The 72,089-nt window shown below is 33.8% G+C and overlaps 4 protein-coding genes across 6 annotated transcripts in view; 1 reads left to right on the top strand and 3 right to left on the bottom strand.

Moving 5' to 3' along the window:
- Positions 1-12,944: 12,944 nt before the first annotated feature.
- LOC130934280 (protein MAIN-LIKE 1-like) lies at positions 12,945-13,754 on the bottom strand. The gene is made up of 3 exons (XM_057863867.1): positions 13,405-13,754; positions 13,111-13,326; positions 12,945-13,020 (listed from the first exon to the last, which is right to left on the bottom strand). The coding sequence occupies exons 1-3, from the start codon at positions 13,752-13,754 to the stop codon at positions 12,945-12,947; spliced, it is 642 nt and encodes a 213-aa protein (XP_057719850.1).
- Positions 13,755-21,710: 7,956 nt separating this feature from the next.
- Positions 21,711-30,888, top strand: LOC130935191 (protein CIA1). 3 transcript variants are annotated; one of them, XM_057864796.1, is made up of 12 exons: positions 21,711-22,157; positions 25,814-25,931; positions 26,080-26,324; positions 26,613-26,759; positions 26,912-27,130; positions 27,270-27,334; positions 27,469-27,534; positions 27,633-27,704; positions 28,024-28,086; positions 28,409-28,478; positions 29,536-29,619; positions 30,510-30,888. In XM_057864796.1, exons 3-12 carry the CDS (start codon positions 26,142-26,144, stop codon positions 30,579-30,581), a joined length of 1,041 nt encoding a protein of 346 aa, XP_057720779.1. In that variant the 5' UTR covers positions 21,711-22,157; positions 25,814-25,931; positions 26,080-26,141; the 3' UTR covers positions 30,582-30,888. The 3 variants fall into 3 exon arrangements, with proteins under 3 accessions (XP_057720779.1, XP_057720777.1, XP_057720778.1); XM_057864794.1 differs by having other exon boundaries at positions 25,814-25,937; XM_057864795.1 differs by lacking the exon at positions 21,711-22,157 and having other exon boundaries at positions 25,795-25,937.
- A 4,140-nt stretch (positions 30,889-35,028) lies between these two features.
- Positions 35,029-38,158, bottom strand: LOC130936371 (protein BIC1-like). The gene is made up of 2 exons (XM_057866436.1): positions 37,515-38,158; positions 35,029-35,254 (listed from the first exon to the last, which is right to left on the bottom strand). The coding sequence occupies exons 1-2, from the start codon at positions 37,970-37,972 to the stop codon at positions 35,203-35,205; spliced, it is 510 nt and encodes a 169-aa protein (XP_057722419.1). The 5' UTR covers positions 37,973-38,158; the 3' UTR covers positions 35,029-35,202.
- A 31,108-nt stretch (positions 38,159-69,266) lies between these two features.
- Positions 69,267-72,089, bottom strand: part of LOC130935825 (cell division protein FtsZ homolog 2-1, chloroplastic) — a 5,115-nt gene continuing 2,292 nt past the window's right edge. Inside the window, exons 5-8 of the mRNA XM_057865731.1 lie at positions 71,586-71,710; positions 71,025-71,117; positions 69,763-69,828; positions 69,267-69,675 (exon numbers count right to left, since the gene is read on the bottom strand). Of these exons, the coding sequence (XP_057721714.1) occupies positions 69,547-69,675; positions 69,763-69,828; positions 71,025-71,117; positions 71,586-71,710 (413 nt within the window). The 3' untranslated portion in view covers positions 69,267-69,546. The remainder of the gene's footprint in view (positions 69,676-69,762; positions 69,829-71,024; positions 71,118-71,585; positions 71,711-72,089) is intronic.

Below are 72,089 nucleotides of genomic sequence, written 5' to 3'. Positions count from 1 at the left end.
TTCTTTTCTCTGCCCTAACACTGCCCCAACTGCGAAATCAGATGCATCACACATCAGTTCAAATGGTAAATTTCAATCAGGTGGGGTGATGATAGGAGCTGAGGATAGCCTCTTTTTTAAGTTTTCAAATGCTAGCATGCATTTCTCATAAAAAAATAGATGGTGTATCAGACATCAGGAGATTGCTTAAGGGCTTGGCTATCTTTGAAAAATCTTTAATAAACCTTCAGTAGAAGCCAGCATGTCCCAAAAAGCTCCTAATCGCCTTGACATCACTTGGTGGAGGTAACTTTTCAATTAGCTCCATCTTAGCTCTGTCTACCTCAATGCCTTGATTAGAAACTTTATGGCCAAGAACTATTCCCTCTGTCACCATGAAATGATATTTTTCCCAGTTCAAGACTAAATTGGTTTCTTGATATCTTTTTAATACCAAGGCAAGATGGTTTAGGCAATTAGAGAAGGAATCTCCAAATACTGAGAAGTCATCCATGAAAACTTCAATGAACTTCTCTATCATATCTGAAAAGATGGAGAGCATGCAGCGTTGAAAAGTTTCGGGTGCATTACATAGCCCAAATGGCATGCGCCTGTAGGCAAACACTCCATATGGGCAGGTGAATGATGTTTTCTATTGGTCTCTTGGATCAACCACTATTTGGTTATATCCTGAATAACCATCTAGAAAATAATAATATGCATGTCCCGCAAGTCTTTCCAACATTTGATCCATGAAGGGAAGTAGGAAATGATCTTTTCTTGTGGCTTCATTGAGCTTCCTGTAGTCAATACACATTCTCTAGCCTGTGATGGTTCTTGTAGGGATTAGCTCATTCCTTTTGTTGGGCACCACAGTGATTCCTCCTTTCTTGGGAACCACTTGAACTGGACTGACCCATTGGCTATCTAAAATTGGATAGATTACTCCTCCCTGCCACAATTTCATAACTTCTTTCTACACTACTTCCTTCATTGCTGGATTTAACCTTCTTTGGGGCTGAATGGATGGTTTGGCACCTTCTTCCAGGAGTATCTTATGCATACATATGGCTGAACTGATTCCTTTCAAGTCAGCAAGTGTCCATCCAATGGCATCCTTATGCTTTCGTAAGACTTGAAGCAACTCTTCCTCTTGTTCTTGGCTGAGGGCTGAATTTATGATCACTGGATAACTTTTATTTTCTCCCAAGTATGCATACTTGAGAGTGGTTGGCAGTGCTTTAAGCTCCAGTTTGGGCACTTCTTTTCTTTCCTCCTTTTCTTCTAGCATGCCTTGAACATGTATTTCAGCGGCTGCAGCTTCTTCGCTTGCTGCTAATTCTTCTTCTGTTGATGCTTCAAGTTCTTCTTCAAGAGTTTCTTGTACCAAAGCTTCTATGGAGTCCAACCTCATACATTCTCCCAATGAGTTGTGTGGGTAACTCATGGCCTTAAACACATTGAATGTCATTTTCTCCTCATGTAATCTAAGGACAAGTTCACCCTTTTGGACATCAATAATGGCTCCGACAGTGGCTAAAAATGGCCTTCCCAAGATAATAGAAGTCTTAGCTCCTTCCTTCATGTCTAATACCACGAAATCTGTTAGAAAGATGAAGTCTCCCACCTTCACCAACAAATCTTCTACTATCCCATGGGGAAATTTGAATGATCTGTCTGCTAGTTGCATGGCCATTCTTGTTGGTTTGGCTTCCTCAATCTTCATTTTTTTCATCATTGCTAGAGACATTAGATTTATGCTGGCTCTTAGATCACATAAAGCCTTTTCCACAGTGATTTCCCCAATGATACAAGGGATTTGGAAACTCCCAAGATCCTTCAATTTCTGGGGCAATTTGTGTTGGATGATGGTGCTGCATTCTTCCGTGAGCACCACGGTCTCATTATTCTTCCAGCTTCTCTTTTTGGTCATCAATTCCTTCAAGAACTTGGCATAGAGTGGCATTTGCTCTATTGCTTCAGCAAAGGGTATGTTTATTTGTAGTTTCTTGAAGATTTCCAAGAATCTTGAGAATTGGTTGTCCTCTCCCCTCTTCTTTAATTGCAGCTGCTGGGGGTATGGAGCCTTTGAGAAGCATGGTTTGAGCGCTTCTCCTTCTCTATGTGGCTTAGGGTTTGAGGGTTGAGCTTCTTCATGTCCTTTATTTTCTTCATCCAATTTCTTCTCTGGTGGTTTCTTGTGGGTCTCCTTCAATTCCTTCCCACTTCTGAGGGTGATAGCTTGACATTCCTCCTTTGGTATTGAGTTAATATTGCTGCAATTGTTGTGTCCAGGGGCTTGCTTGAATAAAAATTCAATCTGCGTTTCTAGTTTCTTGATGGCAGCATCTGGATTCTGCATGTTGGATTGTACTTCTTCCCGGAAAGCTTTACTATCTTGAATTTCCTTGCATAGATTTTCAAGTAGAGCCTCAATCTTTGATAATCTCTCCTCGGTTATTGATGATGGGTTGAAATTAGGTGGTTGAGAAGGGTGGTTAGATGGATGTTGGTAGGATCTTTGTGAGGTGTGTTAATAAGTTGCATTGTTGTTGGAGTTGAGGTTGTGGCGTCTCTGATCTTGTCCTTGGTCTTGTTGGTGATTTCTCCATCCAGAGTTGTAAGTTTTGGAGTATGGATCATGGACTTGTCTAGGTAAGTTTCCAACATAGTTGGCTTGCTCCCAGTCACCTTCTTTTCCTATGTTTACTCCTTCTTGAGCTGACGATGAGGTGATGGCTGCTGCAACTTGGTTCTCCTCCACCTTCTTGGTAAGATCTGCTAGCTGCTTGGTGATCATCTTATTTTGAGCTAACAATGCATCCATGTGGTTCAGCTCTATTACTCCTCTGATGTTACTTCTTTCGGAGGCATAGAAGTAGTCATTTTCAGCAACTGTTTCAATGACATCTATGGCTTCTTCAATGGTTTTCTTCTTGTTTAGAGAGCCTCCTGATGAATGATCCACAACCTTCTTTGACTCATAGGAAAGACCTTCATAGAAGATGTGAAGTTGAACCCATTCATTGAACATCTCTGGTGGGCATCTTCTTGTTAGGTCTTTGAACCTCTCCCATGCTTCATAAAGAGTCTCACCATCTTGTTGCCTGAAAGTTTGCACCTCAGCTCTCAGCCTGTTGATCCTTTGAGGAGGGTAAAATCTTGCCAAAAACTTGTTCACCACATCTTCCCAATTTGTTAAGCTCTCCTTTGGGAAGGATTCAAGCCATTTGGATGCCTTGTCCCTGAGTGAAAAAGGGAACAAGAGCAACCTATAGACATCTGGATGGACTCCATTGGACTTCACAGTGTCACAAATCCTCAAAAAGGTGGTTAGATATTGATTGGGGTCTTCTTGAGCACTTCCTCTAAATGAACAATTGTTCTGAACAAGAGTGATGAGCTGGGGTTTTAGTTCGAAATTGTTGGCATGTATGGTGGGCTTCTGAATGCTACTTCCACAGTTTCCTGGATTAGGATTGATATAGGAGCCTAGAACTCTCCTTTCTTGCCCAGCACGGTTTGCATGGCCTTCTCTAGCATGGTTGTAATCTTCTTCTTCATGATTGTTCTCTAAATTCTCTTTCATGTTGGGTTCAAAGTACTCTTCATCTTCTTCCTTAGCACCAATAATTCTTTTCCCTCTTGCTTCCCTTTTTAGTCTCCAAAGGGTCCTTTCAGATTCTGAATTGAAGGATGTTGAAACTCCTTCTCTTCTCCTTGTCATACAACAGATAGATTGCACAACATGAGATAAAATGAAGAAACTATTCTTGTTAGAGTAATTGTTAGTGTGAGTAATGCAATTTATCAAACAGTTAGTGGGTTAGTGAGCAGAATTGTAATTATCAAAGAAAGAAAGAACGAAAAATAAAGAGGGTGAGGGGGTGAGGAAGAAATTAAAACAAACTAAAAAAAATTAACTGAATCAAATAAACAAAAAGAAAAATGCTCAATCTAGTGATCTTCAAATTTAATCATTGTTGATTCAAAATCAATCCTCGGCAACGGCGCCATAAACTTGATGCATGAAAACTTGTCTCTCAACAAATTTCCCTTCGGCAAGTATACCGAATTGTCGTCAAGTAAAACTCACAATAGAGTGAGGTCGAATCCCACAAGGATTGATTGGTCAAGCAACTTTAGTTAGAAGAATATGCTAGTTGAGCTAAACAGAAATTAAATTGAGAAATTGCAAAAATTTAAATGACTGGAAAGTAAATAACAGAAATTAAAGTGCAGAATCTTAAATGGGAATTTGGGGTAATGAGCATGAAAATAAATGGCAGAAAGTAAAGATAATGGGTAAGATCAGAAATGGGGTAATCATTGGGTTCAGGAGATGTTGCATTCTCCGGATCAAGTTCATTCTCATCTCTTCCTCAATCAATGCATTCATTGATCTCCTTGGCAATCTTAAGTGATTGGATCCCAATTCCTTGGCAATCCAATCTCTCTAAGCTTGAACAATTGCCCAATTTCTTGATTTAATTGCTCATGGGAAGAGATGAAGTGTGGTCACTGATTATACCACATGTATTTCCAAATCAAAGTGTTAGGAGGATTACATATCACTATATTTGCCCAAACCCCAATTTGGTCCAACATGATAAAGCATTTCTAGCATGATCTCCTCATCCCTTTTCCAAGGCTCAAAGGAGATCCAATTATGGAGAGTTTCTTTTCCAAGACAACTAACCAATTGAATTAAGATCGAAAGCTTTCTAGTAAGATCAAGAGAAAAGAAAGAAGAAGAAGAATGAAAACTATAATTGATCCATCAAATTACAACAGAGCTTCCTAACCCAATGAAAGGGGTTTAGTTGTTCATAGCTCTAGAACTAAAAAATGGCAGAAAAAAAAGAATCCATGCTAAAAGTGCAGAAAAGTAAATTTATAGAGAGTAGTTCCCGAAAGTGCCAAGCTTCTCTATAGTTCAAAACTACTCCTATATATACTACTCCTTTTGATCTTCTAGTGAGTTCTTCAAGTCTTGGATGTGGGCTCTGGATCCTGAGTTGAAGCAGTTCTCATCTTTAGTGGACCCAGCTTGCAGAGAAATATTAATTAGGCTTGGGTATTTAGTGAGATTAACGTTGAGTGCCATTGTGGGTTCGAAAATGTTAGTGGCATTCACTTTTTCTACTAACATTCCACCCTTATGTACCCACGTTAACTCCAACATTAGTGGTTTTAACGTGACCACTAACGTTGCCTTCTCAATTTTTGGCCAACGTTATTGGGACTCACTTTTCCCAATAACGTTGGCTTATACCCCTTCGCGAATGTTATTGGGAATCACTTTTCCCATTAACGTTGCTTGGTGCTTTTTATTCCTACATTAGAGTTCACGTTAGTGTAGCTAACGTGACTCTTAACGTGGGGGTGTCTCACCTTCGAGAGCATTAGTGACACTCACTTTTGTCACTAACGCTCCAAATGCCCAAATTCTCTACGTTAGAACTCACGTTAACTAAGTTAATGTGGCTCTTAATGTAGTAGTGATGCCATCTTCCAACGTTAGTGACAAAAGTGAGTGTCACTAACGTTGGCTCTTTGATCTCAACTCCATGTTAACTTTCACGTTAATGGTCTTAACGTGAAAGTTAACGTAGGCAATGCTAGTTGGTCCAACGTTAGTGACAAAAGTGAGTGTCACTAACATTGGCTTTTGTTTTCCTCTTCCATGTTAGAGTTCACGTTAACTAAGTTAACGTGACTCTTAACGTAGATCATTGCCAAGTTCTCCAACGTTAGTCGTGTTCACTTTTACCACTAACGTTGGAGGAAAACGTTATTGGTGTTCACGTTTTCTCTTAACGTTGGAGTTTCCTTTTGCTTCTACGTTAACTACCACGTTAACTTAGTTAACGTGGCAAGTAACGTGAGCTATGGATGGCTTCACAAGCGTTATTGGTGATCACTTTTCTCATTAACATTGTAAGCTTTTTACCATTCCACGTTAGTGTTCACGTTAACTAGGTTAACGTGAATACTATCATGGTTCTTCCTTGCTTCCTTTGCCTTGAAATCAAGCAATTAAAGTGCATCAAAGCTCTAGCCAAAGTCATGAGATTATGCATCATCAATTTATCATGAAATTCTAGCAAAATTCTCATGAAATCATGCAAAGTTCACACTAGTTGCTTGAATCAAGGTGTGAGTGTATTTTCATCCAAAACTTGTCTTATTCACTAAGAAAATGCATGAAACTACCCTAAAACAGTAAAGAAAAGGTCAGTGAAACTGGCCTAGATCCCTTGGCATCAACAGCATTTCCATCCCTCCATGGTTTGATATAGCCATTTGTTTCAGCCTTTTATATTTGACAAAGTATTCAGCAGCAGGAGTACTTGGCATGCTGTTTTCAGTTAGGACCCTTGTGTTAGCATGCTTTTTTTGGAAACTACTTGTTCCTCTCAACTGAATCTTATTCGATCTTATAACCATAGCATCTTCTATACTCATATCATTCTTCTTTTCCTCATCACATCTTTTGTTTCTATCAGGAATCTTGACTCCTTGATCGTACCTTTTTTTTGTTGTCTTTGACACCCAAGTTTAAAAACCCATCTACCAGGCAGTTTGGGAGCGATTTCTTTCTGCGAAGGGGCTAATCTGCTTGAAAGCTCTTTTCTTCCTTTCTCCCTTCATCCTCCTTAGTCTCCACCCTTATACTAATTTGATCAGCTCTAATCCATTCTCCTATCTTATCCTCTCTTAACCTATTTTTCTTTATATCCTCCAAAAACACAACACATATTTTGTGGTCATGGTCTATAGTTGCACAGTACGTACATATCATTCCTACCCTTTCATACCAAACCGGCACTCTAATTAAAGACTTATCAAGACCTTAAGAGAGTCTTTTACAGTTCGATTTCCATCAATAACTGTCCTTGCTTTGATGATACGTGTCTTTCTCCCTTTAACATCAAACAGTCCCACATCCATCACCCTACCGAGCCCTTCACCAAGCTTTCGAGCAACCTTCAGCTTTTAAAAGTTTTATGAAACCCCAAAATTGGGCCCATATTGGTATTTCATTGATTATTTGTTCTCCAATGCACGCCCCCTCTTTCCAACAGTGAATATAGAGAGCATAGTCCTTGAAAAGTCATGGAGAGTCTCTCTCAATTCTCATAACATCTCACTCGTTATCGAAGAAGAATTGAAATCGATTGTAATCAATCTCCTTTACTCGAAACCCTATTGGCCTCTCCCAAATTGCTTTAAGCGCCCTATCCATGGTTCCAGTTGAAAAGGATTTATCAGCAAAAAGTCTTCCAACTAGACTATTAATACAGTTGTGAATAGCCCTTTTATATCCTCCTTTGACAATTGTATTACATCATCCCTCTCTTCATTACTCAAAGGAACAAAGCCAATTAAATTCTCTCTACTTTCTGCTGTGATTCAAGGAGGTAATTCCAAGGGAAAAGGATAGAGAAGAACTTGCGTTGTATGATGATTCTGAGTTAGGAATGAAATTGTGATATGTGTAAAAAACATTGATTTTGACATCACTGGAATTCTGTTAAGTAAGAAACCTAGCAGAGCATATTGATCATTGACGACACTTTTGTTATTATTATTATTATTATTATTATTATTATTATCATTATTATTACATCACTTCGACATAGGTATTATAAGTTAATGATTAAATACTATTATTTTTTATGACTATTTTACTGTTATTAAATAAAATTACCTTTTAGTTTATATTTTGTTATCTTTATTTATTATATATTTTTAATAATATTTTATTATTTTAATTAATAAAATATTATAAGACGTTGAATTTTAAAAAAAATTAAAAATATTTAAAGAGATTGTTTTAAAAATTTTAAATTTGTATAAAAATTATTTTAAAATTTTTTAAATTTTTCAAAAAGTATTTTATACTTTATTATGAAAATTAATTTATTCAGCTTAACCACATAAATACAAAATGGGTTACCTACGAATTAACATTAGTCGCCATAATTTTGTATATTTTAAAATAAGAGACACTAAAAGGGATTTTTTCGTTATAAATTATTAAAAATAATTATTTTCACGAAACGCACTTCTGATCTTTATTTACAAGAATGCACATTTTTTTTGTAATTAGAGCAAGTTCTCGTATCCCCCGGCGAACTCCAAATAAATTATGGAGTTCGTTGTACCCCCGGCAAACTCTATAATATATATAGAGTTTGTCGCACCCCTCGGCGAACTCTATGAAAAGTTTTTCCAATAAATGGCCGTAATGTTACGAAGCTAAGCACCCAACTTTGTTCTCGACAAACATTTTGGTTGTTGATCATTTCATTTTTTTAGAATGTCAAGAAATCCACTGTTATCCATTCATTACGATGGAGAAATGGTGTATGATGAGGAAGGTTCTATCATTTTTAGATCGAACCAACCAATATTTACCCATCTGATAGCAGAAATCAATTCTCTAGAGCTGTTAAAGAATCTGGTATTACTTTTCGTGGAGATGCAAGACAAAAAAGGTGAAAAAAATTTACTACAGATATCCAACCGAAATATATGGTACTTTAATTTATAAAAGATATGTTACAACTGTGCTGTCTCTGCTGGTGGTATATTTATGTGAATACGCTTGTGATAAAAACGTTATGGTATTTTGAACCAGGTATCGTTTGTGCGACGACGAGGACGTAAGTCTCATATGGTCTTGGCACAACTGATGGGCCAATGTTCATCTGTTGGAGTTAGCTGTGTTCCTCGTCGATTTGACTAGCCGAGGAGTGTCTGCGGATACTGTCGATGATAGTTCGTTGAGTGGGTCTGTTAGACAAAATATCAGGCGGACAATGGTGGATCTGAATATGGATCCTGAAGGTAGTCAAGAAGGGTCTAATGTTGGGGTCGATAATGCTGAGCTAGATGACGGTGTTTGAAAGTCACGATGGTTCCGCTGTTAAGTATCTGATGATAGATCAGTATGAAGTTAACCCTAATGATGGAGACGATGCCGAAGAAGAACCAGCCAAAATTTTTTATGATGGTGACGATGAAGAAGAGATGAACTATTACGGTGACACACAAATTGCCCTGACACAGCCCACTATTTCGCAATCGTATGACCGCCTGTACCACTTTTCTAGGTTGAATCTCGAGGCAATGACATCCGATTGGTCCTTTACCCAGGGAGGCCCCGAAGATGATCCAAGGAATGAGTTCGAGGTTAGACAACATTTTTGGAACAAGGAAGAAGTCATGTTGGCTGTTAGGACGTACAGCATCAGGAGGGCTGTGGAGTACAAAATAGTAAACAGTGACCAGTAGAGGTATAATGCACAGTGTATCCAGTTCGGACCAGGTTGTAATTGGAGCATACACATATTATATCGCCGTAAGATAAAAAAGTGGGAGGTGAGGAGATACACAGGTCCTCACAAATGCATTCAAACTTCGATGGGGCAAGACCATCGTCGATTGGATTTGAAGGTAATTGCGCAACACATTTTCACAATGGTAAAAACGGATCCAACAATAAGTATTAAGGTTCTACAAGGAGGTGTAGAGAAACATTACGGTTACAAGGCGTCCTACAGAAAGGTTTGACTCGCAAAACAGAGAGTGATTGCTAGCATATATGGGGATTGAGAGGAGTCATATAACGAGCTTCCTCGTTGGTTGTTCGCTATGCAAATGTACTTGCCTGGTAAGGATTTCTTCGTTGTGGTTATATGTTAATAAGACAAGAACAGTATACAATATGCTTATTGAGAATTTGTTTGTAGGTACTTGGGTGCAACTTGTCACTCAGCCTTGGCCTGGTTTTGCCAATACCGTTATGTTTCATCGGGTGTTTTGGACGTTTCCACCATGAATCGAGGCTTTCAAGCATTCTAAACCACTAATTTTCATTGATGGAACACACTTATATGGTAAATACGATGGGACGCTGCTCATGGCCATAGCTCAGGGTGGCAACGCAAACATTTTGCCTATTGCATTTTCCGTGGTCGAGGGTGAGACAAAGGAGGCATGGTCGTTCTTTCTGTCGTATCTACGTCATCATGTGACTCCACAGCCCGGTGTCTTAGTGATTTCAGACAGGCACAAATCAGTTGATGCTGCACTGAATGCCGATAATAGTTGATGGAAACCACCTCATGCTTTTCAGGCATTTTGTACGAGACACATTGCTTCCAACTTCATGACTCACTTCAGAAACAAGGACTTGAAGAAGGTTATGATTAATGTAGCGTATTTGAAGTCGCAGCAGGAGTTTGCTCATTATTCTGGGCGTCTGAGAGGCGAGAATGAGGCGATCACGAAGTGGCTTGAAGAGATGCCACGATCACAGTGGGCGCAGTATGCGGATGAGGGTTGTAGATTCGGCAGTAGAATGCTCATCTGGTCCCTCAGTGCGGCATACTCTACAGTGGAGGACGACCCACTGGAGGGATCATCAACATGTCCTGGCTGGTGTGCTGACTGGGGAGGAGACGTGTACATCTATTGGAATGCCTGTGCCTGCTGTGGTTGTGTCCTGATATCCGGCAATCCACTATCACCCCCCTGTATCAACCCCGTCATCCAGTCAGGGACCAACATCGTCACATCAAACAAGTCCTACGTGTCAATATGGGCTGGTAGTCTGTATGCTGGCCGAGATCACTCGGGCTGAATGGCAGATGGAATTGGGTACCAATGTCCCTATGCATTGGCCGCTGCTCCTACTGGCTAGTGCCAACCTCTGGTCCCTCAGCCTGGTGGCTAGAACCGTAATCAGAGTGATGTGACCCAGGGGGTCTGAGGGACAAGTATCCTCCAGGCAAGGGTCCCGACAGAGTTCCAACTGTCTGGCCACCAGCCTCATGCCCACCTACTCCCTTTAGCCCATGACCTGGGGGGCTGATGGGTCCCTGCCCCGGTGAAGCTCGTCACCCCCTCCCTCCCTCGTCCTCCACTACGTCTGCCTCTGCCACTTCCTCTACCCCATCCCTTACCTCTCCCTCTCCCAGCCGAAAGGCACAGCTCTGGGAGGTGACCATCCTCAGGCTAATGCAACTCTGGAGCAAGTGGGTGGTATATAGGCAGGTCCTCTAGCACCACCCCCACCAGCACTAGGTGATGGTCACCCTGACCAAACAACTCCGTGTGTGCCCACTAAAGGTACCAAGTCATATAAGGCAGTGAAGGACACAGGCAGTGAAGGACACAGGTCTATATGATGATGGATGTGCAGACGATGGTCGGTCCGCTAATCCCATAGCTCATGCCATCCCCCGAGCAAGTGCGGGAACCACTCGCCCCGTCCAAATCGACTATCCATCCCGTGCATGCTGTCGATGTATAACGGCCTGGTCGGGATGTACTGCAGGCCACCGAACTGCCGCACCACTCGGTCCACCTGATGCCACTCAACAATGGCAAAGCAGGGCAGCGGGCAGACAACAGCCGCCGAGTGGTCAGCCTTAGCAATCACATGCGAAACTAGACGAGTTAAGTCTCAAAGTAGTCCCTGAACTTGTACTTGAGTCTCAAAGTAATCCCTGAAGTTAATAATTACTCAAATTTGTCCCCGAACTTGTACTCCGGGACTCATAATAGTCCTCAAACTTGTACTCCGGGACTTGTAATAGTCCCTCAAGCATTTTCCCTTTATCAGAACCTTAAAACGACGTCGTTTTGAACAAAAAAAATTAAAAAAAAAGCGACGTCATTTTGAACAAAAAAACAAAAAAAAAGAAGCGTAGGCGTCATTTTATATTAGGAAAAAAACAATTCGCTTCTTCTTCTTCTTCTTCTTCAACTCTGTTGTTCTTCTTCTTCAACTCCGTTTTTCTTCTTCTTTTTCAAAAGGTCACAAAAATAAAAACCAACACCACAAAATATCACAAAAAATCAGCATTAATCAGAAAAGTTTAATTAACTTAAATAGCATGCATCAATCAACTTAAACAGCAACAAGTACAAAAATAGCAACAATAAAAAAAATCAATAATAATTACAAAATAGATAACAATTAAAATTAACTATTGTTGTTATATTAAAATAGGATCAACAACAATAATCACCCAAAACATTAAAAAACAATGATTGAATAACTAAAAAATTAAAGAAAAAGAAAGTAGCATGGCCGAGAGAAAGAACCGTGCCAGAGGAGAGAAGAGGGAGATCGAGTGGAGATGGAGGCTGGCGAGCAGCGGTGGCAGTGAAATGGAAGCCGGCGAAAGACACCGGCAGCGAAAGTTGAGAAGAGCTCTTATGAGTGTGAAAGTAATGTTAGAAAAAGAGAAGGCATCAGATTAGAAAAGAGAAAAGGAAGGGAAAGAATCTCATGTTGGGGGAGCAGAAAAGGAAGGGGAAGGAGAAGGGCATTGGGGAAGCAGAAGAAAAAGGGAAAGAGAAAGGATTGGAGGAGGGAAAAGGGACGGGTTGGGGATGGAGAAGGGAAAGGGAAAGGTTGGGAGAGGGAGAGGAAAGTGGTTGGGGATAGGGAAGGGAACAGATTGGGAATTGGGAGGGGGTTGGCGTGGGGGTGGGGGCTGGGTACGCTACGCGTTCTTCTTTTTTTTTAATTGGGGGTTTTATGCTACGTTTCTTTTTTCTTTTTTCTTTTTCTTATAATTTTTTTGTTCAAAACGACGTTATTTTAAAATTCTGATGAACGAAAAATGCTTGAGGGACCATTATGAGTCCCGGAGTACAAGTTTGGGGACTATTATAAGTCTCAGAGTACAAGTTCAGGGACGAATTTGAGTAATTATTAACTTCAGTGATTACTTTGAGGCTCGAGTGCAAGTTCAGGGACTACTTTGAGACTTAGTTCGGAACTAGACCCTCCAGCTGTGGGTCTACATATGGTGTCCACTCAACTTGTTTCGCAGACGCAAGTTGGTGTTATTATTTAATTTTCATATGCAAAACACATAACATAAATTAAATTGGCTATGCTTAAATATTTATTACTTACGGAGAGCATCCAATCCTGTTCAGGACACGCCTGCAATGCCTAAGACGCCCCTCGCCTCTGTCATTGTCAAGTCGGTACTGAACCCACCTACAATTCTGCGGTAAAAGTTACATAACAGCTCAGTTATATTAAACACTTAATATAATAAATAAACAATGGACTATTGCAGAAAATAAAAAAACTACCTCTCAACAAGTGGAAACCGACGGGTATCAAATCCATCTGGACGTAGCAAGGGAATACGGTAGTAGGCCCAAGACAATAGTAGGCTAACATAACCACCCAGGTTGCGTGCATCATACTCCATGGTGCGGCACATTTGGCGGTACATCCAATCCAATACAGCTGATCCCCACGACAACCTACCACATGCATCGAGGTCCTCCAGCTGGGGGAGCCACCTGATGTGCACCCAAGAGTCAGATGCATAAGGGAATAGAATACCCCCAATCAGCTACATAATGTACCCTTTCGTGTACCTCAGGAGGCGCTCCTTAGTGGCATTCTGCTCCAGCTCTCCGCAGACAGTGTTAAGGAACCACGTTAGCTTAACAGTCCACTTCGTCTGTGACTGCCTGTCATCCGCGCCAGGCACAACACCCAGTAACTGCTGACAAAAGTCCTCAATGATCTGTCCCTCATGGTGCTGCTCCCATCTACCCATGCACTTGCTCACAGGATCACTATCGATCCTGAGTCCTAGTTGATACGCCACGTTCTGCAGCGTGATGGTCATCTCCCCGTATGCTAGATGAATGGTGTGGGACTCAGGCCTCCACCTCTCTAACAACGCCAAGGCAAGTGGCCAGTCATCCTTGAACTTAACCATATAGGCCACATGCTCAATTCGGCTCGTCTGAGATACGACCTAATCGCCTCCGGTGGCCTCGTCATCAAATTCTACCTGGTGCGCGAGATCCGAGGCGCCTAGCAAACGAAACGATAAAAAAACAGGGTCAACTCTAAATAGCACAAGTTTACTGTTTAATAATTAAAAAGATATAAACAACGATATCATCATACCACTCGATCAAGTCTGCCAGCAATATGCTCGGTCTGATCTAATCTATAGAGGGTCCCCTCGTATCCCAATAACTGCTGCTCCATCTAACCACAACCAATTTAAACCAAATAACATGTACTTATCAGCATTTTTTTCACATTAACGGGATTTGTAAACAAACGTATTTCATAAATACTAGTTATCTACCTCACTTTCACTAAAACCCTACGCAACCCTAACCTATTACTCACTTAACCCTATATTCTAACTTAATTTTATTAAGATTTGACTAACAACTTAAACCAATTTTTCTTACTAAACTAACTAAGAAATAGACTAACAGCTTATACTAATCACATGTTAAAAACAATTAACAACTACGAAATAACATGAAATAAGTAAACAGTAACTCTAATTATAATTAGCATGCAACCACTAACTAAAAAATTAACAGGTAACTCTAACTAATCTGAGAAAAATTACTCAAACTAACATATTAATTACTAACTTCAAACTGCTGATGCTGGGAATAACGAATCTCTTGAATGTCAGAATACAAGAAGTTCTAACAGAATAAAATTTGAGAGAAGGTTTGGAAAGAAAAAGACAAGAGACAATGGTACCACTTTGGATTTATAATGTGTCGAACTTTACATAGAGTTTGTCCGGGAGTGCGGCGAACTTGCTCTAATTACCAAATAAAAAACGTGCATTCCTGTAAATAAAGATCAGAAGTGGGTTTCGTGAAAATAATTATTTTTAATAATTTATAACGGAAAAAAATCCATACCAAAAGTGTCCGATTATATTAGTAATTAATTATTTGTGCTTTTGCACTCCGTCCTCCTCTCACACAATCTCACCTCGTCTCTCAACCCCCAACAAACTTTGTACATATTATAGAGTTCATCATATTCCAAGCAAACTTGCTCTAATTACCAAATAAAAAACATACATTTTTGTAAATAAAGCTAAGAAGTGAATTTCGTAAAAATAATTATTTTTAATAATTTATAACGGAAAAAATCCACACCAAAAGTCCAAAAGTGTCCGATTAATTATATTGTGTTGTGATAAGAATGCTTTATCACATCTTATGTGGATGCCCATTCTTAAGGATGATTGTATTTAATATAGTTTGAAAAAGTAAAGCCTTGCACATGTATAAATAAGGCATAGGCTGAGGCTTTTTACAATACAACAAACAATAAAATACTCTCTCTCTCTCTCTCTCTCTCTCTCTCTCTTACGATGCAATACTTCTTTCTCTCTCTTTATATTTCTTAATTTTTGTTACCTCTTATTTATTTATTTATTTTATAACACGTTATCAGCACGAAACTCTAACGAAGTTTTAGGAAGACTTCAGGTATTATGTCGAAACTCTTTCATCTTGAATATAATGCTCTTGATATATCTGAAAATAATTATTTATCATGGATACTAGATGTTAAAATCCATCTTGATTCAATGAATCTTGGAGATACCATTAAGGCTAAAAATAATGCATCCCACAAGGATAAAGCCAAGGCCATAATTTTCCTTTATCGTCATCTTGACATATGATTGAAAAATGAATATCCCACATTAAAAGATCATGCATATCTGTGGAAAGACTTTGAAGAAAGGTACAATCATATGATACTTCCTCAAACCCGATATGTTAGGAAAAACTTTCTCGACCTTCCATGCCTTGAATATGCTCCTGAAGTAGCAATCGAGAAAAAGGATTTAAAAAAAAATTTTGAGCTAATTTCTTACCTTCTTGTTGCTGAGTGCAACAATGAGTTACTCTTAAAAAAATCATGAAGCGTGCCTAGCTGGCGCCGTCTCATTTCCTGAAGCAAATGCGGCAAATCATAACCCCAGAAGAGGTAAATGGCAAGGCTTTGGTAGCAAGAAAAATTATGGAAGGAAAAGAAATTATGTTCTCAAGAAAGAATCTCACTAGAAGTGGGATAAAGAAAGAAATAATGGGTAAAGTAAATCAATTGAGGATAAATGCTTCCGTTGTGGTGGAAATGGCCATTAGTTACGTACCTGTCGTACCTAAGGCACCTAGTTGATTTTTATCAAGCATCTTTGAAAAGGGATAACAAAGGAAAGGAAACAAATTTTGTTTCAAATGATAAAAATTCCACCACTCATTATGATGTATCTAATTTCTTTAAGGATTCTGAAGATAATATTGGCTATTTGATCAATGATGGAATAGTTTGATATGTGTATGTGCTTGTTAAGTATTCATGTGAATAATTTTACTATGCATGTACTTCTACTCATTTTATTATTATTATCATTTGTCTTTGAACAAAAATGGTAAGGACATATTCTGAAGATATTTGCCTTGCGGATAGTGCAAGTTCGCACACTATTCTTAAAAGTGATATATATTTTACATATCTTGTGCCAAAAGAAGAATATGTTAATACTATTATTGGCTCGGGCAATGTGATAGAAGGCTCCGGAAGAGCTATAATTTTGTTTCCTAGAGGAACAAAATTCATAATAAATAATGCACTATTGTCTACCAAGTCTCGAAGAAACTTGTTGAGCTTTAAAGATATTCGCCGAAATGAATATCATATTGAGACTATGAATGAGGGAAATCATGAGTACTTATGTATCACAACTCATGATTCAAATAAGAAAGTTATATTAGAAAAGTTGTCCTTACTTTTATCTGGGTTATATTATACCAAGATTAGTGCAATTGAATCACATGCCATTGTAAACCAGAAGTTTACTAGCCCAAATGATTTCATGACTTGGCACGATCGATTGGGTCATCCAGGAACAATCATGATGTGGAGAATTATTGAAAACTCCCATGAACATTCACTAAAGAACCAGAAGATTCTTAAATCTAGTGAATTTTGTTGTGCTGCATGTTCTCAAGGGAAGTTAATTTTAAGGCCATCACCAGTAAAGATTGGATTTGAGTCCCATGAATTCCTAGAAAGGATTCAAGGTGATATATGTGGACCTATTCATCCACCATGTGGATCTTTTAGATATTTTATGGTCCTGATAGACGCATCTTCAAGATGGTCACATGTGTGCTTATTATCTTCTCGCAACCTGGCGTTTGCGAGATTACTGGCTCAAATTATTCGATTAAAAGCATAATTTTCAGAAAATCCAATCAAATTAATTCGTCTTGATAATGTTGGTGAATTTATTTCCCAAGCTTTTGATGCTTATTGTATGACTAATGGAATAAGTGTTGAACATCCAGTAGCTTATGTTCACATATAAAATGGGTTAGCAGAATCACTTATTAAACGCCTCCAAATAATTGCTAGACCCTTGCTTATGAGAACAAATCTCCCAACCTCGGTTTGGGGGCATGCTATTTTACATGTCGCAGCACTTATTCGTTTGAGGTCAACGAGTTACCATCAGTTCTCTCCTATGCAATTAGTTTTTGGCCAGCAGCCAAATGTCTCCCATTTAAGAATATTTGGGTGTGCGATATATGTTCCCATTGCACCACCTAATCGCACCAAAATGGGACCCCAAATAAAATTAGGGATATATATTGGATATGATTCTCCCTCTATAGTGAGGTATCTTGAGATACAAACTGGAGATGTATTTAAAGCCCAGTTTGCGGATTGTCATTTTGATGAATCAAAATTTTCAACATTAGGGGGAGAGAATAAGCTTCCTGAAAAGGAACTTAATTGAAATGCATCATCGTTGATGCATTTAGATCCTCGATCAGGGCAATGTGAACTAGAAGTTCAAAAGATTATACATTTGCAAAGAATAGCAAATGAATTGCCTGATGCATTTTCCGATACAAAGAGGATAACCAAGTTATATATACCAGCGGAAAATACCCCAATTCGAATTGATGTCTCAGTAGAACAAGTAGTCACTGAAGTAAATTCACGCCAGAAGCGTGACAAGCCTGTCAGTTCCAAAGATAAAAATCCTCGAAAGAGAAAAGAGGTAAATACTATTCCTGTTGATAAATTATGTCTTTATAGAAGAGAAATAGGACCGAAATAAGACAATTATCAATGAAATATTTGCATATAACATGGCATTAAATATCATGCATGAAAGTAAGGATCTTGAGCCAAGATCAGTCGAAGAATGCCGACAAAGAAATGATTGGCCAAAATGGGAAGCAGCCATGAAGGCTGAATTAGACTCACTTGCAAAACGTAAAGTTTTTGGACATGTAGTCCATACACCTGAAGATGTAAAACCTGTTGGATACCAATGGGTATTTGTGAGAAAACGAAATGAGAAAAATGAAGTTGTGCGCTATAAAGCCCAACTTGTGGCACAAGGTTTTCACAAAGGCCCTATATAGATTATGAAGGAACGTATTCCCCATAGCCTATTTATACGGCTCATTAGATCGGGATATCTATATGAAAGTCCCTGAAGGACTAAAGATATCTAAACAATCCAATGAATATTCACAAGGGTTATACTCAGTCAAATTGCAAAGATCTTTATATGGTCTAAAGCAATCTGGACGAATATGGTATAATCGTCTTATTGAGTATCTGGCTAAAAACGGATTCAAGAATGATGATATCTGCCCATGTGTTTTCATAAAAAAAAACTGCATCTGGATTAATTATAATTGTTGTGTACGCTGATGATTTAAATATCATTGGGACTTCTGAAGAGATTCCAACAATTATAAAAACTCTAAAAGAAGAGTTTGAGATGAAAGATCTTGGAAGGACTAAATTTTGTCTCGGCCTGCAAATCGAGCTTACAAAAAAGGGATCTTTATTCATCAAACAACATACACAGAAAAGATCTTGAAGAGATTTTATATGGATAAGTCACATCCCTTTAGTACACCAATGATCGTAAGATTTTTAGATGTGGAAAAGGATCAATTCCATCCTAAAGAAGAGAATGAAGATATCCTTGGTTCTGAAGTACCATATCTTAGTGCCATTGGAGCGCTAATGTATCTTGCTAATAATACACGACCCAATATATCATTTGCTGTGAATTTACTAGCAATATATAGTTCCTCTCCAACCAGAAGACATTGGAGTGGAATCAAACAAATTTTTCGATATCTTCATGGAACGGTTGATATGGGATTGTTTTATCCCTATGGATCCAAGTCACAGTTAGTTGGCTATGCAGATGTTGGATATTTGTCTGATCCACATAAAGGGAGATCTCAAACAGGATACCTGTTCACATATGGTGGTACAGCTATATCATGGAGGTCTACGAAATAGACAATTGCAGCAACATCCTCTAATCAAGCTGAAATACTAGCGATACATGAAACTAGTCGCGAGTGTTTTTGGCTGAGGAGTGTGATCCAATATATTCTATCATCATGTGCACTGTTTGATCATAAGATAGCTCCAACTGTCCTGTTTAAAGATAATACAGCATGCATTGCTCAACTTAAAGGTGGATATATAAAAGGTGATAGAACAAAGCATATTTCTCCCAAATTCTTCTTCACTCATGATCTTCAAAATCAAGGGACAATTGATGTCCAACAGATCCGCTCAAGTGACAATCTGGCAAATTTATTTACAAAGTCACTCCCAAAATCCTCTTTTGAAAGATTGGTACATGAGATTGGGATGCGCTGATTTCGAGACATTAAATGATGTTGACAAGAGAGGAAGACTCTACTCTTTTTTCCTTGATCAGGTTTTTTCCCATTGGGTTTTTCTTGACAAGGTTTTTAATGAGGCAGCCCCATCACAAAGGATATTGTACTCTTTTTCCTTCACTAAAGTTTTTTTTTTCCATTGGACTTTCTTTAGTAAGGTTTTAATGAGACAATAATCATAAATGGTCATTCAAGGAGGAGTGTTGTGATAAGAATGCTTTATCATATCTTATGTGGATGCCCATTCTCAAGAATGATTATATTTAATATAGTTTAAAAAAAATAAAACCTTGCACATGTATAAATAGGACATAAGCTAAAGCTTTTTATAATACAACAAACAATAAAATATTCTCTCTCTTACGATGCAATACTTCTTTCTCTCTTTATATTTCTTAATTTTTGTTACCTCCTATTTATTTATTTATTTAGCTATTTTATAACATATTGGTAAGAGTAATTACCCAAATCAGTCCCTGAGGATTTCAGAATCGGACATTTTAGTCCCCAAGGAAAATTAATACACAGATTAATCCCCAAGGTTTTACTTCGGCAGACAAATCAGTCCCCAGTTCATTTTCTGGCAGTGTAATTACCCAGATCAGTCCCCAGAGATTTTAAAAACGGACATTTTAGTCCCCAAAAAAAACTAATGTACAAATCAATCCCCAACGTTTCTCTTTGTTAGACATAATAGTCCCCTGTCTAAAAATAAAATAAAATAAAATAATTATTATTATTAATTACACAATAATAGTGTACTATATTTTTTGTATTTTTTGGACAAAAATAATGATAAATTTATTTATTAAATTCTTATATATATATAGTGTCACTCAATAATAATAATAATAATAATAATAATAATAATAATAATAATAATAATAATAATAAAATTAGTAGAGATTATTTTACAAGAAATTTAAAGTTAAAACTATTTGATATTTTTGTATTTAATATAATCAAAAGATGTCCTTGGTAAAAAAAATATATATATGTTTGTATTAAAAAATATGTATTAAAAGAAAATATTTTAATTTGGATTAATATTAAATACATCTTTTTTTAATACAAACATTTTTTTAAAATATTACATCTTTTGATTATATTAAATATAAAAATATCAAATAGTTTTAACCTTGAATTTCTTGTAAAATAATCTCTAATAATTTTATTTATTATTATTATTGAGTGACTATATATATATATATATATATATATATATATATATATATATATATATATATATATATATATATATATCTAATGAATAAATCATTATTTTTATCTAAAAAATACAAAAAATCATGGTATAATAATTATTATGTAATTAATAATAATAGTACATCTTTTAATTATATTAAATACAAAAATATCAAATGATTTTAATTAATAATAATAATAATCAATAAAATTATTAGAGATTATTTTATAAGAAATTCAAGGTTAAAACTATTTGATATTTTTATATTTAATATAATCAAAAGATGTAATATTTTAAAAAAATATTTGTATTAAAAAAATATGTATTTAATATTAATCCAAATTAAAATATTTTCTTTTAATACATATTTTTTAATACAAACATATATATTTTTTTGACATACGCCGTCTTTTGATTATATTAAATACAAACATATCAAATGATTTTAACTTTAAATTTCTTGTAAAATAATCTCTAGTAATTTTATTATTATTATTATTATTATTATTATTATTATTATTATTGAGTGAATATATATATATATATATATATATGAATTTAATGTATAAATTTATCATTATTTTTGTCCAAAAAATACAAAAAATATAGTACACTATTATTGTGTAATTAATAATAATAATTATTTTATTTTATTTTATTTTTGGACAGGGGACTATTATGTCTAACAAAGAGAAACGTTGGGGATTGATTTGTACATTAGTTTTTCTTGGGGACTAAAATGTCATTTTTTTAAAATCTCTTGGGACTGATCTGGGTAATTACACTGCCGGAAAATGAACTGGGGACTGATTTATCTGCCGGAATAAAACCTTGGGAATTAATCTGTATTAATTTTTCTTGGGGACTAAAATGTCTGATTCTAAAATCCTCAGGGACTGATTTGGGTAATTACTCTATTGGTAATTAATTACTCGTGCTTTCCCACTCCGTCCTCCTCTCACACAATCTCACCTCGTCTCTCAACTCTCTAGTCTCGCTCACATACCCTGGTCAGCCAACACTCAGACGCTGACTGCCACACACAAGTCAGTAATTCCGTTGCTGACGTGTTGTCGTGGCTTTGGTCCCCGTTTCCGGCCTCCTATCTTCTCGTCTGGATCTGCTCGCCCTTGGTTCGTGTGCCGTCGTCTTCTGCCTCTTCTCGTGCTCCCTTATTCCGTTAGCCTTCGCCATCCTCTGGTTCGGCCTCTGAGTCACCGCCGCCGTCGCCGTCGCCGTCGCGGGTCAGCATCTGCCTCTGCGTATTCTGGTTCTTCGTCTCAGTCCTCTGCTTCGCCGTCGCCGTGCTCGGGTTGGCCGTCTGCCTCTGCTCCTCCACTGAATCTTCCTCTGTTCGTGCTAGGAAGCTCTGGGTGACCCTGATCTGCGTATTCTAGTCAATCGAGTGAGCATTTTTTTTTTATTTCTTTCGTATTTTAATTTTTTTTCAAAAACTTTGTTGTGGGGCTCTTTTTCGTCAGAAGAGAGGGTTTTTCTGTGTGGGTGACCAGTTATAGGTCTATGGCAGAATAATAATAGTACATGAAAATTGAAAACTGCGAGGTGAATAAGCACAAAAAACAATTACAAATTTGATGATGTGAATTTAGCGTTAGGTATTGCGATGTTTTTCTTTTTTATGCTTGCCTCTTTCCTGAGATGAAAAATGGACCTTTCAGTTGAATTGAATCTGTTCTAGGATTTTAATAGTGAAAATATAGAATTAATTTAATTTAGTTCATAATTAGTTGGTAAGTAGTGAAAATATAATTTTTTTTATATTTATCTAATTGTGACTGGGTCAGCCTGTAATCTATTGAATGAGTTCTGTTGTGATAACTGTAGTCTCGATCAGCCAACCCTAATGTATAGAACTAACTTGGTTCTGCTTCCGTTATTCTGGTCTGGTTCTGCTTCCGTTTGTTTCCTTTCTGTCCTTGTTTTATTCTGCTTCCCTTTGTTTTATTCCCTTTGTTTCCTTCTCTTTGCACCCTTTAGCTCTTCTGGTCTCGTTCTGCACTTGGTCGCTGCTTGTTCCATATCTGTTGCTCACTGCGCAACCCATAGCCTTTAATGTTTGTTTTTCTAGCTTTTCACTTTGTGATTTTCTTGTGTTACTTCATTTCTAAGGTTTGGTTCATGTTAAACTGATTCATGATATTTGTGGTGCGTTGCTAAGATGTGGTTGTCAAATACTCAAATTGTGTGGTCCTATTTATTGGCAAAATTTGTCCAAGAATGAAAGAACTATGAGAGGAAAAGGAAGATCTGTTATAGTTGGAATTAGTGGTTTGTGCAAATGAATTTATTGAGATATATCAAATAAAGTGATTCATATGCCTCTTAATGTTATTTTTGTGCTTAGTTGATTAAGATAATGGGGACTGGGTTCAGGTATAGTCACCTAATCCTGTGGGATGCAACAAAGTTTGGAAGATGGTCATAAGAAGAGTTGTGGTATTTTAGGTATAAGGGGTCTTTGCTTTTTAGAAATTCTATGGTAATTATGTAACATAGAGAAGGGGACTCTGTTGATACTGTGGAAGTATGTCTTTACACTCTAAACATATGTTTATGACTTTGGCCTAAAATATATTGATACGGTTCTATTATGTAAAAAATCAATTTGCCATAATACATCTAATCAAATGAATGTTCAACCTTTGCATATGTGCTTACCATGGAATTAAAGTGATACTGTTTTAAATGAAGATTGATAAAATTCAAAATTGGTAATTGCATAAGGCTGGCGTAATGAAATAGTAAGTAGTAACCCAGGTTCCAAGTTGATTTTGTGGACACTGAGATAAATTCAATAGTGTCTGATAATGCAGAGTGTTCGAGCATTGAATTACTATAGTTGGAACTGTAAATAATTGCTTCATATGAAGCTCCCTTCTCTTTCATTCTCACATGTTAGTTCCCTCTTAAGTAATTCCTAGCAACGTTTTAAATAGTATTGTCATTTAATGTATCTGATATGCATCTCAATCATTGAAAACAAAATGGATAAAATGGTTCCCAAGATGAGAAAATTAGTTACTAATTTAATTTCTAGGACTTGAGTTTTTTGCTGTCATCTCGACATAAATCATTTTACAGATGATGAAGAAATTTTTAAAAGCATCATAACTCGGTTTGCTACACCAGCCACATTTTTTGAAGATAAAGTTTTTGGAAAAGAAATAACTAAAAACGTTAATAAGATTTTATGTGGTTAGTTTGAAATGCGAATTGCATAGTGCTTGCTTTGATTGGTTCATGCATTTTCTATTGATAACCAACCACATTTGGAAGCAAATTTTGGTTTCTCAATTTTTTCTTTTTACAAAAAATTATGTGCAAAGTTACCAAAGTCATAAAGTATGTCAGAGCTATGTTTGTTTTATGACATTTCACCAGCCAAACTGCCAAAGTGTCTTGTGCTCAAGCAACTTGCAATTGATTCAGCATGGGATTCTGTTGCATATGACTAAATGTGCTTCCCCTTGGTTATAGTCTGCTAATTTCAGAAACAACTGTTATAGTTAAATTTTAAAAGCAGTTAGTCTTGAGATAGGCCATGCATAGAACTCAGAATACATTGATTTGCAACCTATTTTGTTGAGCTTCTGCATGCATTTTGCTGTCATTCTTCCCCTTTGTGCATCAACATTTTTGGCATTTAGACACCATTTATCTTGAATTTCAATCTTTTTTTGTTATGAAGTGAGTAAGGTGTATTTGTAATTTTCAGTAGGTAATGGTCCTCTAAATATGTAAATAGGTGAGTTTAATGGGAAAATAATTTTGGAGGAGGGGTTATATGTGTACTGCTAGTGAAACTGTTAACATTTTTTATTCTGAAAAAAGGGGTTTCCTGACCTTGTTCTTCTTTTGAGTTTTTCTCCTTATTCTTTGGACACTCTTTTTAACCATGAAGGGGAAACAAAACTAAATCTCACAACTAGTTTAGGCCAAAGGGAACTAAGAGATATTTTTGAGTGTGATGTTTACACCTTGATCACCTTATCTATAGACCCATTTGTGTTAGAAGTCAAAAGTTGACTTGCTAGCACTCTCTAACACTGAACTAAAACTAATAAATTTTCTTTGTTATTACCTGATCTAACATCTTATGCTTCACCTTTCACAGTTCACACTCTTGCTCACTTCTCAATACTTAGTTTCCAATTTTCTGAGTTGGCCCTTTTTGTTTTAGGGTGTTTAAAATTAACACAGATCCTTTCATGAGAAAAATTTAATCACTATGGTAAAATAAGAATTCAAGTTGAATATGTCAATAAAAAAAGCATTTTGCCACTACTATGAATAATATGAGGATATGTTGTATGTACATATGCAAAGAAGTTAAAAGTTAAGATGTAATTATTCAATGATGGTTTACCTTTCTTTTTAGATCATCCATTGGAAAACACCTTGTTAATGTGGGGATCTGACTGCCATCAGTTCTTAAATATTTGTGCTTCTCCCCTTCCATGAAAAGAGATCTGGAAGAAAAGAAATTAAAAGGATGAGTAAATTGAGAAGAAAGAATATGCGAGAGAAACATAGCTTTGCTTCTTATTTATAACTCAAGAAGCAGCAGGAAAGATTTTTGAACTGCCGATTAGTTTTTAAATTATAAGTTTTTGTATTAAGAAAAATGCTGCAACTCTTTTATTAAGTGGGGTAGCATCCCCATGTATTCTTTGTATGCCATGTAGTTATCACGGTTTGTTTTGCCACTCTTGTGTGTCCATCGACCATCATGTTATCAGGAGTACTTTTAAATAATGTAAAAAATGATTACTTTTTGCTTTCTCAAATTTCTATATCCATTGTGCTCAAGTTGTTTGTATGCTGTGTAAAACCTTAAAGTGATTTTTTTTGTCTTCTCTTTATCTAGTATATAATCAAGTTATTCTGTGCGTTGTGTAAATGTTTTATAGGAAGAGCTAGAGCCACTGGCTGCACCACTGTACATGCACCTCTGGATATGCTTCACTATCTCTAGTTTGTGTTTGATATTGTTTTTTAAATCTCAATCTCAATCGATTGATTTTTTGTTGCTGTTGTTAGGTGCCACTTGTCAAGCATTGAATCATGAAGAAGTCTCCTATTAAGAAGAAATAGAACAGATAGATAGATAGATAGATTTTAAGGGAGGTAAATTGCACATCCCCAAAACATTAAAGAGGTGGAGGTACACTGCTTTTTTTTCTCTATAATTAATCTTCCAAACTTTTCTCACTTGCCCTTCCTTTTAAGGGAGCCACCTTACTGCCTTTCAAGTTTTAACGCTAATTCTTGTTCTTACTTTTGGGTATTTTTCCCGGCGTGTGCAGTTCACGTGGAAAAACCCATTGCAAAAAGCTCAGCAACAAAGGAAGAAGAACTGAAGAAAACTATGGAGAGGTTGGAACTAAAGGAAATTCAGAGACTCGAAGGCCACACTGATAGGGTTTGGAGCTTGGCTTGGAACCCCGTCACCGGCCACAACGGTGTCCCACTCCTCTTTGCCTCTTGCAGTGGCGACAAAACTATTCGAATCTGGGAACAGAACCTCTCCTCTGGTGTCTGGTCCACCAAGGCACATCTCTTCTTTTCTTTCTTTTTTTCAATTACATATTAATTAGCAGTAACTCAGTAACATTACTCTTTGATCAACCTATTATTATTTGTTTTTCAATTGATTGGTTGATTGATTGATTATAATAAAAAATTGAATAATGTGGTCAAGCGTAATCCAATTGCAGTTAAATAGTGAGAGATTTATATTCAGTGACTAAGCTTGATTAGAGTTTAATTTGGTGATCGAGATTGTATGTTTTATGTTTATTGCTACGAGTGTGTCAGTGTGATGATTGATGCAATGCAGGCGGTTTTGGATGAGCCGCACACTCGAACCGTTCGGTCGTGTGCTTGGTCACCTTCTGGTAAGCTGCTGGCCACTGCAAGTTTTGATGCCACTACAGCTATATGGGAGAATGTTGGGGGTGATTACGAGTGTGTCTCCACTTTGGAGGTATGCTAGTGCTTCCAATTCAGTTATTTTCCGTTATTATTGTTCTTCTGGATGATTTGTCCTACTTGATTGTTGCTACTTTCCTTTTCCTTTTTTGTTCAAAAACGAAAAAAAAATCTTTTGCATTGACATACATGTGATTTTTTTGGCAGGGTCATGAACACGAAGTGAAGAGTGTGTCTTGGAATGCATCTGGAAACCTACTTGCAACGTGTAGTAGAGATAAATCTGTTTGGATATGGGAAGTGCTGCCAGGGAATGAATTTGAGTGTGTGTCAGTGTTGCAAGGACATACCCAAGATGTGAAAATGGTGAAATGGCATCCAACAATGGATATCTTATTTTCATGTAGTTATGATAACACTATTAAGGTAATGCAATATGTTGTAATGGCTCTTGCATTCAAGTTTTGCTGTTGGTCCTCTAGCCTTATTGTTGCTTGTCTTCCACTGTTAATGAATAGGATATGGCAGTGTGATAATGTTATAGAGCAATCAATTTTTCTTCCAGGTTTGGGCAGATGAAGGTGATAGTGACGATTGGCAATGCATTCAAACAATAGGAGAACCGAATAAGTAATATTTGTTGACATCTTCCATCATGTTTTTCTTCTCTTTAAAATTTAAATTTTAATACATGATTGGTGATCCTTTTTCCTGTATTCTATGGAAAATTTTTAATGTCAATATTTTAATATAACTGTTGTCAGTGGTCATACTTCAACTGTTTGGGCACTCTCTTTCAATGCCAGTGGTGATAAAATGGTTACTTGCAGGTAAGTGAAATAGTTCTCTTGTTCATCGTGAAACTGTTTCCTGCTTATCTTCAAACTAAAATATGTAGCATTTTCTTGATTTCGACCCTATATGTCAGTGATGATCTTACGCTTAAGATATGGGAATCAGAAAATATAGGGATGCAATCTGGTGGTGGATTCAGACATTGGTAAGTAACATTTCTGCTAGATGTTCCCCTTTCCCACCCAGATATGGATTACCAGAATGTGTATTCAACATTTGATGAGATTTTCTAATTCCTGGATATTTAATGGGAAGTTTGCCTACACATATAAACCATACATGAACATATATGGTTTAGTTGTTTCTGCAACTAGATCAGTTTGGGTTACTAATCCTATTATGGAACTTGTGCAAATGAAGAATAAGCATAAATGATTATAATGGTGACATATTAGTCTTCTATTATACCTTTTCCTTTTTGTACATTTCAAAATTTGATTCCTATTTCTTCTTGGGAATTTCAGGAGACATCTTTGCACTCTTACAGGGTATCATGATCGGACAATTTTCTCTGTTCATTGGTCAAGGTAGTTGGGTATTAGTTAACTAAAATGAAATTCTCATTGGACTCTGGTATTTATCCAGATCCTTTTATTTCTCTGTTTAATCCCTCTGTCCAATCATTAGTCAGTCATAGTTTCATTTGCATTGCTTTTGGAAGAGTTTTATTATTTATCATTATGATATATTCTAGTGATTCATAATTTCATATTCATATTTATTTTTTTTTGAAAGAAAAATAAATCAAACACTATATTTTGTCATCAAGATAACCAGTGCACCCTAAATTAATTTCTAGTTATGTAAATCTGATCAATCTGTATCTTGCATTTTGTTTTCATGTAACAGAGAAGGTATCTTTGCTAGTGGAGCTGCCGATGATGCTATACGTCTTTTTGTGGATGACAATGAAAGTCAAGTATGCCAATTCTTCTTGCATCTATCCTTAGCTAAAGGAGTTCATATGTCGTTTTATTGTTAATATATATATATATATATATATATATATATATATATATATATTATGTGTGCCTATTGCCTAAGAGATGAATTTCTCTTATATCTGGATACAGGGAGGTCATTTATTATTGTTATTACTTTGCTAGTCTAGTAGTCCATAATTTAAATACAGAACTACAGTTGAGAATGTTAACTGGAACATTCATAAGCTGTTTCAACTTTTGAATACAAGTAGGTGAACAATTTTCTTTATTTGAGGCATGTGATTTTCATGTGGTACCACTAGTGCCTGGGAACATATTATTATCCTCGTACACTATAAATTCTGTAAGTAGCTAACATGCCCAAAAAGAGCTAACATCTAATCTTTGCATGTCATTCATTAAAAGTTCCCTTTGTCTTGTCCATAATATTTCCTTTAAATCACGGACCTTTTATTATTGTAGTTGATTCTCTGCACACATGGATAAACATGGGACTTATTGAGCTATTTGTACTTGCCACCATAAGGACTTTGCAATCAAGTTGGCAAACTAGTGCCAAATGTTTGTTCATTAAGCTCAGAGAACACTGATCAAACAGATTTACTGTTGAATATATTTTGCAACATCATTTATCTGCATTGATTTTTTAATTGAACTATGTTCGTTTTTAAGAGTTGAGCATGATAATCTTGCGTTATAATTCAATATTGTTCAGGATTACTAGTTATTTGGAGTAGACAGATTCCATTGTTAATTTGTTATTATTAATATGATAATCTTCCTTGTCATTTCTGTGTTTTGTGGAATTGCATCAGACCCTTTTCATTTGACGGTTTTGTGAACCTCAACATTAAAGGACACAGCCATATGTATATTGAAATCCAAGTCCCTGGAAAAAATGCAAACTGTATAAGATTATGCTTTTTTGTGTATGAAAATGCTAAAAGGATAAAGACGACAGAATAGATGCATCTACTCTATCAAGAATGTAGGGTAAATTTGACCCTAATTTGCTGCTTGTATATGACATAGGTGGATGGTCCTCTGTACAAGTTGCTGCTGAAGAAGGAAAAGGCCCATGATATGGACATAAATTCAGTGCAATGGAGCCCTGGGGTAAGATTCTTGGACATTGCTTTAATGGAATCAACCAAAAGTGATTCTCTTTGGTAACGTTGCTATTTGTATTACAATGGAATAGATTGTTGAGCATTTTGTCTCTTTCTATTTCCTGTGTACATTTGCTGAATTAATCAGATTGAGTTATTTGTGTTGGACACTTAACACAGCTACCGCCAAAAAATAACCCTGTGTGCACACTGGTCTGAGTGTAAAGTATTGTTGAGTATTCTATGCCTTGGAGCCGAACCATAACCATAAACATGTTTAGTAACTGGAAAAAAAAAATTTGGTTTGAACCCAAGAAGCTAACGGATGGGAAGATTGAAGGATAGTCACTATTTGTATTATTATGTGCTCAAATCCCATTTCCCGCTGATGCTAGATGTGTGCTAAAGCCTTGTGGTTCCTCTTTCTTGCCCTTGTTTGAATGATACTGAAAAGTGATAACTCCTTACCCGCAATTTACTATGTGGTTCGATGCTGAAGCGATCTACATGCTAATCAAGAAAGGGGGCTAGGGAATGGCCAGAGGAAGAGAGACAGTGAGGGAAATTTAAAAGAATAAATGGGCAATTTCAAACTGCTACATTATTTAATAAATTACATTACATAAATGTTATAAATATTCCATCTCAACCATTTGCTTAACAGTATGTCAAAATGGTATTAAGAAAATGGATGACCAAACACCAAAGTAGAGGGGTGTAACTGATCCTCCACCTTGTTTCTTCTGCACATATAAGCTTATAAAAACTTGATATGAAAGAGAATGGTGAGCTTTCTCAGCAGGTTTTTTTGCTTTTTGTGATTATCTAATCTGTTGTTTACATCGGTCATTTTTTATTTTATTTTATTCTGTTTTTTTGATGTGGCATACTAAACAGGAGAAGCCGCTATTAGCCTCTGCGAGTGATGATGGGACAATCAAGGTGTGGGAGCTAGTGTCACAGAGGTGATTCAAGTTTTGCACCTTTGCTGTATCAGTAGCAAAACTTTATACTGTTGAAGCCTAATAGAAGTGGTAGGTTGCAGAATCTCGGTTATTATTTTTCTTTTTCTTTAATATAGATAAGGAATATTTTTTCTTCCCCCTTTCTTTTCCTTAGGGATGCTAGGCCCAGGAGTACTATGTGACTGTAAATCGAAATAACCGTGTAAACCTTTCCATTTTTTTATTTTTGCTCTAGAATGCTTGAAAATAAATTAACCTAGATTTAGTACCATAAGTACTGTTACTTCAATGGACCCCATTATTTTTGTCTTTGGATTTTGTTACGGTATTTTTCATTCCGACAAGCTAAAAATTAATTTATCGTAGATCATAGTTTTATTTAAGAGTTTATTGCTTGTTAATAGGTTGTTGCATGTACAAAATGAGATTTAAAATTCTGACACCTGCTTAAGCGGATTAGTGATTTTACTGTTAGACCAATTTAAGTTGGTTTCAATGGATTCCATTATTAAGTGTTTGTTTGGGCGTCCTTATTTTGTTAAAATAAGATTTTTTTTTTAATGAAAAAAGATTTTTTTTTATTTTTTATCATGTTTGGCAAATTTTTAATAGTAAAAATAAAAGTATTAGAAAAATAAAAAAAATATTTTTTTTTGAGAAGCTGTAATTTATATCTTTTTTAAAAATTTTTTTTTTAAAAAAAAAAGATGTTTTTCATGTAATAAATAAACAAAAATATTTTTATATTGTTATATTTAAATATAATTGATAAATAAAAAAATTTTTTGTATGAGATATCTAAATATAAAATTATTTTTACTTTTTTATAAGATCTTTTAAAAAAAGATAATTCAAAAAAAATCTTTTCTTAGAAGCTTATCCACACAACCCCTAAATCTAACATGAAAAGGAAGAATAATAACTTTTGATGTGGTACAATGATCATCACACGTTGGTAGTGCGGGACATTTTTTGCTGACGAAACTTCCAATCCTTTAGCAACAGCCAATAGGTATTTTACTATTATGTCAACTATTTCTTTATCAGAAACTTTATTTTGTAAATGATCTTTTTTCTTCGTACCTTTTTTCAGAACACCACTTAATTGTAGTGGAAAATAAGATGGATAAGAAAATTGATAATGAAAGGTCCGAGTAGTGTTTTTCCCTTTACCTAAAGATGTTTAATGGTGTTTCTCCATTAATGTTCACAAGAAATGTTCAAAACATATTTGTTTCGTGTTGGGCCTCGAAAGTTAGTTATTGACTATATATACATAAATGGATGAATGGTAAAGATTTATGAACCAATTTAAAGTGGTCTAGTGGTTAATTTATTAATTTACTTAAATAAATTTTAGGAGTTTAAATTCTGTCATATACATAAAAAAAAACTCTAGCAGGGGCAAAACCACTTTTATCATTACTCACTAGTATATTCCGCGAAGGTGAACATGTACTGCACACAGTACTAACAAATGAGGGAGCAACATCATCATTCATCAATAATAATATTGAGAGAAAAGCATAATTCGATTCCTATTTTTTGGTTTGCGGACATTTAACTCTCTAAAAATTTAAAAATACATTTAAGTCATTGATCTCTTTTAAATTTGGACATATCGATCTCTGAGTTTAATTTATCTAATTTTAAAAACCCACTCACCCATCTGTATCAACCAGGTCAAATTTTTCTGTTGAGTCTGACAGACCTAAATGAATATGAGGGATCGATAAGTTCAGATTTTGAAAAAATCAAAGACTTAAGTGTATTTTTAAATTCTCAAAAATCTAAATCTCTGCTAATCAAAAAGTTAAGAAGCTATTCATCCCTTTCTCTAATATTGAGCGTGGTAAAGTTAGGCATTTTCTTTTGAACTTAACAATTGGTAAATGTACTTCGGTGGCCTTTAGTTATATATTATATATATAGGGAGAGAGAGATTTATTTTCCCCGCATAGGATTTTTTTATAGATAAATGAAATAAATATTTTGTTTATCCATATGTACAATGTCTGGACCATTTACGAATTTAAAATTTAAAATACATCTCAAATGCAGCGAATAAAAAATAAAAAAATGTATTTTGGACGCACTGCATAATGAAAACAAATTTAAATGTATTGATGTTAAATGCACCTGAAATTTGACTCATTTAGTAAATTGAGCATATCTAGGATGTTGGGCATTCGAGATGTATACGTGTGTTCGGCACTTTTTAATTTGCATATGGAAATAATAGTGGTATTAGATGGGAAATACAGGTGTTTCACAGCTATGTGGTGTCACTGGAACAGAACTCGGACCATGCGAGTTCTTCATCAGTAAAAAAATTGAAAATAACAAACAACTCGGAGGGTCCGTTTTCTAACTTTCGAAATTCATATTTGTCCAACCACAAGTCGGACCATGCGATTTCTTAAGCAAAATTTTAAAATCAAACAACTCGCATGGTCCGATTTGTGTACTCTGAGTTTTTTCAAATTTTTTAACACAAATCGGACCCTCCGATTTGTGTACTCTGAATTTTTTTAACTTTTTAAACACAAATCGGAGGGTCCGATTTGTGTATTCCTACAATTTTAAAAAACACCAAAAATTACCATATTAAAGCATATCACTCATTTTATTTCCATATCAAAATTTTTTAGCCTGTGTTCGGTGCTGTAAATCTTATTTATTCATATATTCATCCATGTTTCCAATGTTCTTTTCTGAAATAGACACTCATTATGTGTGTTCTCATCCAAATCCTTTGCTTTTCATATATAATAACGTATAAAAGAAAAACTTTTAATTTGATTAATTAAATTTTCGTAAAAGCATCAAATCCTATTAAAATGTCGGGGGAAAGGTGCTACATTAAAAAGCGTAGTAAAATAGTAAATAATAAAAGATTTAAGCAAGAGTAATACTTGGATGAATATAAATTCTAGCTAACTTCTAATATTTAGACATATATTTTTGTAAATAAATATAAAATTATTAATGTATAACATAATGCTTGATGTGATTTTATTTGATTTGATTCTAATAAATAACCTAATAATATAAAGGTCAATTTTATGATGTCTTTTGTTTGGTGTCTACTTTTTGTCTAAATTATTTTTTATAATAATTTTAAAATATTTAAATTTTTTAACTTTTATATTTTTAAATTTAAAATTAATTATTTTACCTATTTTAATAATTAAACAATACGTTTTAGACACTATAACAAACACCTAATATAAATTGCATAGAGTTACCAAAAAAAAATATAAATTGCATACAAAATTTATTTTATCATTTAATTCAAACACCTTTGTCGAATCACAAATAAAAAAATATATAAATCCGTTGCTTGCAGGTGATGATGAGTGTTATTAATTAATATTATGTATGAGGATGATTGAGGAGATAGAGTGATAACCTGATAGGTTATAGGGCATAGGCATAGAACCCACATTCAAACATACACAGTACAAAAATTACAACCATACATTTCTGATGTACAGTTGTGATATATCCAAGACCAGAGGACAACTATATTAAGAATTTCGAACTCGAACTAATGAGTGTGGTAAGGTAGATGACAATAGATGCGAACAACGTGAATAATGGATTATATTTTAAATTTATTAAATATTTAGTTTTATTTTTTTTTTTCAACTTAATTTTACCCTCTCTTAATCTAAATTCTTTTCCATCGCAGTTATTTACTGCCCCTTATCCTAGCATGCAGCCATTTTTGCCGGCAATGAAGCTCTCTAACGTCGCCCTCGTCTTGTCAACGATGCACCGTCGTGTTTTAAGCCTAACCATCACGCATCATCGCTCTTCTCGTTAACCCGCTGAGAAAAATTGTAATTCTTCTGTTGTTCGAAAATCGCACACTTTTGAGTTTTTATATAATTTTTATTAATTATTTTTTATGTATTATAAATTCTATTAAAATATTTAAAATTTCGTTTAAAAAGTGTTATTTGCATGAAAACTTTTTATAAATAAATAAATTATAATAGTTAAAAGTATATATAAACACTATTGCTAAATTTTACGTAATGAATTAATAAAAAAATATAACGTATTTGTTGTCATAAAACATCAAATTGATAATTTTTTTTTCCTTCAAAAGCTAATTAGTCCCAGATTGTCATAAAATAATTGTTACTTTATTCTATATTCAATTAATCAAACGAGCCAGATTTCAGATGTATCTAAATCAGTGTATTCAAACTTTTGTCATATCTTAAAAGTACTACATTCAAAATATGTGTATATTTATCTTGTATCTACTAAATTCTAGATATGCTTTAGATTTTAAATATATAAATAATATAGACATTATGCATATTAATATAATATTTTATTTATATATAAAAAAATTTTCATATTACTGTTTATTTGAAAAAAAATTATAATTTTTACCCATAAATATTTACAATGCTAATAAAACTATCTAGAAAAGTCACAAAAAAAAAAACTACCCAAAAAAAATAAAACTAATTTTATACCCATAAAAATAAATTTTGTTCTACAAAAATATTCAAATATAAAAAAATTACTCAAAAATCCTGAATTACTTTCGTCATCATTACTATTTCCTCACTTAAACCGTCTTCTCTGAACGCCACCATTCTACTCTAGCCTTCCCTCCCAAAAGCAAACATACCAAATCTCCTTTGATGAAGTGAGCTGCACCGATTGATAACCAAGACGTCAATTAAGCCCTTATTATTATTATTATTATTATTTTTGATACTTAAAATCACTGGTAAATACTCAACATGGGTGGTGAGGAGCAAAACAACAACTACAACATCACCAGAAGTATAAAAAAAAATCAAGCTCCAAAAAAATTCAAGCATAAAAAAAGACTCAAAAAATATTAAGAATTCAAGATTAAAATGTTGAAAACCTTAAAAATAAACAGAATTATAAAATGCCAACGAGTTATATCTCAAATGACATGATCTTTATATATTCATCGAGAGATTGCGCGTTCGAATCTTGCTCTTAATTAAAAAAAATCATAAAACAGAAATAATAGCCATGAATTCCTTCATCCAGAACCAGCAATTTGATGATTTGGTTGACATTCAAAGAGGAGGGTTGTGATGGTGGTGGTGGTGATTACAAAAGTAATCTAAAAATTTAGAATAATTATTTAGTATTTGGTCGAATAAAACGAATCTTTCATAGATATAATGTAAATTTTATGTTTTACAAGTAGTTTTGTTAGTATTTTAAATATTTACGAATAGAAATAATAATTTTTTTAATTTATCCAAATATACTTTTAGAATCGGTTTGATTTCTTTAAAATTATGTATGTAGTCTCGTAGAAACTTATTTTTTTTAATAACTAACATTAAATCTACTAGAATAATTTGAAATATGGTGAAATTTATATGAAATTATATATGGCCTTATATCAAGTATTGAAAGTTAATAAATTATAATTCAAATAATATAGTCTTTCTATACTCACTTAAAAGTCGCAAATTCGAGTCTTCATTCGATAAAAAAAAAGCATTGAAAGTTTCAATAAAAATGCTACTATAGAGTTAAATTTAGCGGAAATGAGAACACATAAATTAATATATTGAGATAACTATGTTACTTGTATGGAAACTACTCAGATAAAGACGTCTAAAACGTTTTTTTTTTTAAGATGTTTTTTAGTAATCAAAATTTAACATATATATTCTATTAAATCATGTTATTTTTGTCAAAATTAGGCTAGACAAATTGATTTAAGCAAAAAAATGGTGAATCAAATCTTGAACTGGTCTAAATTAATATTATCTTTTTATAAAAAATGACTATAATACCCTTATTATAGAGAATGATTAAAATACTCTTATTATATATATATATATATATATATATATATATATATATATATATTTAATTTTAAAAATTCTAAATCCTAATCCTATGATAGAAAAATAAAGGACTAAAATTTAGGATTCTTAAAATTAATATATATAATAGAAGTATTTTAGTCATTTTCTATAATAGGGTATTGTAGTCATTTTTTATAAAAAATAATATTAATTTAGACCAGTTCAAAATTTGATTCACTATTTTTCTGTCAAATCAATTTGTTAATTTTGATAAAAATAACACGATTTAATCAATTATATGTATTAAACTTTAATTATTAAAAACATCTTTATAAAAGACGTTTTTGACGTCTTTATTTGAGTGACTCTTTTAAAATATAGTTGTGAAATTAGATAACTATTCCATACATGTTTTATGTGATAATAATGGTTGTTTGAGTCCCGTCCCACCTAATAATAACTAATAACACAGATTAATTAGTTGGACAACTATTTTTTATTCATAATAAATAATAAAAAATTTTAAAAATTATTAAAATTTATTATTTTTTATTATTATCATTAACTTAATTTATTTAGTTTAATTTTTTTAGTTACTCATCCAATAATATACTTTATTCAATACTTTTAAATATTAATAGTGAACTAATAGTAAAAAATAATTAATTTCTAATAATCATCTAACATTTTTCGTAAATAATTCTTTTTTTTCACTTTGATATATATGTTCGAGAATATATTTTTTCAATTTTTTTTCAATTAAAAATAAAAATTAATAATGAAAAATCATATTTTATACTCTCAAATAAAAAAAAAATTGAAAAAATCATTTCCCTGTATATTCATGAACATCAAGAGCGATATTTGGTGAATTAGTTAAATATAAGTAAATAATTTAATCATCCTATTTATTGTAGTACCGAAAGTTTTAGTTAATTAGCTTTTCAGATCTTCAACCTTCCGGAAAAAGAATAAAATTATACCATAGAAAGACAATATTAATAATGAACCATCCAATTCCATCATGAATAATATATGGTTGTGGTTAAACAGAATAATACAGAAAAAGAGAAAGAAAAAGAGAGGAGAAAAAATGTTTCTAACACCTGTTCTCTATTCTTAGTCCAGCAGAAGCAGCAGTAGCATTGGTTGTTCTTCTTCGATCTTGTTCAACCAAAGCAGCACGTGCGGTTGTGATTGTGCTTGGAACCAAAGAAGCATCAAATGCAGTGCAATCTATCCAATCCATTAAGAGCTCCTCTTGTTCCCATATCTCTGGAATCCAAACCCTTTTAGCTACCTCTATTCTATGCCTCTTCAGCTTCTCACGCCCACTATCCTCTCCCTCCAATGCTGCTACTCCTATTTCCTTCGAAGCACAAGGGTCTTGTGATGTTACTTTTGAACTATCTTTATATTTCTCTCTAGCATCAATGTTATTGTGTTCTTCTTCTTCTTCTTTTTCTTGTTGCTGCTCCATGTTAGGTTCCAATGGCTGAGAAGGAATTATCTGGTCTGCTTCAGATTGGTGAGCCATGAAAGGAGGGTTCTTGTCTTGTTTCATGCAGTGGGAGATAAAAAGAGGTGAAGATTTGTTTCCTTTGATGTGTTGTAATCTTAACTTGGGTTTGTGATTAAGAAATAAGAGAGAAATTGGAGAAGGTGGAGCGTGTTCGAAATGGTACGAAGTGTGTGGAATAGAGGCAATGGGTTGGAGGGTGGGAATAAGTGGGAAATTAGTTTACACGTCGCATACACAAGAGGCTTCTTTCGTATGGTATGTGACAAACGTACGTGTCTTCTTTAAGATGGGCTTCTCATATGTGTGCCTTATTACTTCCAACTTCTAACTTTGTTTTTCGTAAGCTTCCAAGTTCGAACTTCAAACCCAAAATTCGGGTCATCAAGATTCGGGCCCGACCTGAAATACTTACCTGACCCGAAGTATATATATATATATTCTAATATAACTATATTACGGTGATTATAGTAATTATGATATTTTAAAAAAGTATTATTAAAAATTAACATAATACCTTTTAATTTAAAAAATAAAAAATATATACATCAAAATGTAAAAAAAGTGACTTTCACAATATTTATATAATCATGTCGAAATATTTTTATACTAGAATTTATACACACACATTATTATGTTATTGATAATCAATAAATTATTGTATATACACACATATTTTTTATAGTATCTTTCAATTCGAAGATTATTATGTCGTTGATGACCAATGAATTACTATATATATAGGATAAGATTCAAACGTCAAATATATATTTAAATAGACAATTAAATTAATCATTCAATCAATCTTAATTGATTGATCCGAGACATATTTAGTAGGATTGATTTGTATTTGTTATTTTTATTCGATATCAATTTAAGATGAAACTCAGGTTATATTTTGGATAAAATTGAATCCGTTTGAAGTCATATATAAAAATAAAATTAATAATAAAATATTAAGACTTTTTAAAATAATTTTTTTATATTGTATAATAATATTTTCGTTTTAAATTATTTATTTTAGTATAAATATTATATAATATCTACTATATTCTATGTTTAAATTATTCTTTCTAAATTTAATATTACTTAAATGTTAAATCAACCTGATTAAACCAAATTTTTTTAATTAAGTTTGGATTTAAATATTTAAAAATGATTTAATAAAAAATTAAGATTGGACTCAAATCTAATTAAACTAAGTTTATAGACACCCTTAATCAAAATTAATTAATCCAAAAAAAAAATAAGTGCACAAGAATATTATGTGTTCTTAAACATATTTAAAATATGGAAAAAGCTCTGCATACAAGCCATTAGGGCTTGTATGCTTTATAAGTTCATTAAACAATAAAATCAAAATACGCGCTGCTCCACATACGTTGATTACACGCGCTATATAACATCCCGCGTATATCTAACTACCAAATTTAAAATATTTGTTTCCTTCTTCGTTTTCGTTATTTTGAGATTTGGTTGTTCTTCTTCTCGCGCGTCTTCCCTCCTTTTTCTCCATCGTTCTTTTCCTCTCCTTTTTCTCACTGGTATGTTCTTCGTTTACGTTACCTTTTTCTCTCTCTGCAACTCGAGCTTCGTTTTCTATTTTGATTTGTTATTTTCTGAAATCAAAGTTTGAACTCGTTTTGAAGATAATGGATCATTCAACCTCAAATTGTCAGCTGAATCCAGGCGAAGTGGATTATGAATTTGAATCTAACGAAGTTCCTGAGGTTTGATTTACATAGGATTAGTATGAATTTTCTTTCAGTAATTTGTATAGCATTGTGTAGTTGAAAAATTGCTGAACATTGACTGTAAAAGTAACACGTTAACATGAATCTGTCGATTCAATGCATTAGTTGTGATTAATTACCTGGAATTTATAGCAGACGCTCGGGTGTAGATCAATTCTTCTTTGGGTGTATTTTAGCTAGAAATGTGGGTGTATCTACACTTTACTGGTTTTTTGTTATTTTAATTGAGTTGTTGTTGTTCAGGTGTATTATATCAGACATGATTGGGTGTGTTTTTAGTTTTTGACATGGTGTATTCTGTAGTTGAGTTGTTGCGGTTCGGGTGTATCATATTAGACATGATTGGGTGTATTTGAATCATATCTATGGGTGTATTCAAAGTTCTGAAATGGTGTATTGTGCAGCCTCTCTCGGTTGTTGATGACGAGCTTGTTCCGAAGGTCGGAATGACCTTTACCACCCTTGAAGATGCTGGAAAATTTTACAGGAACTACGCCAAGGCTGCAGGTTTCTCTACAAGAGTTCGGTGCACAAATAGGAAGGAAAACGAGATTAAGAATCAACTGATTACATGTAGCAGAGAGGGAAAATGGAAATCTAAAATATCTCCGACCGAGAAGACCAATCCGACAGCCGGTTTAAACTGTCCTGCAAGAATTTATATACACACATTGAAGGATGTCGGTGCTTGGATCATTTCAAAGGTTGTGCTGGATCATTCACACCCCTATTGTCCAAGCAAAGCAGAGATGCTCAAACAGCACAGGGAACTAAGCATGTCCATTCGTCGTACGATAGAGAATAACGAGGAGGCCGGTATCAGACCAAGCAAAACCTACCAATCATTTGTTGCGGCTGCCGGGGGTCACCGCGAGTTAAATTTTATCGAAAAGGACGTGAGGAATTACATTACCAGGGAAGTGCGGAATGTTTCCGAATAAGAAGATGCAAAGGAATTCGGGAAATATTTCTTAAGAATGAAAGAGAAGAATCCGAATTTCTTTTTTGAGCTCGAACTCGAGGAGGATCAATCGATTAAGCTGGCTTTTTGGGCTGATGCAAGAAACAGAGCCGCCTTTGAGTATTTCGGAGACGTCATTTCATTCGTCACCACCTACAATACAAACAGGTAACAAACTGCCCCTGTTTATGATGCTAAATTAATTTATTTTTACGAATCCGCAGCAGAGGTGTATATTGGCTGTTTCAGTGGGTGTATTCGAAGCATTTGTTGGGGTGTACCTAATGATTTTGCATTCTGGATCATGGTAATTTCTTTCAGGTATAATTTGGTCTGTGGTTCTTTTGTCGGGGTGAATCACCACGGTCAGTCAACACTTCTCGGATGCTCTTTGATGAAGAACGAAGAAATTGAATCATTCAAATGGTTATTTCAATGCTGGCTTCGTTGCATGGGAGAAAACACTCCAAAAGGGTTTCTCACCGATCAGTGCGCATCAATGAAAAGGGCTTTAGAGGCCTGTATGCCAACAACAGTTCACCGCTGGTGTATTTGGCACATCATGAAGAAGATTCCAAGCAAATTAAACGGGTACAAGGGACATGCCGATATCAAACAAGAAATGAGCCATGTTGTTTGGAACTCTCATAGCAAAGACTCATTCGATAGGAATTGGAACGATTTTCTGCTGAATTTTGGTCTTGCGGACAACAAGTGGCTTTCAGGTAATGTGTTTTTAAAATCTGCAGCAGAGGTGTAAATTGTATGTTCTCTCGGGTGTATTTTACAGTCTGTGTTTGGGTGTATTATGCAGATCTGTACGAAGACCGTCACATATGGGTTCCTATCTATCTGGATCACCACTTCTGGGCAGGGATGAGAAGCACACAAAGTAGCGAGAGCATGCATTCATTTTTTAACAAGTACATCACCCGGAACAGCTCGCTTATTCAGTTCGTCAAACAATACAATAATTGCCTCGAAAGTAGGGAGCAAGCAGAGAGAGAATCAGATGCTGCAGATTTTCATACGGTCATACCGTGTGCAACCAAATCCTCCATTGAAGCTCAGTTTCAAGATGCGTACACTCATGCAAAGTTTAGGGAAGTCCAAGCGCAATTCAGAGGAAAGGCGAATTGCATCACCAGATTAAAGAATTCCGCTCTAGGCTATTCAATATACGAAGTCGGAGAACAAGTTTTCAGCTCAATATTCAACAAGTTCGCGGTTACCTACGACTCAGTTGCAGCCAAGGTAAAATGCCAATGCTTATTATTCGAGTCGAGAGGGATACTGTGCCGTCACGCACTAAGCGTGTTAAGCTTCGAACAAGTAAGCCAAGTGTCCCCTAGATATATACTGGAACGATGGAGCAAGAAGGTAAAGGCGACACACACACATCAAGAGCAGCCATGACGAGCCACTAATGGAGCCAAGAAGCAAGAGGTTCGACCAATTGGTTTTTCGTTCGCAAAATATTTGCGAATTTGCCTCCGAATCGGAGGAACTGACTGCAATTCTGCACCGTGCGTACGATAACGTCATGGCCGAGATGGAAGCATTAAAAGCCAAAAGGAAGGGGACATCTTCTTTATCCCACGAAGACGCCAACTTGGAATCCGTTAACGAGCTTCAAAGCCCGCCAAGGATTCGAACAAGAGGACGTTCAAAAAACAGGCTAGGTTCAAAGCTGGAGAAACAGATTGCAAATGCCACAAAGAAGAAGACGAAAGTTTTAAGCGAGGTAAAAGTAATGTTCTTTAAATTTGTGGCCATTGAGTTTATTTTTCTCGTTAATAGTTTAGCTAATGTGTGAGTGTTATATTCAGATAAACCTGTTTGATGCTGCATCAGCGGCGCATTCAAATTCCAGCCAATATCAAGGACACGTTATGAATTATCAGTTCAGGGTACTAGTAGCAGGGGATAACTCTTTGGGTGTATAGTTTTATAGAATATTGGTGTAAAAGCACTGTTCTTTTGGGTGTATTTTTGTTAATTCACAATTTACATATAGACACATATATAGATACATATAGAACAAAAGCTGTAAAAATTCGCAGGTTATGGGTATATATTTCATTTGATGTTTTTCTTCATATTTTAGTACATGTAATTCATACATTTTGAATACAGCACAGACAGTTGGGTGTATATTTTATGCAATCTTAGGTGTATTATTAGACTTGCGTTGGGTGTAACAGTTTATAATTTGCGTTTATATATGCCTTGATTTTTTGCTTCATATTTTACCACCTGTAATACAACTTTTGAATACATCACAGACAGTTTACCAGCACAGATAGCTTAACTATGGGAAAAAATATACATGGAATAGAAGTTGTTGATAAATGGCAAATATTTACATCATTTGTTCAATTTACAAACTACCCAGTAGTTGGATTACCCAGTTTCTATATCAGCAGAATTAATCTGACAAAACGGACTCAATAATACAGAGGATGGCTTCGACAGCCTTATAGCACTACTCTCTCTAATTGCCCGATCTCTCTGTTTATTCATCTCACTGAATAGTATCCGGGAAGCATACTCCACTCTATAGTGGTCCACCTCCTCCTACAATTAAAAAGTATATTCTGTTTAAACAGCAATATTAATTCAGTAAAGTAATACAGAGTTATATAGTTCTAAAGACAGTTACCTGTGGCCAATTATCTCATTCATACTTCCCCTTTTTGATGTTTTCCGGCTCAATTAACTCAAGCCACTTCATAACGTAGATAGCGCAGTCACAGCTGAAAACGAAGAAAATAAATTACAAATCTCATTTAGGAAAGTTTAATGTTCAGAGTCACAAATTTATACCTTGTTTTTTTGCTTGATATTTTAACATATGATGCTTTAATTTTCTTCTCGTTCTCCCCTTTCTCCAGAGGTTCCCCGCCGGTATATGTTATCAATCTTGAAAATACACATCCCTTAAATACCAAAACAAATCAGTAATACACCCGAATAAATGGACAAGATACACCCAACTGAATGGACAATATACACCCAACACAACTAACGAAATAGACCTATCTATTAAAGTAAAGAAGACAGAGGCAACTTACAGTGAATTTATTAATGTCCTTTCTCTCATCGCTTGGAGCTTTTTTGTGTAGCGGGTCAAGTATTTGACATTTCCGCTTTGTTGTATTTATCAGCCATAACCACCAATGCCCTGAGTGGCAAACAGGAGCAAAAATCTGAAGGATTGCCACATTTCAACAGTGTGTTATTTTATTTGGCATATAAGTAAATAAGCGTACTAACAAATTTAGCAAACGAAAACTTACATATGGATGTGAAGTTAATTTTTTTTCTATCTATGAAGGGAATGAAACTCGGGTAGGCTTCCACCCTGAATTCCTTTTTCGTTTTCGGTGATATGAATTTCCCCTTTGGGTGATCCGAAAGTGCCATACTCTGCAAGAATTGCGAAACAAGAAATGAGATACTGAAAATACACAACTTACACCCAATCGAACCTAAAAAATACACCCAAATCAATACAGAAAATATACCCAAAGTTCGTAGAAGTAACACTTACCACAATATCGGGGGGGAGACAGTATATTTGTTCCTGAAACCTCTTTTCATTTTTCTGGTTGAGGATGAGGCAGATGGCAGATACAATCTAGAAATATATGCCGAAATCAATTTTACATTAATAAACATTGCAGTTGACTTTGGTGTAAAAACATTAATGTTATTCTAATATTACCTTAGATTCTATATCACTTTTTGCCTGGAGGGATGCAAGGTGCATTCTCATCAAAATGTATTCTCCTTGGCCAATCAGAGTGCACATCTCCTCATACTCGTTAGTATTGCCATCTGCATCTTCCTTCAGTCTCGTCCCCCAGATGTAGCACTTTTGTTTCATATCATCTGGAATTTGATTTATTCCCCCAGGAGTTTCAAACTTTGCAGAACTTTCTCCCCCAGTCTCCCTCTGAATTTGTGGACTTTCGTTTTTTCCCTTCGCCGCACTGCTTGCTAATTTTTGGACCAAACTGTCTAATTGTTCTAGCATACTTGCAGTTTCTGGAGATTTTTCCCTTTCTGTCTCCTGCGTTGACGCCCCCTCCTGGCTTGAATCAGTCAATCCAAGGCTAAATGATGGCATCCCTGGATCTGTTTTAGGAACATAGGTTGCTGTCCGTGCCATCATCAATAGGGCAGTAGCGTCTTCTGCGGCTGGATGACTGCGTCATGATGTATAAGAATAAGAGTAAGAATAAGAATATACGGATGATAAGCAAAGATTGATTTTAGTCTAATGAACTTACATTTTAGTTGGAGCTGGGGGAAGCGTGGGTGTGGTTTCTTGAAGTTGTTTGGGGGGTTCAGGAGTGCTGCACAGTTACACAAAATTAATCATGGCGTAAAAAAAAATTGATCAGGAACAATATACACCCAAACTGTTAGCAAATATACACCCAAACTCTAAACAAATATACACCCAATACTATTTCTTACGTTTCTGTAGTCCCTTCAATTTGTAGCATAGGGGTTGGTTCGAAATCTGTCTCAGTGGTTGTTTGGGATGCCGGCACAAAAACCTGGATCGTGACTCTAAACAAGAAGAAAAATGAAAGGTTAACAACGTATTTGAAAATAATAAGGTTATAAGGTTGAAATATTCTTGGAAAACTCACACTGCAAGCGCTTCCGACGGTGTTTGTTCCCTCACAACCATCATATTCGAATCAGTCGGACTCAACCTAAAATACACCCAAAGAAGGTCAAAAAATACACCCGAACAATTCAAAAAGAAGACAGGCTTTGTTTTTTGAGAACTTACATACTTGCAGTTTTTGCTTTTTTTGCTGCCTTCTTTTTCTTGAATAAAATAATAAAGGGCTTTTTTTTCTAAAAAAAATATATACAGAATTGGAAGTAGAAGGTAATAGAAGAACAAAAGTAACGGTTATTTGAAAGAGAAATTACTTGCTCTGTGACGGCTGGTTTACACTACTCTGTTCTATGCGTCCTTGAGAGGAAGGATCATCACTTCCCAAGTTCACAGCCGGTAGTCTAAACAGATTTCATGTTATTCAGACAAAATAAGATACAGGTATAAAATACACCCAAATGAATGCACAAGATACAACCAACCGAATGGACAATATACACCCAACAAAACAAACGAAATATCCCAACTTAGTAAACAACATACACCCAACTTGATCCACAAAATACACCCAAATGGTTCCACAAAATACATCCAAATCATGATAACAAGATTTTATTAAATAATAAAGCTTCTTACGTTTCAGAGGACACATAGCGACCTTCTGTCGATCGCAGGTCAGCTTGGTTCTCCCTGCGAAACAAGATTCAATTATTAGCAAACAAAACACACCAAAATCTCAAATACACAGCCCAGCAAGACATACCCCTCTGCAGCAGATTTATCAACGTTTTCCCTTAGCCATTCATCGAGTTCGTCACTTGATATTTCATATCTCTCACTACATTCATAAAATAAGATGTTAACAAAAATAATTACGATGATAAACCGTAATATAGCTTATGAGGTACTGTACCCGTCAAAGTATTGATCTTCTTCAGGAGGTGAATCCTCCACAACAACTTTTTTCTTTTTTTATTGTGTTCTGGGTGGAAAAAAAGAGTACCAATCAGAAATAAAAAATTAATTTTATCACAGAATATTATCCAAAGAAGTGCTTACTTTTTTGGTGTTGTTTTTGTTTTTTTCTTTTTCTTCTCCTTCTCCGCAGGTGATGATTCTTCGCTCCTATAAGTTAATAATAGACACTTCAGTTAATAACGAAATCTTTATAATGAAGCCAAAAGAAAGGAGTAATAATTTCAGGACATTACTCATCACTTGGTTCAGATTCAGATTCTGAATCAGAATCTGACTCCTCTTGCCTCTGCTTTCTTTTTCTGGAGTCCATTTTGGAAGGCAAACAATCATCATTTAGAACATACTAAAAATACACCCAAATGAATTCACGAGATACACCCAACTGAATATACAATATACACCCAACGCAGCAAACGAAACACACCCTGCTTAATAAACTACATACACCCAACGTGATCAAACAAAATACACCCAACTCGAAAAAGAAATTACACCCAAGTATGGTACTTACTTTTTTCCCTTTTTGCTGGGGTGTTTTCTTCCTGAATCCTCTGAGTCTTCTTGAGCCTCAGACTCAGAGGTAGAAGTGTCATTGTCAGTAGTTTCTGTCTCTGAAGACGATGTTGGACTCGCCTTCCTTTTTTTGTTTTTTTTTATTTCTTGTTTTTTTTCTTTTTTTTCTTTTTTTTTTTCATTTTTTCTCTTGTCTCTGCTATCTTCACAATCCCCTGAAACATGAGATATTTTAGTTAGCAGCATTCAGGTAAATAAAATACACCCAACTTATTATGTTTACTTACCAAAATTTCCTCTCTTTCTGCAGTCATTCTTTCCACCAACTGCTCCTTAGTCCAGTTGGCAATCCAGGGCTTTGGTGGTCTTTCAGCCCTGTTCTTGCCTTTGTTTTTTGAAAGATGAAAGTAGATTATCATCAGGGCGAAGAGGCAGCCATTAATTGCCTTCTTCTTCTTCTCTTGGTAGTTTGTGATGCCCTTGACCATGAAGGTCAAAACATGCCCCTCCCAGTTTCTCTCCGATATGCCGTCCATCTTAAAAATTGGGGCCAGGTGCACGGGCGATATTTTGTTTATCGTCGTTGGCAAAAGGAACGCCATCTGTATGTAGAGGATGAATATCCTCTTGAACATCAGGCGTTCCTCTTCGTTGCCAACGCCGATTTCCATCATTTCATCGGTAAGACTTTTGAGGGTCTTACCCTGGAATCTTCTATAAATTATTTTGTCATCATCAGAAAGTTTCTTATACTCAACTTTCTCAGGAAATAGATCTCCTACAAAAAGGAAGACAACAAAGTATCCAAGTCGGTTCAAATATACCTAAGCATCAACTTAAATACACCCAAGCAACAACTTAATATACACCTATAATTTTAAGCTAGTTACCTGTTGCATTGATGCCAAGCGCATGACCTATTTTTTTGGTGTTATTTGGAAAGAACCATATCCTGTCTTCAGTCTGTTCTCCCCAAGTTTGAAGTTGTTTGCCAGCTCCCTTAAGAGTTGGTGATCCACCCTTAGTGGTGGAATGTGCATCAACCCACCGAATCCGAGATCCCTCACAATCGCCTTCTTCTCCTCAGTCATGTTTCTGAACTTATCACTCAGGAGATGTGTGGCACACTTAAGGTCTTTTGTTTGGTTTCTTGCTGCCATTTTCTCTGAAACGAAAAATACACCCAAAGATATCAGTAAGATACACCCATATATATGAGTCAGATACACCCATTAATAACAATAAGATACACCCATTGATAACAGTAAGATACACCCATATATATGAGTCAGATACACCCAAAGATATCAGCAAGATACACCCATTGATAACAGTGAGATACACCCATAGATATTATTCAAATACATCCATATAGATATCAGTCAGATATCACTCAACCATGCTTCAATATCAAGCCACATTACAAGGTTAAGCAGTATACACCCCCCAATCTACGGAATAAACCCCCAAAAATCAACAACAATAGCAGGAGAACTTAGAACAACAACGTAGAACGACGTAGAACTTAGAACAATGTAACAAAGAAGCAAGAATAATAGTAAACCCTAGAAGAACGACGTAGAAGAAAAGTAAAATATACAGGAATCTTAATGAACTTACGTTGAGTATTGTTGCTTTGTTTTCTCTTCAGATTCTTCACGGAGAGTTTGATGGTATTTTGATGAAGGTTTCGAACAACGATTTGTATATTTTGAACTTTGATTTTCGCTCGAAAATGGGAGGATTTTCTTGTTTTCAAAGCGCTTTGAGAAGTGGAAGAAGTGGAAGAAGTGGAAGAGTCTGCCATACGTAACCGTTTGAGTGTTGAGCGCGTGATTTTGACGCGCTATGTTATCTCTCTTCATGCGCGTGAGTTCTATTTGGGTTGGCCAACTTGTAAGCTTGTAAACTTGTATGTGTAGCAAGCCCGTTAAAATATATTTTAATAAATTTCCAATCACTCATTTAAATTTATTGTACTAAAGCCTTATATATGTTTAAGGATAAATTATTTTAATGATTTTGGAATACGTATTAAATGTGATCCGACCCCTTCCAAAAATTTTCCGTGACAGAGAGGCCCTATTGGATTCCTTCTATTGATCTTTGGAGGATTGTGAGGTTGATCTTCTCCTTAATTATTATATATGATTATTGGCCTTCAGCCAATGAGGTTGCATCATATGATTTCTTTTCCCCAACACGGATCCCTATTTTTCATGATTATTCAATCAACTTGAAATGTTTGTATATGTTCTATGATTTGTATTGATGGCTCCTTTTATACGCCCAAAAAATAAAGGTAATCAACTAGGATAGTTAATTAATATCTAGATTGTAAAAGAAGTTTAACAAAAGAAAAAAAAAAGTTTTCTAAATAAAAAATAATTTTAATTTCACTTTATTCTTATTTATAATTAAAAAATCATAATTTTTTTAATGTACATCATCCACCATCAACGACGTATCATTTTTTATCAATAGCACCGTCTTTCCCTCCACATTTTTTTCTTTGCATTTTTTTCCTACGTCTCTTTATCTTATTTATAATAAAAAAAATTTAAAAATCCTTTTTTTCACAAATAGTCGTGTGTCCTGCACCATCAACGATGCATCACTTCTCATCGCTAGCACTGTCTCCTCCTCCTCCTCCTTTTATTATTATTATTATTATTATTATTATTATTATTTAGATATTTTTTCTTTTTAAATTTTGAAAGATTCTTTTTAATAATTTTAAATATTTTTTTATTAGTCACAAAAAAATGTTTTTTTTAGATTTAATTACTCTGCAGGTCTCTATAGTTTCACCGAATTTTCAATTAGGTCCCTATATTTTTTTCTTTTTAATTGAATCCCTATAGGTTATTTTTTTTAATTTAGTCCCTACCGTCACAAATCTGTTTAAAATAACAGAATATTCTGTTAAAAAACTGAATATTCTTATAAATAGATTAAAATAATTAATTAAGATCTCTTCTATTTTTTTAAAATACCAATAGTACCCTTTACATTTTGTCCCCAAATTAAAAAACCCTAACCAGCCCTAAGTTAGTTTCCTAAGATCCAAATTAAGTTTCTCCTCCGTCGCACTCTACTGTCGTCTTTCGTGGCGTCGTCCTTGTCCATCGATGGGTGGTCATCGTCCGTCTGCATCGTCCACGGGTCCACGGTCCACGGGTGCTCTGCTCCGCTTGTCAGCCTTGCCCATTGCATCGCCTCGTCTCGCCTTGTCTCACCGCGCCTTGCCTCGAATCGCCACTGTTCAACTCCGTCTTGCTTCCTGGAATGGCTCTGCAACAACGTGTGGCTGCTAACAAATTATGGTAGCGATTAAAATGGTAGCGATTAAAATGGGGATTAAAATGAGGATGAAGCAGCAGGAAGAGTATGATGGCGATGGTGCTGCTGCTGTTTCTTCCATGCAGAAAATGGTGTTTGCTTACTATGTCACTGGTCATGAATTTGGCCACGCAACTCGTGTTGCGGAGGTAACCTCTCATTTTTCATTCTCATTCTCATTCTCATTGTCGTTCATGATTCATTATTTGGATATTGCATTGCACTTAAGTTTGACTTGCAATTTCAATTTCAATTGCATGAACAGTCAAGGAGAAACAACGAGTATGATGTTCTCCACCCTTTTCCAGTTACATCATTTGATTTTTTTTACTAATCTAGTGGTCGACAGATTGATGAGAGATAGCCTTAATTTATTTATGTTGTATGCACCTTCCTGTCTCCTGACTTATTGATGGTTTTCCTGCAGTTTGAATGTTAATAACCATCATCACATGCATCTTTCATCAGATTTAAATGGCAATCATAGTGATCAGGTAACTTGAGCATTCTATGAATTATTTAGATAGACTGATGCCCTGTTGCGATACGTGTTTTTGTTATCCAACTTTTTCTTGTTTATGTGGACTTCAGGTGGAAGATGAATTAAAGCAATCAACTGAACAAATCGATCAACTGAAAAAGGAGGTTTGTAATCTTGTTAGAACAAAAAGTCAAGAGAAGGGGGGTCATTGAAATTTGTCTAATGATCAAGTCAAATCTTGTTTTGTGAACTATTGCATTTCTGGAGGTGCATGCTTATGCATACAAGGGCACTCCATAGATCACTATATACTGAGTTAGGATATCATATACTTTAAAAGTCTTCCAATAAAGCCTTTTTCCATTTTACATGCCATTGATTGATGATGCTGGAAAATGGAGTTGCTTGGTTTTCAGGTGTCGCAAATGGGAGAGAGATTGGAAGAGAAAATACTTCTTGTTATGGACTTAGAGAAGAAGTCTAGGATACATCTCTTCTAATTGTCTGTCTTTGATAATAAAATATGTTGTATGTTTTGACACTATATTTTCCTACAGAAATTAGAGGAGGCACTGACTAACGCAAAGAAACACACTTCATATCGTCAAAAGCAGTTGACCAATGTAATAACTAGTTTATCTTAGAATACTTGGAATCTCATTTCTAACAAAATCTATGAATACTGTCTCTAATGTTGGGTTTGGGCAAATGATCTTCAACTGCATAAATATTTTGTACAAGTAAAAGAGTGCACCGAAAGGCTTAAAACCAGCGAAAAAGAACTTTAGGTTTGTGTTATAGCACCATAGATTCCGAACTATATATGAACTGCAAATTATATCCTTTGTTTTCCGCATGTGCTTTAATGAAATATGACATTTTCTGGTTAATGTTAGGGAATAAGCCTAGCACACACTATCTCACGTTTACAACAATATAATGTTGAGTAAATTCTTTTGTTTTTCAGGCTATAGTGGATGCTTAATCAATGTTAGAGAATGATGGTGATGGTGTTGGCTTTCAGGATGGACAACTTGCAAATGACAGATACTAAATTGTAATTTATCATTTGAGGTTCAGTTTGGGATCGATATAGCTCATAACAATGCATCCCTTTATTATGAATTTATTTATAGTGGATATAGAGAGGAAAAAAATTGGGGGTCATCAGGACTCAAGATACATTACAGTTTTCTCTTATTTACTTGAAAAAATGTAGCAGTTTTTATTTTGAAACTAACTTGTATTGCTGCTTGTTTAGGATTCTTCTTTACAATATCAGGAGGTTTGAGCAGTTTTGAGCATCCACTTAATGAGGTGAAGCATGTCCCAAGAGTTGACCGTTCTGTCCATTCAATGAACCAGCCACTCTTAAAATTAGAATGAAAAATATACCTTTTGAGAATATCTGTTTATGCTAGAGTAAGCAGCCTTTAGGGATTTCTTTCTGATGATTCTTGTTACCATAAGGAAAATTCATTTCTTCAATATACTTGTTGTATATTTTTGAGTTTTTGTCAGTCAAATTGGTTCTCTTATTTGAGGAACTATATAAAACTCAGTTTTTGTAAACAATTTTAGTTATTATTCTATCAATGGTTCTTGTTACCATATGTCATATGCAAGTTCTTTCATTATGTTGGTCATAATAAATACTTGAGTGATGGAAATTAAATTTTATATTGTACTTATTACTACTATTTCTATTTTATTTTATTCATTACTTTTTTTTGTATATATTCTTAAGATAAGGTATTTTGAAAGTCAAAAAAATAAAGAGAAGGTATTTTTGGTACAATTTGTATATAAATAAAAAAGAATGATAGTGATAAAATAAAAGGGATTATAAGAATATTTTTCATGTAGTAGAATCATTAAATAGGGATTATAGGAATATCTTTCATTGAATATTTATAATTTTTTTAAAATTTTCAATTAGGTCCCTATACTTTTTTCTTTTCAATTAGGTCTCTAGGGGTATACAAGTAATTTCACAATTTACTAACATTTTTTTAATGTTTAACGTTAACAAGGAGTAAATTGAAAAAAAAAATGTATAGGGACCCAATTAAAAAGAAAAAAAGTATAAGGACCTAATTAAAAATTTGGTGAAATTATAGGGACCTGCAGAGTAATTAAACCTTCTTTTTATTAGTTTTCAGATGTTTCTTTCTCATGTTTTAAAAAGTAACATCCAAAATTTAACGGAAAAACATCTAAAATCATAAAAAAAAGAACATTTGAAACCTAACAAAAAAAATCCATATACAAGAAAAGAAGAAGAAGAAGAAGCGGCGCGAAAGGAGAGGCAGCGCGGAGTTGAGGGAAAGATACACGGAGGGAGAGGAGAAGTGAATGGGGTCGGAGGGTGCGTACTTTTTGAATGTAAAATCATAGTGTTTTGAAAAGTTGGCTGCTTGGCTGCATATAGAGTTGGTTTTCTATACTTTCTCTAAAGATATTTGTTTTTATTTTGGATCAAACACAAACTCTAACAGGTTATCAGGAACTACACAACCAAGAGTTTTATTAGCCAAGTCTCAACAAAGTCAGATAAGTGTGCGCTTCTTTTTTTCAACCACGTCGTCATTGTATTTGATTTCTTCTCTTTTTTTTCTTCTCATCCTCCTTCATTATCATCATCATCGTTATCGTCTTCTTCATATTCTTTTCTTATATATATTCAGAAAATTAGAGCACATAAATTTTGATGCACAACACAAAAAATTTTGGTGCACAGTACAAATTTTTAAAATACTACATGTTTATAACATTGATACTCAACCAACAAAATACGCAAAAACATAGAAACTTTGGTACACAATACATCAATTTTGATGTTCAGCACATAAATTTTTAAAGGACTATGTGTTAAAAATATTAACACCTAACCAACAAAATACATATAATATAAAAATTTTAGTACACAGCACAGAAATTTGTACAACATGAAAATGTTTGAAGGACCACAATTGATTTACCCAACCAACAATATATATTTGCGCAAAATTTATGTGCTATGTGAAAAAATTTTTGTGCTATGAATAAAAATTTATGTGATTTATCAATAAGTTTTTATGCTCTCTAACAAAAATTTTTATACTAAAAAAAGTGCAAAAAAGAAAAAGCGATACCTTATGTACGCGTTATTTTTTTGTTAGACTTATGCCAATTTAATTGAACTTTGTTACAAAAACACTTATACGTGTAACATCACCGATTAATTAAACGTTAAGCTTTAATTAGTATCCAAAAAATATTAAATATTTTTAATTATAAATAATATAGGTTAATTTTAAAAAACATCTGCACCAATATTTTTAATTAAAAATTCTCAAACCGCAAAATATTTACTGACCATTTTGTCAATTACTGATTGTTTTGTCACAAAAATTTAAAAAAATTATCAAAAAATTTAACTCAAAACTCCTACAAAATAGAAAAAGAACCGTAACTAAATTACGTCGTGGGGGTTTTGTAAAACTGCCACAAATAAGCTCGTGGCATCTCAAATTTTGGAAGTTTGGAAAACTCCTACAAATCTTTTTGTGGGGGGTTTCAAATAGCCACAAACTAAGAAAAAAACCGCCACAAATAAACTTGAATCTTGTAGTGGTGAAAGGATATGGGAGAGGTAGCCAAGGATTGTCGAAAACTTTAACGGAGGAGCCCAAGCCGACTTGTCAGTTTAGGCCTTTCTCAACAACATTTCTACCCTCTAGCAGACTTCGCAATCCCATGAAAGTAATGTCTCTATCTTTGCTCTCATTGCATCAGAATATCTGAAATACTTTTCTTTGAGAATTCTTGCTAGTAAGGACTTAAGTTGAGCGATTATTCTCCAAATTTGTTTTCCTAAAAGAGCCAGGTTCTGAGTTTCTAGGTCTCTGATTCTTAAACTACCTCCTTTCTTTGGCGTAGTTATTGTATTTCAGATTATCTAAACCATTCTCCTTTCTGAACATTTTTGTTCCCACCAGAATTGTGAAAGCTTGCTATGAATTTCTGAAATCAAAGTGTCAGGGAGTTTGAAGCATGACAAGGTATATATTGGGATTGCCTCACCAAGTGTTTTAAGCAAAACATGTCATCCACCCGATGAAAGAGAACTCCTCTTCCACCCTATCATCTTCTTTCGAACTTTTTCCTTGATGAAACTAAATGGCACCTTCTTCGATCTATTCACAATGAAGCGTAGACCAAGGTACTTGTCCTGTGCCCTAACATGGTCAATATTTAGAGTCTTTGTCAGTTGAGTTCGTAGTGATTGTGGAGTATTATTGCTAAAGAAAATAGCGGATGTGTTTAGGTTAATCCACTATCCACTAAAGCTCTCGTAGTGCTCTAACAACTCTAGAACTCTACTATAACTATTACTTGTCTTACAAAATAGGATAGAATCATCCATAAATAGAAGGTGATTTACTCTTGGGCTTTGTCTATTCACCTGGATACCTTGAATTTCACTACTTTGTGTAGTAAGAAGGAGAGGTCTTTTGCATAAAATAGAAAAAGATACGGGAATATAGGATCACCTAGTCGGATACCTCTATTTGGTTTAAAGAAACCATAGGGTTGACCTTTCATAACAACAGAATAAGAAACAGTAGTTAACAATTCACGAATCCAATTTATCATAATATCATCAAAACCCAATTTGTCCAATATAAACCACAAAAAGTGTCATTCTACTCTATCATAAGCCTTGTTCATATCTAATTTAATAGTCATTTCGTATTCTAGCCCATACTTCTTGGTTTTTAGGTAATACATACACTCATGAGCTATCAGAATATTATCAGATATTAGACAACCTTTGTTAAATGCACTCTGATTTAAGCTGAGAAGCTTATTCATTAAATCTTGAAATATGTGCACCATCACCTTAGATATAATTTTATAGACAACCGTTGAGAGGCTAATAGGTCTCACCTGAGCCTTGTTGCTTGCATCCGGTATTGTTGGAATGAGGCAAATATGCATGTGGTTGAAATTTTTGAGAATTTGACCACCTGCAAAGAAGCTCCATATTGCCCGAAAAATATCACCATTCTCAATATCCCAATAAGTCTAAAATAACTTTGAGGTCATCCCATCATCACTTGGGACATTCTATGGATGTATGCTGATTGTTGCTCATTTCACTTCCTCCGTAGTAACGGGCTTTCTGAGCTTTCGATTCATAGTAGCTGATACTCTAGGCTCAAAATCATCAAAGAAGGGGGCTCGATCAGCATGACACTCTGATGAGAATATACCTTTAAAGTATCTTTCAGCAGTCGTGACAATAGCAGTATTGGAGGTAGCTTCCTCTCCCTTGTCATCAATTAGTTTCCATATCTTATTTCTTCTGATTCTCGATCTAAACTTCTGATGAAAGAACTTAGTGTTTTGATCACCCTCCATGAGCCATTTGACTCTTGATTTGTTTTCTAATAAAGCTCTTCATCCTGAAAAGCAATTTCTAGCCTCCTTTCAAACTCTGTTAATTTGGTGCCCCCTAGAATACCTATTGCCTGAAGATCATCAATGCAATTAGTGAGCTAGTCAATTTCTTTTTTAGAGTTGTAGTTGCTCTCTTGCTGCCACTGAACAAATCTGTGCCTATGATAAATCATTATTTTATTATTTATATTGTGTTTAATTGAGTCGTTTTATCAAGTCTTCGCCCACTTATTCATATGATTTGCATGTATTTACAATTTCTTCCCAAAAATTGTCCATGGTTGAAAACTTGCTTTCTAGAGATCTTTTAATTATGTATTTTTATTCTCCTTTGTACCATTCGATTTCATCATCCGTGTGTTAAGTGTTTCAGGCCTCATAGGGCAGGAATGACTAAGAGAATTGAAAGGAAGCTTACAAAAATGGAAGGAGCACAAGAAAACAAGGAGATGACCAGCGAACACTGACGCGAGTGCATGGCCCACGCGAGCGCGCAAAATGGAGAATTTGCAAGCGACGCAAACGTGTGCCTGACGCAATCGCGTAGATCGGAGTCTGCACGAATGACACAAACGCGTGGACGACGCGAACGCGTGACAAGAAAAACCGCTGAATGACGCGAACGCGTAAATGACGCGTACGCGTGACCTGCGCGATCTGCAGAAATTACAGAATACGCTGGAGACAATTGCGGGCCGCGTTTTAACCTAATTTTCGGCCCAGAAACACAGAATAAAGCGAGAGAACATGCAGAAACTCAAATCACATCGACACACATTCATTTACATCGATATTAGGATAGTTTTAGATCTGAATCTTACTACTCCTTTAGGTTTTCTCTACGTTGATAGGATTTTAGTTAATTGCTTTTGCTTTGGATATTGAAGAGCCATTACCTCCGTGGAAGTAATATTCTAGTTTGTTTCCCTATTCTCCTACTCTTTTAGTTATTTATTATTCCTGTTCAGATATTTATGTTACGTTTGGATTTATCAATATAGTTCACTACCTTTTCCTTTAATCAATTTCCAATCCTTATTTTATTTATCATGTTTTCTCCTACTATTTCTGCAAGCGTTTTATTCTTGTCAATGGAGTAGAAATTCCACTTGACATGGGGGTTAATCAAGAGAAGACATTTGAGTTGGAATACTCAAGTGCTTAGTTAAATTGGACGCTGTTAGCTAATTCTATACCTACTAACGCTAGATTTCTCCAAGGGAGAGGACTATGAATTGTGGGTGAGAATTATTTTAATCACCATACTTTCTCTTACTTAGTAAGGGTTAACCGAGTGAGAACAGCAACCTCTCTACGCTACACTTGAGAAGATCCCAACAAGGATAGAAATTCCACTTGAATATTCTCCCATTCAAGGCCTTTCATTTAAAGTATCAATAATTATTCTTAGTTTATTTTTATTACTTTAATCTTTAATCATTTTAATTACTCATTATCAAAACTCAAATTTTCTAAAAACCCCTAGTTAATAAAATAGCACTTTTTCCTGCAACTCGTTGGGAGACGACCTGGGACTCATACTCCTAGTATTTTTATTTCAAAAAATTATGACAACCCCTTTTAAATTGGTGAGGCAGATTTTAGCTGGTTAAGAGATATACGTGCAACACTGTTCTCTTAATTGAAATCTCTTAATTGTTCAACTTCTGCCACGCATCAGCCTACATCATTTTATTTTTTGAGATAGAGTGAACATGGGTGAGCCATCAATCTCCTCTCTCCGAATCTCTCCCACTATCCACCTTATTTCCTCTATTGTGCACCATATTTTCTAAAATTTAAAGCGTCTCTTCGACCTTTCTGAATTTGGATTGGTGTTAAGTAATAAGGGGACATGATCTGAGCCTAGTTCATAAAGTCTGAATGTCTGATAACTATGGAGTTAGAATATTGCTGCTGTCAGTTAATCCCCGCTAATGCCCTATCCAATCTCTCCTAAATTAATTCATTTTCTCTATGTCTATTTGACCATGTAAACGGCCTCCCAATCATACCCATATTCAAGAGAGAATTATCATAAAAAAATCACTAAATACAGAAATGGTAGAAGGAGCTTTATCACAACCACCTTTTTTTTCTAACTGAGACAAAATAGCATTAAAATCACTGATAAACCTCATTTGTAGGGCTTATCTTATGCTTGATTTAGGGAATTTTATAACCTTTTACCCACATTTATGCAATGAAATAGCATGGTTTTGTATATTCTCCTTTAATTGTGCTTAAGAGTGAAAACATGCTTTTTAGGACTCAAAATAGCTAAATTTAATTCACCTTGATTCTATTAGATGCCTTGATATGTTTGTTAAGTGATTTAAGGTTTAGGAGGCAAAGATTGGATCAAGGGAATGAAGAAAGAAAGCATGAAAAGTTGGAGAACTCATTTCTGATGCTATTTAAGCCAAGGATTGAAGAGGAATCAATATACTTTTGATCATTAGTCATAGTTTAGTTTTAAGAAGTAGTTAGAAGTAGTTTCTAGAGAGAGAAGCTCTCACTTCTCTCTAGGATTAGGATTAGGATTAGGTTTAGTTCTTAGATCTAGATTTTAATTCATCTTCTTCTACTTCTATCTTCTCAATTCCTTGTAGTTACATTTATTCTTCTTCCATTCCTTTGTTGTAATTTTCTTTATGTTGTTCTTATGCTTTGTTGTAGATCTACTATTGTTCCTTCCATTTTCTTTCAATTCAATAAGAGGTAATTCATAATAATTGTTCTTCTTTGCTTTTCTATTGTTGATCTCTTGCCTTTGTAGTTAGATCTCTCTTTAATTCTTGCAATTTATGTTGTTTACTTTTATTGCCTTTTATGTGTTTGTTGAAATGCCTCTTCTAGATATAGTATAGATTTTGTTCCTCTTGACTTAGGTAGAGTAATTAGTGACACTTGAGTTATCTAATTCCTTTGTTGATTGGTAATTGGAGAGATTGCTAATTGGTTTGGAGTGCACTAAAGCTAGTCTTTCCTTGGGAGTTGGCTAGGACTTGTGGCTCAAGTCAATTCATCCACTTGACCTTCCTTTATTTAGTAAGGGTTAACTAAGTGGTAGCAATGAACAATTCTCATCACAATTGAGAAGGATAACTAGGATAGGACTTCTAATTTTCATACCTTGCCAAGAGTCTTTTATAGTTGTTAGTTTATTTTCATTGCCATTTACTTTTCATGCTTCTTATCCAAAATCCCAAAACACATTTCTAACCAATAACAAGACACTTTATTGTAAATCCTAGGGAGAACGACCCGAGGTTTAAATACTTCGGTTTATAAATTTTAGGGGTTTGTACTAGTGACAAACAACTTTTTGTATGAAAGGATTATTGTTTGGTTTAGAAACTATACTTTACAACGAGATTTCATTAGTGAAATTCTAAACCGTCAAAAATCTAATCATCAATCACACGTGATAATAACCTTACCCGTAAATTGTTGAATAATAGGATGTAGCTCCACAAATTAATGAAAGTGTGTTTGTTTATTGGTGTTGAAATACACGTCTATCACCCTTCAACTCTTATTAAGAGTCGCATCTTGAACTTTGGCAGTAATAAAATATCAGTCTGATTGGGTAATTTGCACATTTAATCCATCTTTTCATCCAAAAGCTGCTGTTCTATTCGGCTCCACAATATGATGATTATAAAATCCAACCAGATTCAGCTTTGTTCCACTTGTCAAACTTGAATTTTAGTTTCACAAATAAAACCAAGCGTGAGAGAGTGGAATTTAACAATCCCTTTAAGATAATAAAACTTAAATAAAACTTTTTCGACCACATAAATCTAGCTTCGTAATATATAAAACAATAAACTTAATGCATAAACTAATTAAGATGCCAATTTGCTTTGTTACTTAAACATGAATCCGAAATATGAAGTTTTGATGATATGAAATTGTGGACGATGACTTTACACTATACATCACATGGGTGTGTTTCTATAAGGTCCTATTTGAGAATCCAATCGAAGTGGAATTAAATGATATTTTAAAAGCTGAAATTTTGAAAATGTTGATTCAGCTAGTATGATTAAGATCAATCAAAATATTTTGATTTGATGTCACCATTTTTACGTATTCTTAATATCAACCATCTATTTAAGAATTTATACTTTGAACAGGATGTTAATTCATCAAGCCTTCTAAAACTGGAAAAGGAGACCAGAGGAGAAGATAAAACAACTTTTTTTTTAGTAATTTGTCTTTTTTATTTCAGGACCCATTATCCCATTACTTCGATAATGGGAGTTTAGACTTATATAAAAAAAAATCATTATTTTGGCATCAATTTATCAGAATATATGAATCTTTAAGTAAAATCTAAAAATTAATATGTTTAGGATCGTCTACTCATATAAATGATACTATCGTTTGTTTTTTCAAATTCACCACTAATAAAATTTGAGAAAAACAAGGAATATTTCTAAAACTTCAAAATATATTCATTTCATATGGAGCACACTAATTAACATTTCATAGACATATATGCCTTTATATACACATTACTTACGTAATAAAAGATTGATATCAATTTCACTTGCATGGTAATAGACTAATAGCTACAACTTACAATATTAGTTATGTTCAATTTGGATTTAATGTCCTGAATTGGTAAAAGATATGCCTTGACTAGTTAAAATATGAGCTGTACATTCTAAAAATCTTCTAACGACTTGTAACATCATGTATTGGTAATGTGTGAATTCTTCTTCAAGTTTCTTGTATATATTCATTCTAAGTTACTTTAATCCATTTTGACAACTCCAATACATATTGTAACTTCATGAAATTTCTACTCAACTTGCTTTAAATATCCAACAATTACTTCTCTTAATCAAGTTGTAGCCTTAATCATTCCAAAAATATACTTTTCATTTTGTAAAATAATTTGGTTTTCAGTGGCTTTATAAAGATATCTATTATTTATTCTTCTGTAAGACAATACTTAATCAATACTTTTTTTATTTATCAATTCTCTAATTTTGTGAAATCGAATATCAATATACTCTGATCTTTTATGAAATATTATATTTTTGCAAAGTGCAATAACTAATAACTTGTTATTATAAAATATTGTTGTTAGAGTACTTATTTCTCATTCAATTTCTTAAGAATTTTTTTTAATCATACTGTTTGTGTTGCACAATTTATTGATATATATTTTGTTTCTGCTGTAAAAAATGCTATTACTGATTATTTTTTTAATGATCAAAAAATTAGAACAGAAACAAGATGAAATACAAATCTCGAAAAAATTTCATATTTCTAACGTAGAACTTAATGTTGTACCTCATCATTATATAAAAAGTCTCTCCATTATAATTTATCATAGCGTCAATTGAATATTCTTTTAAATTATAACATCAACACCTTCTCGTAAACTTACATGAAGGCTTTAATGATTATAAAATTTGTAGTGGGTAGAATTTATTTTTCAATTACTTTAATTTTTTATTGATTTAGAAACCTCACTATTATAGCTATAGTAAGTCAATTTGGGAATACTCTTGATTCTCGTAACCTCTTTTGCAAGAATTCTCATGCTTGACAATTTTTCTAACAAGAACTATTATTTTCATAAATTCTTTAAGGTGAGTAAGATATTTTCACACATTCTCCAATTTTTTACTAATTGACTCCAAATTAATTGACTCCGTAAATAAACAACTATATGAGAAATTTTTTCATACTTTACAAACTCTCAAACAGTTAGCGCTGGATTAAACTAACTTTGATACCATATATAAGTAATATCCAACAATTAATTCTCCTAAGATCACTCACTCATTAAATGACACTATCATATTTTTCTCTCAAATTTACTGCTACTCATAAAAATAGAGAAGAACAAGAAACACTTCTAAAATCTTAAAGCATATTCATTTGATAGAACATAACAACATTACATAGCCCTAGCAGGTCGGGTACTCACAACCAGAAGCAATCCAGCGACGCTTTACACGGATAGAAGAGGCCAGCAGCTTCTTGTTGGAGATGGCCATGGCTTCGGTTGCGTCGTAGGAGAGTTTGAGGTGGGGTGTGATGGTGCGTACATTGTTCTGCCTATTCCTAAGTCTACTTTGGCGGAGGTCGCGGGCGTCGGTGAAGGGGACTGCGCAATCTTGGGAGAGAAGAGGGTGGAAGGTTCTGCCCTTCACGCAGTGACTGTGGAGTTTGTGAGGCCCAACAGCAACGAAGAGAATGGTGGGAGAACGGGAGGGTAGGAAGCAGGACGGCTGGTTGTTGGTGGCGGCGGCTGTGATGATCGTCGGACAGAGGAAGATGACGTGGATAGTAGTAAACCGCGAGGAGCTTGTCGAGCCACTATTGAGCTGATCGGCGCCAGGAAGGAGTTGATCGGTGGTGCAGGGCAAAAGGCGAGTCTGGCGGAGAACTGCTTAGCCAACAAAGTAAATGGTGTTGGGTTGATGGCGTATTCTGATGAGGAACTGACAAAGAAGAGATATGAGATTTGTGCAGAGAGTGACGCTGTAAGCGCAGGTAAGGTAGGAAAAATAGTAACTAGAAATGAGCTGGGGGGGTTGAATGGATCCTGTGCTAGAGCAAATAGGGTGAATGTGACTGACAAAAGGAACACTGGAGCTAGCTCGATGAGGGATGGTGAAGTGGAGGAATTAGATTCAGGGGGTGAAACTATTTTGTTGGAGGAAATTTGTGTCCAAGAGGAAGGGGCTATAAGGGACTTGGAGAAGTCAGGATATTCGGATAATGACGTTGACAGTGAGCCGTACCAAGTAGAGCAAGGTGGTAGTTGGGTTGCAGACTTGGAGAAAAATAGAGTAGCTTGGGATTTGGCGATGGAATCAGGAGTTGTTCCTTATGATAAAGAAGATGATATTATGGCTGCTCTTCAAACTCAGAATGAACTTGTTGCATAGAAAAGGAAGCAAGCAAAACAAAAAGAGAAAGCAAGAAGGAGTCATCCTAAAAATCGGAACAAGGTGTGTAATACAATTTTTAAATGATTTTAGTTTTTGAATGTGAGGGGCTTAGGGGGTGTTGAATGCTTGGGTATGGTGAAAAATTTAAGACAAAATATAGTTTGAACATGTTAGGATTAATAGAGACGAAAAAGCAGGTGGATACAAAGTTGATACAGTGTAATTTTGGAAACATGATGCAGTGGGTTGGGTTCTTGTGAGTTCCAGACGGTGCTTTTAGAGGTTTATTATTGTTGTGGGACGTACTGATATTTGACTTGCGTAACTGCTATAAAGGGAAGAGATGGTTGTGTGTGGAAGGGGTGTTGACAAATAAGAATTTTAATTTTGCGTTCTGCTGGTTGAGTTTTATCTATGGTTTATGTCAAGTCCCTATTTGCTACATGGGTGACTTTAATGAGCTAGTATGTTTACAGTATCAGTAGTAGTTTTTAAAACATTGATACAAGATATGGAGCTGGTGGTTCTAGAGCTGAATGATCGGAAGTTTACGTGGTTTTGGGGTCAATCGTGCAGTCGCTTTGATTGGGTATTGGTTAGCGTGGGATTGATTGAAGAGTTTTCTGGTGACGATGCTGAAAGGCAGGCAAAGAGGTTTATCTGATCATTGTCCTTTGATTGTGGAGAATAGTAGATTGCTAGGAAGTCCGAGGTTGTTCTGGAGTTTAAATTCTTGGATCACTCATGAGGGTTTCTGAAAATGGTAAAAGAGGACTGGTGGGGGTTAGGGGATTTCTCAGGTGTTGCGAAATTTTTCAACAAATCAATTAGGAGCTACAAGAGTGGACTGAGTTTGATATTTTAATTGTTGACGACATTACTAGATATGACTATGGAGGGATGTTTGTTTGTTTGATTAGCATTTGTTTTTTTTTAGTTGCTCTACCTTATTGTGTTGAGCTATTTCCTTCAAAAAAAAAAAAAAAACATTACATAGCCATATATGTCTTTATATAGGGACCGCTTAATTAATAAAATATTAATATCAATTTTACTTGCATGATTGTAGGGTTAATAGTTAAATTATTCCCTGAAAGATGAGAAATTTTTTAAATTTGTCCCTGAAAAATTTTTTCAATCAAATTGGTCCTTCAAAGATTACGAATTAATCATATACGTCCTTTAGTTACTCCACTCACAATTTTCGTCAATGATTATTGATGTGAAATATTAACTGATAGCATACATGACACATAATATTTTCAACTAGACGTTGACTAAATATAATTACGAAAATTTATCAATTTAGTCACTAAGTCATATTAGGAATAAGATTTATGTAATTGAGAAAAATGAGTAAATTAATAAATTTTTATTTAACATCCAATTAGACATATCAGGTATTATATATGTTATCAATTAATGTTTTACAACATCAATCTTTGAAAAAAATTATTAATGGAGTGACTAGAGAACAAATATATTTAATTCGCTATTTTTGAAGGACTAATTTAGTTAAAAAAATCTTTCAAAAATAAATTTAAAAAATATCTTATTTTTCAAGAACTAATTTGATTATTAACCCCATAATTGTAACTACAACTTACCGCACTAATTGTATTCAATTTTAATATAATATCTTAAATTGGTAAAAGATAGGCTTTCCCTAGCTAAAGATTTGCAGCCTCATATATTGGTAATGTGTGGAGTCTTCTTCTAGTTTCTTGTATTCAATTCTAAGTTCCTTTTATCCAATTTAACAACTCAACACATGTTATCATATCATGAGATTTCTATTCAACTTGATTTAAATATATCCAACCGAATGAATCTTACAAGAAAAAAATATATATATAATCCTCAGCAGATTATTGATTTTCAACTAAGCTTACTTAGGTAATATGAACAAGATAGTTAAATACCAATAAAAAAAATTCTACCTAACAAACAATTTATCAAAAAAATTGTTAAGAGAATATATTGCTCAAAAATAAAATCCTATTCGTTGAATAAAAAATGCATATATTACTTGATTTTTCATCAATTTTTTCTTTTTTACTTTTCATATAATTTTTCACTTAGTTTTATATTCTTTCATCCAATCTCAATAATTGATAAATTGTATGAATTTTGTCTTTAATTTGAATTCAACTAATTTTGATACCTAATTGGTGTATGTGACAAGTTTTGGGTTAAGTTATATTTTGAAAATATAAACAATGGTTATAACAATATACATCACAAGAAATTACAAATTGGATTAGATCAAATTTAGATTTATATGAAAGAATTATAGATCTACAACTTTAATGTTAGATCTTATTTTTTTAGTTTTTAAGGATCTAAAGTGAAATTTTCTATAAATGATTAGGATAAAGAATGTTGGGACCCGATTTGATATTCCAAACTTTAATGGAATTTTAATGCTCTGAAAACAAAATACAATGCAAAAGTATATGTTTGGAGTTTTAAAACTCCATAAATGAGAAGGAAGAGAAGATTTTTTTTTTTGAGTTAGAACTAGTGGACCCATTTTAAGTTGGATGACAATTTTTGTTAGTATTTGATATTATAGTGAGTAAAAAAAATATTTGGGCTAAGAATTTTATTTTATTTTTTATTTTAGTATATTTTATTTTTTTTGGATTATTATACGATTAACAAAAAAATAAAAATAAAAAAATTGGAAGACCTGAAATTATAATTATATCTTTTAGAGTTAATTTTAAAAATTAAAATATCTTTTAAAATTAAAGTAATTTAGATTGAATTAAAAATATGATATAATTTTAAAAAAGAGCAAACTATAAAAATAAAGATATAAATTTAGAAAATTTGAAATGACAATTATATCCTTGTAAAGTTAATTTTAAAATTTAAAATATCTTTTAAAGTTAGAATATTGAAATTTAAATTTAAAATGAACAAAATTTGATATGAATAAAATCCGGTCGATCAGCCTCCTCCGTATTTAGTATGCCACTTATGGTGGCCTAAGACCGTCAACTATTTCTGATTATTTTAATTAAGTACTAGTGTTTCGTAGTAAATTTGATTATTATAGTATTTTTTAAATTTTAAAAATTAATTAGCTTAAGTATTTTGAGGTTTAAGTTTAATTATTTATATTTAATTTATTCTATTATATTAAAATTCATTCTTATTATACATACTAAAGCATATATTATGTTATTATTTTTTAATTAGTATGCTAAAATTCTAAAGATGATTGTTTCCACCTTTAAATATACATTTAAAACAGTTTCTTAAAAAAGATTTTTTTTAACTTGTAAATCTAGAGCTTTATATTTTTTTTTTTAGAAAATTACATGAAACTTATTATTTCATTATCTCGTATTCTTCTTTGATTATGAAAAATTAAAATTGAGCAACAATTCATACTGCCTTACAATTATCTATATGTTTTTTATTTGAATTCGATACTACTTTTAATTATTTAAAATTATTCTGCTATTATGTTGTGAATTTTTTATTTAGTCTATATTATATCTTTTTTATGTTATGCTTATTCTCATTTTATCCATTTTATTTTAATTTGTATCATTCCTTTTCATGGCTATTTAGTGAATGATAGAATGTTATCTTAGTGCTTGTTTCCTTTATGTTATTAAAAAAATTAATCGAGAGTAATCATTTAAAAAAATTGAAAAGAAAGATAGAGCAAATAAACTACATTTAATTATTTAAAAGCAAACATGCTTTTTTTTAATAAAATAAAAAATTATTATTTATAACAAATTTTCTCAACTTTATTTTTCAGGATCCATTTTTTCTTTCAACTTTATAAAGTTCGTCTAAAAATTGGGGAACTTCCTAGATCGACAAACTTGACTACTAACATAATGTTTGCGGATTCGGCGAATATGCTCTCACTACAGTACAATTTTGATTATTGGTATATTTTTATTTTTCTCAATTAATATAACTTTATTCACTTAATTTAAAATTGTTAATTTTAAAATTAAATAGATATAGTTTAAATTAACAATTTAATTTAATTTGATAAAAATAAACATAGTCATATTATTGTATTCATATGATTAATTATATTTATTTTGTTTTTAAAAAAATATACTATTTTAAACCTTAATTTTAAAATAAAAAATAATTTAATTATTCTGTTAGTTCTTATAGTTTTATCGAATTTTTAATTAAGTTCCTATACTTTTTTCTTTTCAATTGATCCCTATACGATATTAGATTTTATAATTAAGTTCCTGGAGTGATAAAAATGTTGAAATTAACAGAATATTATATCAAACAAAAAAAATATGCCTAACACTTAATTAAATATTCTATTTTGTTTAATAGAATATTTAGTTGATTCCAATGTTTTTGTGATGGAAAGGACTTAGTTATAAAATTTGATATGGTATGGGCACTCAATTAAAAAGAAAAAAAATATAGGGATCTAACTAAAATTTGGTGAAATTATAGGGACTAGTAGAATAATTAAACCTTAAAAAATAAATGTACTCTTATAATTTTTAAATAAACATGATAAGCAAAATATATTTTCTTTATTTTTATTATCTTACGCAAAAGATATCTCTAACTATATTTTTTAGGTAAGACTTATTAGTTCTTTTAGATATTTTGTACCTATATATACATTCTAATGTTATTATTTTGAAGGATTATATTCATCTATCTCTTTTGTTGAGGTACTTAAAATATCAGTGGGTGAAGACCCCTTCAAAACAATAATACGCAAATGTTTATTAAAAATAATATGAATATATTAATTTTTTAATTTAAAATTAACAGTTTTAAATAGTTACTTTTTTAAAAATTGAAATAACATAATTAATCATATAAGTATAATAATACGATTACATTTATTTTTATCGAATTAAATTAAGTTATTAATTAAATTATATCTATTTGAATTTTAAATTAAAAATTTTATAATTTAAAATTTTAAATTATGCGAATAAAATTAAATTAATTAAAAATAAAAATATATCAATACGATTTAAATTGTATTGTAATGAGTTTATAAAATTCTAAAAGAAAGTGAATCTTAAAAGATAAAAATAAAAAATTTTGTTATGAGAAACAATAATTTTTTATTTTATTTCAGTAAAAAATCAACACTAATAAAAAACTAAAATTAAAAAAAATGCTGCTTAATAAATAAAAAAAGATAAGAGAGAGAAAATGAGAAAGTGAAGAGGCAGGTTTTGGTAATAGAGAAGAAAAGAGAGCGTTGGAAATGAAAAGATTTTGATATTAAATTTAATATAAAGATAAAATTTCTCTTTTGTAAATTTTTATTGAATTTTAAAATTCCAAACGATAGAGAAGTATCCTAACAGCTACCAAGAAACCAACTCATATCCTCTCGGCTTGAATAATTTTTATTTTTTTGGTAAAATCGACTTGAATAATTTTAATTCGCAAGTTATCCTAGAAGGCCAAAAGTCTAAACTACTCGCATCTAAACGAGTCTTGTTCTGACCCCAAAAAGGAAAAAAAAAAACGAGTCTTGTCTTTAATCAGGTTGACTTACCCATTTTTCGAACAAACCGAGCTAACTTCCAAATTACGGCTTGTTTTATCAGCTCTAATCTAAATTATCTTCAATAAAATAAGTTCATGTTATTCTATATGCGCGAGACAATTGATGTATGTGATAACGGTGTTTTGAATTGAAATATTTTCCAACCCACAAAGTACTATCACTCATTTTTTTGTCTTAAAACTAATCTATGAATGAAGTCAATGTAAAAGATGATAAACTTAAACTTGGTTTCATAAATTAATTTTTAAATATTTTTAAAATTTAAAAATACTATAATAGACATCAATATAAAAATTAAATTTGGATATTAATTAATGTACAAAGTTATATTAGACCTTTTAATTTTGATAAGTACAATTTTTTTTTTAAAAACTCCACTTTAGATGTTTTTAAAAGCACTCATATCTTTTAAAAATTGTAACCACAAGCGTTATGGTCTTAGATTTTACCAAACACAAAATGAAAAACTTATACTTTTTAAAAACACACCGCCTTTTCAAAAAACTTTTCCAAACCATATCTTAATGCAATTAAATGAATGGACGTAAATAAGCAACTTAAGGAGTGAAAATTAATCAAAATTACTCCATGATTGTAACAAGAGGAGGGTTATGGTCTCTAATGGCAGATTCTCCTAGCTCGTGACAATGTTACACACTCTTGCTGGTTTTAACTTTGGAACCAAGAACTCTCTTTTGCACAAAGCATTCAGCTATGTTGGTGATGGTAACAAGTGAAGCATCTGTAAATAGCACTGAAAAAAGCAGATATATATATAATATATATAAAAATTCTCTGTACAAAAAATACAAGCTAATCAACTTATTCAAGTATGCCAACAAGAAGCCTCAACATAAGCACACAAGTCTGAAATGTACTTAGCTTTCATGAACAACAGTATTCACAATAGCAACCTAAATGCTAACTCCGGAAAAAGCACGTACCTAATACTAGACTAATATTATTTGTATACCTAAAAATCTGATGCAGTGGTGAAGATAATGTAAGAGATTACAAAGTTGGAGGAAATGGGTATTAAACTCTTGGATAGCGTGAACGACCCTTCTTCTTTAAGAATTCAGGGATCTCAACCAAACTACCGTCGGTGAAAGAGGAAGATCGCCGACCAACACCAATGGCATCTCCCTGTGCGAGTTGACTGGCCTGCATTTTGAACAAGGATCAGAAAAACGGTTACTCAATCACAGCTAGAGAAAAGAAAGAGATGAGGGAAGAGTTTTTAAATCATACCTGTGTGGGTCTTCCTTCACTTTCCTCTTGCCGCTTGAATCCAGTTGCAATTAATGTTATGCTTACCTATAGAAACCAAATGACATGATTTACCATGCTCATAATAATATACATTCAAATAATTAAAAGTGATTATTTGATACATCATCATTGTAAATTTTACATTGACAACCAATCACATCTCTCTCTTTTTTTCAAAAAAAAAAATGCTTAAATAATTCTTTCTATCCCTATAAAATATACGTTTTTCAGTTCTGGTTCCAATAATTTTATTTTATTTTGGTAATTAAAATTTAAAAGGTTTTGGTTTTAGTCCCTACTATTACCTTGCTTCGTTAAGTATTTACATCACAAATTAAATGATGATCGGACAAGCTGAAATATTGATGTGACAATACGTGACACATCAGCATTTAGTTTGCCCCGTCAGCACTTAACCGAACAAACTAAGGATAGAGACTAAAACTAAAACCTTTTAAATTTTACTGGACTAATACCAAAAGATAAATTTTACAGGGACCAAAACAAAAAATCAGATATCTTATAGGGACCAAAAACTTATTCAAGCAAAAAAAAAAAAAAGAGATTTTTACATTTTTTGTGGCCGTTATCACAACACAGCCACTTATAGTATATTAAAATTGGATCCATAATTCTTGAACTTGATGTGAGAAATCATAGTTTAAACAGCATTTAGCTTTTAATGCCAGCAAGATAAGAGATACACACGGTTTTTGTCATTTTAATTGATGTAATATATAAATACAAAATAAATAAATAAACAAAAAAATACAATGATGACTTTAAACTTGATCCAATTGTATCAGTTAAGTTTGCAATTCTCTCTATAAAGGACCACAGGTTTTTTTACAAAACGTCATTGAAGAACAGTCTTCTTCTAAGGACTTAATGCTCGAAGTTACTTCTTTAGGGTGATCTTAAAGCTTCCAAAAGCTATATTTATTAAAAAAAATAACAAAACATAGTCAAAGGCGTATGTTAAAAAACTTGGAACGTCAAATTGGTTCTTAGTTATCTGCAAATATAAAAGTGAAACCAACTTGCAAAGTGCTGATCAACTGTTTATTGTTAGCACATGCTCAATGCATCATACAACTTTTATTATATCCAGGTATAATTGCAGGAAATTTGCTTCCTCTAGGAAGATGATGGAAAGGGATGATGTTGGCCATTTGAGATAACCGTGTAATTTATGCAAGTTCATCTAAATAATATTTGAGGGATTACATAATTTGACTTACTTGTCCACTGAGCGATGGATCTATTACTGCTCCAAAGATTAAGTTAGCAGTAGGGTCCACAAGGTCATATATAACCTCTGCTGCAGCATTTACCTGCAAATGATTGTAGAAAAAGCAATAGCACATGAAAGATCATCCAACATTATAGTAATAAGCAGAAGGCTAGTGCCATTTATTTATTTAAAATGCTGCAGTATAAGTCAAACAATCATATGCTCAATTCAAAAACCAGGTTTATAAACTATCTATTCGAAAAGTACCACAACAAAATTATAGTAACCTCTGATCTTTTCACGCATAGATAAAAAACCTGTAGACTAAAACTGAAACAACTTGCAGTTATCTCAATCATGTAACAAACTGTTTCTATGGAATTTGGCACATGATTGTTAAGAGTTCTGACTGCATTCAGTATATACTGCTGTTTTTGACTTCCCATAACCCTCCGATTATACTAATTCCAAGGAACAAGAAATATTAAAGAGATAAACAACATGGGCATAGACAAAATATATATTTGGCAAAGGAGAAATCTTAAAAGCCAGATGAATAGCTAACTACCTCAAACAATGTAAGATCACTTCCACCGGTGATGTTCCACACAATTCCAGTAGCCCTTTCTATACCAATATCAAGCAAGGGTGACTGGATAGCATTTAATGCAGCATCTCTAGCCCTTGTTTTCCCTTAAACAGAAAAAGTAGCCCAATTTCAGCAAGATACATAATTCAAGGTCATAATGTGCGCATCAATTGCAAGCCCAAAAAGGTGGTGGGTCGATGAAAAGATGATGCATTTAATTAAATAATCAAAAATTCAAATAGTTAACAGAATGTAGAGCAGAGAAGACCAGCTCCAGCTCTATTACTGAGGAATGAGGAGCATTAAACCATATTCAGTTCACTGTTTGTTTCTTTCAGATATACTATGAGAAAAAAATAGTTCCAAGGCAATGTCAATCATGTCTTTAAAACAATTTTGGTTGTGCAATTATTCCCCCATAGACATGCCCACCATAGGCTAATTATGCAGCTGTCCTTCTAAATACATAGTTTACACATATTA

The sequence above is a fragment of the Arachis stenosperma genome, chromosome 6 (genome assembly GCF_014773155.1).
Source record: "Arachis stenosperma cultivar V10309 chromosome 6, arast.V10309.gnm1.PFL2, whole genome shotgun sequence".
Classification (NCBI taxonomy): Eukaryota; Viridiplantae; Streptophyta; class Magnoliopsida; order Fabales; family Fabaceae; genus Arachis; species Arachis stenosperma.
The sequence above is the reverse complement of the archived record's forward strand: the minus strand, read 5'-3'. Positions and strand labels throughout refer to the sequence as shown.

Coding starts and splice junctions, on each gene's coding strand:
- LOC130934280 (XM_057863867.1), bottom strand. CDS start 13,754: ATGGTTAAGTTCAAGGATGACTGGCCACTTGCCTTGGCGTTGTTAGAG. Junction 13,327..13,404: donor ACTAAGGAGCGCCTCCTGAG/GTACACGAAAGG, acceptor GGTGCACATCAG/GTGGCTCCCCCAGCTGGAGG. Junction 13,021..13,110: donor CGGTTTCCACTTGTTGAGAG/GTAGTTTTTTTA, acceptor CTTTTACCGCAG/AATTGTAGGTGGGTTCAGTA.
- LOC130935191 (XM_057864796.1), top strand. CDS start 26,142: ATGGAGAGGTTGGAACTAAAGGAAATTCAGAGACTCGAAGGCCACACT. Junction 26,760..26,911: donor AGTGTGTCTCCACTTTGGAG/GTATGCTAGTGC, acceptor TTTTTTTGGCAG/GGTCATGAACACGAAGTGAA. Junction 27,535..27,632: donor GATAAAATGGTTACTTGCAG/GTAAGTGAAATA, acceptor CCTATATGTCAG/TGATGATCTTACGCTTAAGA.
- LOC130936371 (XM_057866436.1), bottom strand. CDS start 37,972: ATGAAACAAGACAAGAACCCTCCTTTCATGGCTCACCAATCTGAAGCA. Junction 35,255..37,514: donor GGACTAAGAATAGAGAACAG/GTGTTAGAAACA, acceptor CAATCGGTGCAG/CTCACTTCATCAAAGGAGAT.